General features: G+C 25.0%; 4 protein-coding genes across 5 annotated transcripts; 3 read left to right on the top strand and 1 right to left on the bottom strand.

The window, feature by feature from the left end:
• Nucleotides 1–10380: 10380 nt before the first annotated feature.
• Nucleotides 10381–11334, top strand: LOC145832110 (uncharacterized). The gene is made up of 2 exons (XM_082939467.1): nucleotides 10381–10544; nucleotides 11190–11334. The coding sequence occupies exons 1-2, from the start codon at nucleotides 10381–10383 to the stop codon at nucleotides 11332–11334; spliced, it is 309 nt and encodes a 102-aa protein (XP_082795593.1).
• Nucleotides 11335–29653: 18319 nt separating this feature from the next.
• Nucleotides 29654–44209, top strand: LOC145831551 (uncharacterized). 2 transcript variants are annotated; one of them, XM_082938841.1, is made up of 11 exons: nucleotides 29654–29755; nucleotides 33974–34117; nucleotides 34571–34696; nucleotides 35019–35143; nucleotides 35697–35889; nucleotides 36706–36852; nucleotides 38315–38413; nucleotides 41192–41414; nucleotides 41710–41856; nucleotides 42387–42533; nucleotides 43498–44209. In XM_082938841.1, the coding sequence occupies exons 1-11, from the start codon at nucleotides 29683–29685 to the stop codon at nucleotides 43661–43663; spliced, it is 1590 nt and encodes a 529-aa protein (XP_082794967.1). In that variant the 5' UTR covers nucleotides 29654–29682; the 3' UTR covers nucleotides 43664–44209. The 2 variants fall into 2 exon arrangements, with proteins under 2 accessions (XP_082794967.1, XP_082794966.1); XM_082938840.1 differs by having other exon boundaries at nucleotides 36703–36852; nucleotides 43498–44206.
• Nucleotides 44210–48515: 4306 nt separating this feature from the next.
• LOC145832109 (ubiquitin-conjugating enzyme E2 D1-like) lies at nucleotides 48516–49060 on the top strand. The gene is made up of 2 exons (XM_082939466.1): nucleotides 48516–48660; nucleotides 48873–49060. The coding sequence occupies exons 1-2, from the start codon at nucleotides 48516–48518 to the stop codon at nucleotides 49058–49060; spliced, it is 333 nt and encodes a 110-aa protein (XP_082795592.1).
• Nucleotides 49061–53715: 4655 nt separating this feature from the next.
• LOC145831232 (large ribosomal subunit protein uL29-like) lies at nucleotides 53716–61546 on the bottom strand. Its single transcript, XM_082938381.1, has 4 exons — nucleotides 61498–61546; nucleotides 59324–59460; nucleotides 57044–57125; nucleotides 53716–53925 (listed from the first exon to the last, which is right to left on the bottom strand). The coding sequence occupies exons 1-4, from the start codon at nucleotides 61498–61500 to the stop codon at nucleotides 53776–53778; spliced, it is 372 nt and encodes a 123-aa protein (XP_082794507.1). The 5' UTR covers nucleotides 61501–61546; the 3' UTR covers nucleotides 53716–53775.
• Between the last annotated feature and the right edge of the window lie 10543 nt (nucleotides 61547–72089).

Here is a 72089-nt window from a genome sequence, read left to right as displayed (position 1 = left end):
AAAAATTTTCTTGTTAACTTCATTCCTGTTAATTGACTTGTTTTGTGACATATTTATAGCTTTTTTGTTGTAGTAAAACTGAACTCAACTGAGTAAGATTACTGTTGAGAACTTGCACAAAACAGTTTGATAAACATTAACTACTATATAGTCTTAATATTTTTTAATAGCTGTATATACAAAACAGAACTTACATAAGTTAGATATGTTTTCATCGTATTACAAACTTAATAGAATGTTGGCAACGATTTTGTGAAACAATTAAAAGCTATTTTGTGGTAATAAAACCGAAGTCAACTGAGTAAATAATTAACTTGCACAAAACAGTTTGATAAACATTGACTGTTAGATAACGTAAGATTTTTTATATAGCTGTTTATAGAAAACACAGCTTTTAAACAATTAATTTAAAAGTTATGTTAATGTTAGCTTGTTCTAAACGTTTTTTATTATATAACATTTGTTACTAAATGATTTATAGCATAAAGAAAAACTTTAAAAGTATTTTTTAAAGTTGTAGAACTTATATAAACAACAAAATAAGTTTAACTAAAGTAATTTTTAATTTACAAATAGATAAAGACTAAAAAAGTAACATTTACTTTAACGTAATTCTAAAATCTTTTTATAAAGGCAAAAACATTCTTAATTTTTTTTTTATAAAAGCTAGAATAAAAGCATTTCAATGCTCTATTGTAAAACGATATACTACAAATACTACTTTTGATAAGTTGAAAAAAACTATAGTTTTAATAAATAAAGTTTAAAGCTTTACTTACGCTAGATCTTTTTATTTCTGATATATAAGAATTATTTTTCTGAACTTCATGATAAATATCTGATTGTTAGTTGTTAGAAAAATACTTTTTACTTTTGTTTTGTTTTTATGACGTCGGATTTTCATTTTGACGTCACAGTCAGGTGATGGTCACCGAAATTGATTAATCAACTTTGTAAAATTTATAAAAAAATTAAGTTTCTTATGAACGACTTTATTGTTTATTTTGTTTGGTGTTAGTACCCCTTTGTTTTGAGAAATTTTTGCATGACATTTTATTAATAAACACGTATGATATATTGCTTTTAAGTGAAAAAGTAGAACTTTAAACTTTTCAACAAAAACTATTATGCAAATAAATTGCTATACTTTGTATATTTAAATAAATCACTGATGATTACTGCTTAGTTTTAGTTTTTATCAATATGAAAAAAAAAACTTAAAGATAACAAAATTGTAAGTTGATCAGTTGCATCATCAAGTAATTTAGTACTTTGATTATTACATTTAGTTTTAATTGTTTTTGATATTATCTTTTTTCATCTGTCAAACACAAACTTTTTCCACATTTTTGATTTAATTGTTTCGAAAAAATTTAAAAAAATATATATCTGGTGCAAAAATTTTCAATTACTATACTATAGTTTTTTTTTTTTTATAATGAAACTCTCTTTTTTTGAAATTTACAAATTAATAACTTTGTTGTACTTATAAACATTTTCGTTCGTACTAATGTCTTAGTATTCATTTGTATGTATATTTTTTGAAGCATGTATACTACTAAAGAAGATCGTTAGACAAAGTTGTTGAAAAATCTTGATGTAAAAATTTAGGTATCGATAATAACGAAACTTGATAAAATATTAACTTATTTTGACTGACGTTTAAAAGTCTGAAAATTAACTTTATTGACATTTATGAATAAAAACCATTTTAAATTGAAAAGAACTATTCATTAGTCATTTGCACGCAATAAGTCAATTTTTTTTTAGATAAATGTGTTTTATAATTTTTTTTTAATAAATAAAAACATGGTGTAGTATTCACGATATTTATACAAAATATAATTCTTAAAACGATTAAATGATATTAGGAAAACAAGTTCAAGTAAATACTGAAACAACTAAAAAACAAATACATAAAATATATTTTATACGTCTATCTATTTGGAAAATAACTAAAGTCAAATCAATATAAAAAACTTTAAAAACTGTAAAGACAAATACACTTATATCAATACAAATTTATTTAATAACTTAAATTTTGAATACTGAAATAAAAACGTTTAAACAGATAGTCGTATAATTTTATTCAATTAAAAATAAATAAATAACAAATTATACAGTTAATAGCACTAAGCTGAATTAAATTTTAGACACTAAAGAATTTATTAAGTAAAAACTTTAAAAGTATAAAGTTTTAGATTTTGTGATACAATAGATACTTTAGCAAGCATATTAAGAAGTAATAAAACATTAAACATAAAACGTTTAAAAAAAAGCTAACAATATCACATGCATCTATTTTAAATATTGTTAGGTACAAAATTTCAATTTAAGTTTAACCAAACCAACTAAAGTGCTAACTTGAAAAGTCTAAATTTGAGCTACTTATAGCAATTTATGGTCAGGTAAATTTATTCTTATCCCAATAAGTATAAATCTGGTTTTTCACTTTTATTTATAAGTTAGTTAAAATTGATTGAACAACTCATGTTTACTTTCGAAACAAAAATTAAATTTTTCGACTGTTTCAAAAGTACAATTTTACTGAATATGCATAAAAAGTTAATAAAATTTTTGTAATAATTTTAAACACTAATTTTTTAACATATTTTTAGACAAGAAAATGTTTTGAAAAGTCAAGTACATAGACTATTCAAGTCAATTAAAATAGTTGGCTTAAAATTTAGTTGCACAATTAATTATAGAGTTGAAATGCTTTGTTTTTGTCAACTTAAGATTTATTATTAAATGAAATGAAAAAAATGTTAACAAGTAAGAAACTAGCTTAAAACTTTGTGAACTTTTTTTGGTCAACAATTTTTGTAACTAATAGTTAATAACATATTTATTATTTTCACTTTATTTTTTAAACTGTTAAACCTTCAAAACATAGTTCACAAGTAAACTTAAATTAAGGTTACGTCCCTAAACTGTTTTTAACATTCAAACTCACGATAGCTTATGTTGCTCCACTACGCCATTACCCAACTTTAAATTGTATCGCAATTAATTACCCCGAAAAGTATTTTTAACGTAAACCTTAGTTTCATAATTAATTATCAGAAAGCAATTAGCAACTAATCAAAAGGTTTCTAGCTATCTCTCGTTTAATTTTTATCGTTCTGTGAAAGCAATTAAAAGATTTGTGGTTATAAAATTTTAAGTCAATTAAGTTATAAGCTTCACAAACTCGATATTAAAAACAAATTACCTTTGATGTTAAAAGACGTTCTAAAAAAAGTATTAGTTTCTTATTTCATATTGTTTTGTAAATAAACCCAGTTTCATAAGTTCCAAAGTTTTCTACTATTTTCTTAAACTAGTTACTATAGTACGAAAAAAAGACTAGGGAATTACATAAACATAGTACTATACCTAAATTTATAACTTTATAATTTAGTAATTTTTTTTAACTTGAACCACCAAAACTAATCAATTTTATGCAGTAAACTTAGAACATTTAACTCATAATTTTTACTTTGTATAAAATAAGTCTCTACACATATTTTGACTGTGATAATTGTAATTAAACGAAATAAACAAACTTAACTAGGTTATTTTTTTAAAATTAAAAATTTTAATGGAAAATCATTTATAAAAGTTTTTGTTTTTATTCGTTGTAATAAGTATACTACTAAAAATTAAACAAATTGTTTGTTAAGATTTGTTGTTAATTAATAAAACTTTGTTGTTAATAACAAAAGTACTCAGTTTTATATTTTTCAATGTTTCATTAAACGTTTTTTTTAATCAACGTCTCAACTAAAATACAGTTTAATCTAAGTTTTAATTTCTAATTGTTTTAGATTTGCAAAAGAGACAAGTTAAAATTCCAAAAATATGTTATCAAACTAATGTAAACAATTATTGTGTTAAGAGTTTAATAAGTAATCCTACTAAAAATATATAGTTGATATTTGGAAACTAGCAGAATATTTCAAGTGCTTCAAAATTTCAAGCTTATTTATAACAAAATTATACATTTTTTTAGTGTTTTTAGTATTTGTTCTATGTATGTGTTTTTTTAAGTTTTTTTTAAGTTAATTTGAGTCACAAAGGATTTTTTTTGCCCACAAAGAATTTTTAAGTTAATCGGGACCGTTTATCCTATAAATATATAAAAAAAAATACCTGAAATACAGTGTATAGTATATCTACAGTTGTTAAACCAAACTTAAAAATGTTTTAATTAATTAAACTAAATTTCTGAGAGAAATTTTTTTAACTACTTTGTTAAAACATACTTGCATGTATAAACGTACCCATTTTCGCGCAAATTTTTAAAGTATAGTTATATAAAGAAAATAATTAAGAATTTAAAACTTATAAATGATGAACAAGAGAAAAAAAATGTTAATATAACATACCACAACTACCTAAATAACTAATATCTTGAACATAAAAACTTTTAAATTTAAAACCATTCTGTTAGAAAATAAAGAATTTTAATATTTTTTTTACCTTAATTAGAATTAGGTACAAAACAGTTTTAAATGAGGAACTATGTATTCTGGTAAAAAATTTTATTCAAAATATAAATTCGAGCTACTCTAGAAAGATCTATATATTTTATATTTAAATTAATATAATTTAGTAAATTTGAGCCGACCATATAAAATTAAATATTCATTATTTCATATGATTTATTGCTTTTGTGAAGTAATAGTTGTTAAACTATGTCACGTTTATTAATTAAAATGTTAAAATATTTTAACAGATTGTCATTAAAAGAGTAACGACTTAAGAATTATCTTGTAGATTTAGAAAGTCAAAATGCATAGCTTGAAAGTTTTTTAGATTAATAAAAATTAAACTTTTATTAGAAATAACTTCTTAAAACTGATTATTTATAACAACTTCAAAAACTTTGTTTTTGTAGTTAAATGAAGCTAAAGTATTTTTTGTATTGTAGGTTATCAGGTGTTGTATTTTGTTCATAACTTATTGTCTTTTCTTTGTTAATATGGTCTCATTAATGTTTACATTTTTGAAACAATTTTTTTCTATGGTAGTCAACTATAGTAGTCAAACTTCTGATAAAATTTAAACAACTTCTAAAAATCCAATAAATTAACATTTTGAAAAAAAAATATTTTTAATACAAATCAAAATCGAGCATTATTTATTAGAGGAAACTAGGTTTTATGACACAATATTTTTAATGGTGTCGTTATTGTTGTTTTCGAATATTCCTATGATACCTTATACTCTAAACTTTTTTATATTTTGTTTGTTTGTCAATCAGACGTCCTTTTTTTTTTTTGTTAATAGTTTTACGGCGTAAAAACTAACATTTTTATGTAAAATAATCCGATGTTGTTTTCAACTAACTTTAAGTTAAATAACTACTTTTAAGTTTTGCTGTAAACATTTTTTGGAAAACTTTACTAATATTCAAAAAGTATTGCGCTCTTCTAAAAAATACGAGCGTGAACTTGGCTTGAATGGCTTTTTTGTTTTGTTTTTTTTTTAACCAAACTTTAAAATTAATTATTTTTAATTTCTTGGATGCTAACTTCAATTTTTTTTATAAAGAACGTTTTTTTGCTATGTTTTTCACAATAATTTCAATCGAATTGGGGTTTTACTTTTGTAGTGGGCCCCTTTAAAAATTTGACGTTTTTCCGAAATTTTTTACTTAACACCTATTTTTTTCGAAAATTAATTTTTTTCAAATCTAATTTTTTTTATATACTTATTAAATTGAGTTTAATAACGTTGCTAAAAATAATTAAGTTAAAAAAAAAACTTTCTTAAATCAGTATGTTTTTACTCAACTCTAATGTAAAGTTTTTTTTTTATTAATCATTATGTTAATAGAATTAGTCAAAAAATGTATTTAGAGTATTCATAACCTTAGGATTTTTGTTTAAAGTTATTTAAACACTTTATTAAGTTTGAACCACTTAATTTTACGCTTTATTTTACAAAATTAAAAACTTATTTTAAATTTCAACTTATAAGCACACGCGAAATTATTTTACACAAAACTCAAACCAAGGTTTTTCAAAGTGTATAAATTATTTTAAAAACATCTTTTAAAAGCTATTTTTGTTTAATATACAAATCAAAAACTTATTTAAAGAAAAAAACGAGAAAAAACAATGCGTTTATAATGTAAAATTAAAGCTAGCTACTAATGAATTTTTTTTTTAAGTTTAGCTTTTTAAAGATTCTCTTTTTCTATTTAACGTAAAATTCAATAAACTTGTTGAACGTTAAAAACTAAAACATCAAAGTGTTATGTTAACCTTGTGGTCGGCAAACTGCGGCTCGCGGACCGAATACCTGCGACCCAAAAGTTTTTTTTCAGCTAATAATAACACCATTTTAAAAACAAGCATAAGAACAGTTTTTGTAATGAAAGCTTAAAATAAGGCTGCTAATTTAATAGTTAATAGTTGTTATGCTCATTTTATCACGTTTTTCGCTTAAATTTATTTTGATTACTAAAAATATCTTTAAATAACTGTGACCGCGGTAGACTTTTTTTATACAATGCAGCCCACGAGCAAGAACTCTAGGGAAGTTTCCCTCGACTTATAAAAAACTGCCGACCCTTGTATTAACTTTTTATACTATAACTATTTTAATTAAAATGTCATTTTTATAAATGTCAAAGTTTTTGTGGTACAATTTAAATCTTTAGTTTTTACTTTCTAAAATAATAGCTGTTTGTCATAATTCGAGATTTTATATGCACAAATTTTACTCAGATAAAACTTGACAAATACGTTTTACATTTGGTTTTATATTCTAGTCACTAAAATACTTAATGGCTGCTGGACTTTTTTCATGTCATTCTGCCTTTTTTTTCGTGTAATTAATTATTAATTAATTTTAGCTTTGTAAGCTTTAAAACTTTCTATTTGTGTAAAAATTTAAAAATACAAACACAATATGGAGAGTTAAAATAACATATTAGTTTATGTTTAAAATGACTTGTAAAAGTGAACGGGTAGTTTTGAACTTTAAATTCCTGTTGTGATACAAGTAAGTTAGTAAACTTGTGAAACAATAAGGCATTAAAAGCAACATTGATAAATAAACAAATACTTAAAACAAAGCCGATCGAATAAAACTTTCCGGAGAATCTGAAGATTGTATAAGATAAAACTGTTTTAGTGGAAAGTTTGTGTTATCGTTTTTCTAAAAATAAAGGTAAAAGATCTTACTTTTTTTTTAAGTAACTGTTTACAAATATATGTATTCTATACAAAACACAACTATTATATCTAGTTTTACCAACTAATTTTAAAACCAAAAGTTTTAGGCTAATTAAAATTTATATAAAATTAACATATGTTTAAAAACTTTATAAAATGTAGAAAATTTAATACAGTCTGTACAATACCAAAAAAATAATACAAACTTATCAAAAAGTATTCTGTTTTTAATCATTATTGTTAGTTAATGAATTCAAAAAAGTATATCGTTTTTAATAAATTTATTCTAAAATTTCATAGCTAACTTTTTGAATAAAAATTAATCAGTCAAAAGCATTGCAAAGACATCTTAAACTAAGTTTTTAAAAAAAATTAACATTAACACAGTAATCAACATCTATGTATGAGCATATTTGCTTGTAATCAGAATCTGGGTTCCAGTAAAAGTATCCATTCGAGTAATAATTTTTGTGAAGTAATCCAAACTGTAGTACTAGTTTTCTATAAATTCACACGTTGCATAGAATTGATATGACGATCGTAACCCGAAACGGACCAATTTAACTCTTTGAAGTAAAAACTAATAGTTAATAAAAATATTTTCTTTTAAAAAGTCTTACCATTTGTGGTTGTAACAAAATTAACTTTAACTTTTTGTATTAGATTGGTAACGATAGAGTAAACAAAGTATAAAGGACTATGTTAAGATATTATAAAAAATTCTATAAAAGAATAACAGAATTTCAACTAAAAAATTTTAATAGACTTTTTAAGGCCAAAAACTATATTTTTTAAGTTGTACTGTCATTAAAATTTTTAATGGTTTGATCAGTTATCGTGCTATCAGAATAAACTTTAGTTTTTGATAATTCTTAATTCTTAACGCAAAGTAAAACTTTTGAACAATATTTCTAAAAGAAAACTTTCTTTTAAGTAAACATTTTGGAACTTATTGTGCCATGTTTGTGCTTTAGTTTTTTATTAAAACTTTCTATAAAAAAAAACTTGCAAATACTAAATAAAATTTTAAAGCTAATTAACTGCCCTAGACCTTAACTTTTAGTTTTGATTCTAGTTTTTTATAGCTAAAATTATATTCTGAAAATAATGCGGGGTTCTTAATTTCCGGTTGTTATGTTAATGCATTTTCTATTTAAATTTTTAAAGTATAGTATAAGTATTTTTAAGTAGCAACAGCATACTCGTTTTTTTAGACTTAGCTCAGTTTTGTTTTACTAAACAAACGTAATGTAAAACTTGTTTTGATTTATTCTTAAACTATTTTAGTGTTAACAACTGTATTTGTTTCTTACTTTTATAGTTTTATAACAAAGAAGTATAAAACAAACTAAATCATATACCTTACTACAAACTTATTCTAAACGCTTGTTAACTAGATATATTTAAAAGATGTAAATTTGTATAAGTTAAAAGTAACGGTTTAAGAAATAAACTAGTACATAATTCTTTAATAAAAGCTGGGTACTTTTCTAAACTTCAATAAATAATTATTGAAAATTTTTTTTATTTTTTAATAATTTCAAAATTATAAAGTATTATGTTTACATTTATGCAATTTGATTGAGCACAAGCAACGTAATGTTTTTATGTTTACACAACTTAAAGTTAATGTTTACCGAATCAAGCTCTTTTTCAAACACTGTTGTACGCTGTATAATTTCAAAAGTATCAAGTTTATATACACTGTGTTGAAGCTCGGTGCATTTATACTATTATTTTTCAAAAAACTCATATTATTTTGTCAGCATATAGTAAAAAGACGTTTAGATTTTGTTTAAGTTAGTTGTTGATGTATATTACCTTTAGTACGAGAAAAACCATATTTTAAAAAATAAATGATAGCTTACAAAGATTTTGTTGTTTAACTTAATTAGTTCGCTTCGATATAAGTGAAATGGATAGACTATGAAAACGCTCATTTTTTTATTGATTTATTTTCAGCTACTAGTTTTAAGAACAAATAGTTTTGCAAAAAACATTTAGCTACACCAGTTTTTAGTAAAAACTACTACAAATTAAGAAAACTAAAAACTTTCATGATAAACACTACTTTTTACAGAATAAAAACAACAAGGTACAGAATAATGTTTTTTTTTTTTATTTATCCATTTAATCAATTCTTTTAAACCTAAGTTGTTATTAAATATGAAATCAGCTTTGTATTATTAATAATTGTAGCTTTTTATAGTACAAAAAATTACAATTAAATCATTTTTTCTTCCAATGATGCCTTAGCACATTTGATGCCATAGCTTTTTCTCTTTTTTTTTTGTTTAAACTTTGTTTTATTACGTGGAAAATATTAAGTTTATAGTTTAGCAAGACCCTTTCTAATGAAATCTAGGAAAAATAAATAGTCAGAACTATTTGTATTAATTTTATTAGATGCAAATAGCTTCACGAGCTTCATAGTAGTTATATTGAGCATTGATAAATTGCGTATATGTTGTGTAGTTTAACTAAGTTTAAACTTTTATTTACGTCATCACAACTTTTGTTTGCTTATATAGATCTTAAACTCTTTTTTGACAACAGTCTTACTAAAAACAATGTTTTTTTAATTGCTTTTGTTTAACGAGTATTCGAATATTTTTTTTTAATATACATATATATACCATATAAATCACTTAATTTGGGAATTTAATCAAACAAATATCTAAATTTAGTTGCTTTCATTGAAATCTTACTCAATTAGTAGTTCTTAAAAGTTATTGCACGTATAAAAAAACTAAAGATAAAATGTTTAGTATGATGTATAGTAATTTGTATATACAAAACAAAATAATTTAAAATTATGTTTAGAACCTTAATATCAAATAATAAACAACTAGAAAAAATGTCAAAAATAAGTAGGACACAACTTTATGCAGTATTGAATGTATATTAAAAGATTTGATGTTTTATTAAAACAATTTTAACAAATAAAACAAAATAACAACCTTATAATTAGTACCAGAAGTAAACCAACGAAGCAATTCAGCGATATACGGCAAGCTTACAGTCCTATAAAAAAAAATATCATTAACAATTTAAACAACACTAAGCCTGTGTATGAAGTACAGACAAATCAACTGGTTTGATATAATACCCAAAACACTTTGAGTTTTTTTATTTGTCGTTTAATTTACTATAATATAAATAATTAAGTTTATCAACAAGTTGTTTACCATTTAGATATAGAAATAATATAATGACAAACGAATCAACTGGATTAGACACGGCGAGGTACGGAGTTGTAACAGCTGTATATTTCTTCGTATTCATGTACAGATACAACCAGGGACTCATTCTAACTGATAGAAGGGCTATGATCAATGTTGTGTGGGTTTTCATGCTTTCTCAGCCTATGTGCAGGTTTTAGTTTTTAACTTTCTTATTAATAGTTGATATCGGCTGAGTTTTTAAACTGTAATAATTTATATTTAGATATGCTAAAAAATTTAAATGTTACATTAACATGTTAAATCTACTTTTAGCATACTAAGTTTTCTCTTATTCGAAAAGTTTAACTAAAAGCATTCTATACATAAACTTTATTTATAAATAACTGATCTCGAGAAAATTTTTATAATATTTAAAAAAATAGCATTCAAGTCCTGTCTTTTTTTTTTATTTATATTAAATAGTTTAATTTTCGTATATATTTAATAATTCATATAGACTATACTACTATTGACTTTTTGTTAAAAAAATATTTTTGGTGTTCTTAAACATCATGTACGTTTTTTGCTACCAATAATTGAAACAAATTATTTTGTAATTTAAGTAAAAAAGTAAGATAAGCATCATTTTTTAGAAAAACCTAAGTATATCTATTTATTAGTTTATTACAAAACAAACAAAAATTCACAGATACATAGGAGGTAAAGAAGGTTTGTGGTATTCGCAGTTATTTGCACTACTTCTCATATATATATAAACTATACATATACTATTTAGATATATACTGTTGATATTATATATAAATGAATATATAGTTAACAAATTATACTTACACAGGTACATAGGAGGCAAAGAGGGATTGTGGTTATTTGCAGTGATTTGCACAACTAGTATGCTAATGTTTCCATCAAGAAAGAAAGTAAGTGAAAATCAAGTTACAAGTAAGAAAGATGAAAAGAAAAATAAGAAAAAGAAACAGTAAACAGTTTATTGTTGTGAACGTGTTTATGTAACAACAAGTTAAGATTAGTTTACTTTAAAATTTGTATTTTATGCCTCTAAGGAATAATAGATAGTGTCATTTTTAGAAATTGTTGTCAAAGCTATTTTCTCGCCTCAAACAACTAAGAAGTTAACTTTGTTGAGTAAACTTTTAATCAAAAATCTCTGATTTTCTTTTGCTTTTATTTATTATATATTTTAGCGTATAAAAAACAGCTTTTTTTATGATTCAATAGTTCAAGAATTTTAAATTATATTTATTAGAATATTTTACAAAGTAGTCAACTTGAAACCTACTCAAAACTACACTTGAGTTTATTTATTCTGTAATTGTTTTATAAGCTTTTTTTTTGTAGAGTTTTGTTCTATATTATATTCTTCATGAAACTATTAGTTTTAATTCTGTTAGTATATCTAAAACTAAAGACTACTGTTGTCTTGTATTTTATTTGTTTAGTTTTAAATATTTTTTAAAGATAATTCGACTGGAAAAATAAATTGTAAAGATTTTCAATCTTTTATTAAGTTCAAATTTTGAAGTTTGAAACAATTAAACGAAATTCGGCAAACTCTATCTATCCTTTCGAGCACAGATATCCAACCTGCGTTTTTTACCAAAAATAATAAAACACCATACCGCATACTAGGATGGAAGAAAACTTAGAAAATCTAAATAAATGTTTATAGATTATTTTTTTAATTTGTTTTTTTACTTTATATGATTGCAGAGTAATTTCAACTCTTAATAAAAACAATCTTAACGTAGCATACAAAATTTTCGTCCAAATTTTCTTATAATGCAATACCAAAATCTGAACTTTGGCATCTGTACTTTAATAATAGTATATAGAAGTTTTAACAATGTATAACAAATACAGTTATGGTTAATATACTTATGTTTCATAGAATGAATGAATTAGAAGCAAAAAGTTATAAATAGTATGTCAGCTTTGATAGTTTATCGTATGAACTCGCCAACATTTAAAACGTAATTATACATAACAAAATGACTGTTATAAAGTTATCTGAGCTCATGAATCAAAATATACAATTATTTTATCCACTAGCTGCTGCTAGCAAACTTATAAAAATATTTACTTTTTATTGAATTCTTTTAACAGTTTACAAATATAAATAAAAATGTTATTTATAAACATCTATAATCCAGTTATTACTAGAGTTGGCATTTTAGAGTCTTTTACAAACTAAATACCTAATATAGTTTAAAATTAATTATTTTCTTTTCGTTTTTGTCAAAACTGATTAAACGTTTAGGTTGTCATAAAATAAGTAAATTTTAAGCATTTTTTTGTTTCATTTAAACTTTAAACACATATACTTTATTTTGATCATACAGTAATATCTTGACTCATTTCTATACATTTTATAAAGCACAGGTTTATTACATAGTTTTTATAAAAAGATGACTAAACAGAATCAAATACAAATCAAATTTACTCAACCGGGTATCTTAGGAAGCTTTAAAATCAATTAACTGTTTCACAAGTATATTAATAACATTAAAAACTAACTAAGCAATAACATTAGATTAAACGTTTAACAGAATATAAACAAAAAATTAAACGAATATGCTTATTTATGTTTTTTTTGGAACAGATCAGCTTTATAGTTAAAATAACTAACCATTAGCCAAGCTGAAACAAACATTGTACGAAACTTGTTAGTTGTTATATTGCTAGAGATAAGAAGCAAATAAACTGTTTTCGTTATAAGTATTAAAATATTTTAAAAATAGTTGTTTTACAAACAATTTTATAATTTATACAAAAATTTTTATAGTTATACATAGTGGTCATTGTTATTTATTTATTTTCTATTTACTCTTTTTTTATATAAACTGAATATCTATTCTTGTTTAAGGTTTCAAAAAAAATATTAAAAAAACGGCTTTTTAGTAAATATAACCTATTTAGCTTACATTGAACAAACTAAACAGTGCAACAAAATAATAATTTTTCAAAATATACAACAATTAAATACTAAGTAGCTAAGTAAGTTGCAGCAAGCATGGGTCAACCAAAACTCTACACGTCAAAATATTTAAACACCTCAGAAACAGTCAGATCTGCTGACCAGTGTCTTGACATTTCTAGGCACAAGTGTCTGTTTCTCAAATAAAGTTCCTTGCTTGCAAATATGAATTTTGGCGGGTAAAATGGGTAGTCTTTGCCGAACACAACGCTAAGACATTCACGAGCTCCTTGATCTAAGCAAAAGTTATAAGAAGTTTTCATTAGTCACTATTTTTCATACCAAAGAATACTTAAAAATTTTACAAAAAGCAAATGTTTAAAAAAAGTTTTATATACATAAACACACCTAAATTGTTAAAGTCATTATACTATTTTTTATTAAAAACTTATACTAGATATTAAGCTGTGAATCTAAAGTTTATAACAAAAAAAAAAACAGTTTTTACACCTTCATAATTGCTACTTGAAGATTTTTTAAATTCAACCTTTCACTCTCTTAAGTCTTCGCTTACTGAGATAACTTCAACATTCTCGTTTTGCTCTCTAATAAGCTCAAGTTCATTCCGGAGTCTTATTAGTACAAGTTGATCACCATTGCTTTCAGGAGAATTTCTTGTGAAAAAGCTCAGTATTTTTGAAAATATCCAAGACATTGTTTAAGTTGACTAGCAAAAGTAATCTTTTATGTGTTTTAAAATAGATCTAAGTTAAAGTTCTATGTTATAAGCTTAACACTGTTATTTTTATTACTAGCTACCTTTAGTAAGTCCATATAAAAATGACATAACTAATGCTTTTGGTCTAGATAAATTTTAAGTCGTCTTTGATCACTACACAACCTGGTTTTTTAATAGGTAGAGTATAAAAAATGTAATAGAATTATCATAGAATCGGCATAGAATATCATAAATCTAATTAACTTGAACAGAACAAATAAAAACTCAAGTAATAAATAAAATTTTTAACTAATTTAAATATTTATTTATACTTGAATTTAAACTTTTTTATGCAGGTACAAATTAATCATTTGAATGTTAATTTTGTTATTCAACTAATAAGAAGCAATATAGTTGTTTGAAAAACAAACATTAATTTATATTTGTTTATGATTGAAATAGTTCTAAACACTTTTTACACCATTTATACATACTAACTTAGATTTTCATACTTATTTAAAATAACTTGATAAGTTTAATTTACAACACTTAAACAGTTCTAAACTTAACAAGTATGTTTCAAAAATTATCTAACTGCTAAAAACCGACTTTCAACTAAAGTACCTTTAAATTATGTTTTTTTTTTCTTAACCTTATAAGTTATTAAAGAGTAGATAACTAGTAGAAACTAGTTATGATAGACTAACAGTAGAAAGAATCTTGTACGAATAACTAGTAAATAAGTACTCTTAAAATACCTTTGAGTAAAAAAAATATTAAAAAAAAACAAAAAGTTTTACGACAAATAAACTAACTAAATACTAAGTGTCAAAATTTTTCCAACAAATCTAAAAAGTAAGTAATTTCAGATAACAAACAAAATGTTTAAGCAACTTCTACTGACTATTTATATTTCAAAATTTTTAGTAATGTGATATAAACAAAAAAGTCAGTAGCTTTATAAAATTTATGACTTTAAAATTTAAAATACTTTTTATTTTATGATCAGATCATAAGTTTCAAAATACTTGTTTTTCTCTTAAAGTAAAACCTAAATTATCAATAAATTAAGTTTTATATGATGTGTTTGTTAACCTACTTAAAAGCATAAACTATATAAACAAAACAATCTAATGATTATTTTTTTAATTGAAAAGAAAACACTGCTTTACATATGTTTATTTTAAAACTTAAATTGCATAAAAAATGCTAAAACTAAAAATAATTTAAGAAGGGCAAGTTTAAAATGTTACACCGTTAAAATTAAACTTTACATAAAATCTGAAAACAAAAAAGTTATGAATCTAAATGTTTATAAAAAATATTTATTACTTTGCGTAAATCAGAATGTTTATAGACATTAATAAAAAGTTATAAGTAATTAGTAGTTACATATAACTAAAGGCTATATATACTGCACAATGAGCTCACAACTGGAAATAGAGTAAAAATTATTTTTGAATTTTTCCTTGGAAATTATTAATTTTTAAGCTAAGACTCTAGCACATTTAAATAAAATTCTTTCAACCCGTCAACAACAAAAGTTGTGCGAGGCAGTTTAAAGACTTTTTGCAATTTTTTAGTCTTTAAAAATTAAAAATAAACCATGAAAGATTTAAAATTTTTAGTAACTAGAATCATTTGATTTAATAATTTTATTATTGAACTAACATGCTTCAAAAGTTTTTCAATAATTTTGATTAGTTACCTAATATAAAGTTGTAATTTAACCTTTGTAATTAAAAAATGTTCTTAGAGCTTTTTTGAGACTCCGTAGATCTGTTCTTAAATTTATTTTAGAACAGTAAAACGCCGTTAGTCGGAATAAAGCTTTAACACAAAAACATCTGTGGTAATTATTTTTTTTTGTTTTGCGTTGTTTTTGGTCATTTATTAAACTTTTGAACATTGTGAAAAACTCAGACCTAGTCTTATATGTCATAAAATTAAGTGATCATGTTAATTATCTTAAAATAAGCTGAGTTTTTTTTTTATGTTGAAGATTTTTTATACATCCTTTCAGGCGATATTACGGCATATATACATTTTATTTACTTTTTAGCAATAAAATCGATTAGCAAGCTATCGTTTTATTTATAAGTACTTTGTATTAAATACATACCAAACGTTTACAAGCTGTTACAACGAAGTAAAACAATTGAAGTTTAAGCTTAATCTGCTTCTATTTTATTTTTAAAAACAGCTAACTTATAAGTAGAAATCAGTTTAGAGTGCTACTAATTTAAGTATGATAACTTTTGCTCTAATAGAACTTTTTATTTTCTATAAAATTTTAAAAGATATAATCTTAAGCAACAATATAAGTCTATATTTGAAAATATTTAAAGACACTTATTATACACAAATTTTAATTTTAATTTTTTATTTTAACGCTGTAAGCTATTGACTAACTTACAATTAATAACTTTTTATAAAAAGAATTACCTGCAAAACTTATTTACAAAACTAACCAAAACCGTGAGCTTTAAAAAATTACTTCTGTAAAATTATTTTAACGACTTCATGATTTAATTTAGAAATAAATTGAATTGCTTTGGTCACATAGTTTTACAGTGCTATAAAAAACTCAAAACTAGTAAAACTTTCATGATAACAACAATTTAATCTAAAAGGTAATTTTATTCAAAGTTGAAAAACTTGATCTGATGATAATTAATACTAATTAATAATAATTACGGTAAAGCTATCAGCTTTTATAAAATGATATATTTAGTAACTTACCAGTCAAAAGAAATTATTTTTAGTAAATTTTTTGGTGCTTTAAGTTATCACAGCCTTTAACAGGTATGATTACTAAACTTCAAAACATTCTACGTATAAAAATAATCAAGGCTAAAAAATATTTTAGATTAAAACTAAATAATAAATAAATAAAAAAACTGAAGTTTTTGCACCTTAAAACTTTATAAAGTTACAAGACATAAAGGTCTTTGTTTACTTAAAAGTGTTCAAAACTAAACTAGTGCAAACAAATGTTAAAAAGCTAGTCTTGGTCTAGTTGTTAGTCGTTTCGTTGATATAAGACTTAAAAATACCTAAGTGTTATTGAATAAGTACAAAACAGTTCATAATAATGTTAGTATTGCATTAAGAACATAAATATAAGTTTATTTCGTAAGATGACCTCTAAAGTATTCATAAAATATTTTAAATTTAGATTCGTGGAATAAATCTATTAGTATTTACATTAACAAATTGTTCTTATATCTTGTCTAAAAACTTTTACTTTATACAACATAAATCTGTCAAGTTTAGATTTTTATATACTCATTTTAATTCACAACTTTTATTACTAGTTTTTGAGCAACAACGTATTACCTAAAAAAATTGCATCATGTTGTACAAACAAAACATAAAGTTAAAAATTCATTGTAAAAAAATAAATGTTACCAAAGAAAAAAAGAGTATTTGTAACCTTTAAAATAGTTTTCTTTTGTTTTTATAATATCTTTACCCAAAAGATCAAATAACTTTAATTTTGATACATCTAGTTTTATATCAAAGAGTAAAAGTTAATAATATCTTTATTTGCATATTAGCAAAAACACATATTCGTTTTCGTTGTTTTCAATTTATTTTGCAAACTTTTGTTTATTTCCAAACATATTCACTGTTTTTTTTTTACTCATTTTATACAAATTATAGTTTTTTTAACATATACAAACATGTATCAGTTGAACAAAGAAAAATAATGCGGGAATTGGTGTTAATTTTGTACGAAAATGGTAAAGTTGGGTAGTATAATCAAAGGTATGATAAAAGAGTAAACTATTTTAAATAAGTTTAAATTGATGTTAAAGTTCTAAAAATGTATTAATATAAACAACTCTTTGATTTTTCAAACATTATATTCACATTAGAATAATAATTCATGGGCTTTATTTTTCCAACCTCTAGTCTAAGTGAACGAACAAAATTGGTACTTAAGCTATTGAAGTAAGTTTTGTTCACTTTATCGTACGAAAATTTAAAACAAAAACTTACTTTACAAATTAATGCTAGTTCAAATAGTGTAGGCTTGAAATTTTTTTGTTCACTAGCTGCTGCTAGCAAGCTGATTAAAAAAGAAGCTTATTGAAGTCCGATAATGAATTTTACTAATATCTTTTGATAGATAACTGAATGTAAAGTGTTTCAATATTTATTTATAAGTATTTTATTTGGTTAAAACCTTTACAGTACATGGGTCCGAATTTAAAGCAAAGGTGTTTCACCTAACATTTGCTGAATCATCAATTTAAAAAAAAATTAATATTTTAACCCTTAACCCTAACCCACCTTACCCAAAATATTCTTTATTTATATATACCTTTAACCCTAACCAACCTTACCCAAATATATTAAAAACTAATAAATACATAAAATTTTTATAATTTCTTATGTTGACTTAGTTGATTATGTTGTTATAATTATTTCTTGTCTCGTAAATAAACTTATTAAAGTTTTACCAACATATATATATATGGTTTTTTGAATATCAAAATATATATTTTAATGCTCATTAGTTGAAAAAATACGTAAAAGAAACTAAAACATTTTTTAATTGATTTTATTATAGTTTCGATTGTTAATTTCAATAACAAGTTCACTTTAAATGTTCTTAAAAAGTTTTAAATAAATAACAGAATAATGTATTAAAATAACAAACAAAATTTTATATTTTTAAGAACTATTTTAAGTATAAATTGACTCAAGACTTTGAAAAAAAATTTCAATAAACTAAATAGAAGCATCACTGCCACACTTGTTAAAAACTATTTGGAAGGCAGGATTGTTTCAAGAACCTAAGTGAATTTTAGTACAAAAAACAGAAACCTTTAAAACTTTTTTTTAACTTTTTTAACTATAGTTTTTATCATATAGTTAGTAAGCTCGACGAAATATTTTTTCTGGTTAACTCAAACGATTAGAAAAATTAATAACTCCTACTTTTAGTTGAACTGTCAGTATTGCTTTAAAGTTTGTTAGTTTAATAACATTCTAAGACGTTTCAAACTAGTGAATTTTGTTGTAGCTAAATTAGGTTTGTAAACGATTTGCAATAGTCTTAATTAACTTTAATACTTTAATATAATTTGAAAACTACAATTATGTTGTATAAAACTTCACTTAAAACGAGTAATACTTCATAAACTACAAAATTAAACTAAATATTTCATTTTAATGTTTGCCTACTTACTTTTTAATTAATTTAAATTAATATTTTGTTTCTATTTTTTTAACATCTAGTAAAACAAGTCTACTGCAATTTTAACGAAGAATATTCCATTTATTATTCTAGTAATTATAGAGAAAGTTTAGGAGCAGTTTTATACCTTATGGTTCGAACATCTCTCAGTAAAAGCTCGTCAATTTTTATTGCCTTGTAGACTTTTTTATAAACTACACCCTGATAAAGGATAGGTCCTAAACACTAAGGTAATAAAACTCCTTAGGCCCGTACTTCGGTATTTTTAAAAGGTGCAAAACTCTAATCAAAAAACTGTGTTACTGCTGAAAAATGAGATACCAAATAAGTTTATGAATTAATAAGAAAAGCAGATGGACCATAAAAAAAAACATCATTTTTACAATCTGTAATTAAAAAACCTTACAAAGTAGAGTTTAAAATTAAGTACATGGGCTTAACTTTTTTCTTTATTATTAACTTCTAATATTGTCACTGATGATGTCTACACTGATGTGTACAACGTGGTTAGTCTGCCAACGATGGGTGACCTGAATCAACTATTGAACCAGCTATTTAATATTATTAAGAACTCAATAAAGCTACTATTGAGATACCTCCTTTAAAAGAACCTGGCACTACAAATCCTGTTTATTACAATTCACACGAAATTGTTTGAGGGTATCACAAGGTATGAGTGAGGCTGAACTATGTAAAACTATGTAAAAACAATTATAAATATCTAGGTCGTAGATAGTATTACAACAACTACAGAGGAGCTTCCTTTCGTGGAATTGCTATTAAAACTTTTGAATAAAGTAAAACATAAACATAAGATTTGTAATGGACTCATTTTTTTATTGACAGTGAAAGTAATAACTAAGATGAGAGGCAATATTTGCAGTACGGAATTTTTGATTAAAATTTTTCTGTTTTTTTTTTCGCTAGATGATGCCAGTAAGCATTAGACTGATCTAATATTTATTTTATTTTCAACGGAAGGTAAAAGGTATATATCTTTTAAGAACTTGATTTGTAATAACTTTTGATATTTGTCTGTATAGTTTTAAACAGTAAAAAAAATATCCAACTTTAACAAGTTAAAAAAGAACTAATTTATGAAATTTTGTTTACAGTTTAAACTTGCAAAAACATAAGTATAGGTGTTGTAATTTAAATTTAATGGTTAAAAATTTTTGAATAAGTTCTAAATTTTTCTAAAAGTTATTTATTTTTATAATAAATAAGTATGAAAAGTTTAAATATGTAAAAAAAATATATATTAAAAAATGTAAATAAGATTTTCAAATTTATACTATTATAATGATGAATAAAACAAAACCTTTTGGTGACACAACATATCAAACAATTGTAGATTTTACCACGAAATGAAAACGTTTGCTTAACCCACAGTAACCTTTTATTTAACCTAAAGTAAACTTTAGACGACTTAAATATTTAGTGAATTGCTATTTAATTTATAATATGACTAATCAATACTAATATTGTTTTATAAGTTTCTCAAAATTTATTGATTTTGTTTAAATTGAACTTTTAAAAGCAAGTGTTTCAGTTTTAAATGTCAAGAACATTTTTTTTATTTACTATAGTATAAATAAAACATAGTTTACTTTAAATATTAAAAGTAATAATAATTTTTTTTTAACTTTAACAATATATATTCTAGTTTCAATTAACAACACCATCTTTCAAAATATAATTCAATAATTTGTTTTTAAACTATGAAAAAATTGTAACGTGTTAGAATTGATTGTTTGCAATAGTCTAAACTTTTTTTAACTTAATTTGCAATTTTATTAAAGTTAAATAAAAATAACATCTTAAAATTTCTTTATAAACCAACAACTTGTTTTTACAGTCAATTGTATCTATAATTAAAATGCATCAAAAACATATCAAGTTTGTAGTGCAAAAGTTTAATACTATCAAAATACATGTCTTGAAGTTTTCACAAAACTACTTTTTGTAGGCGTCTTACATAGATGACGTATATTACCTCTGATTTTTAAATGCAAACTAAACTCTTCAAGCGAAACACCTGGAAAGCTTAATGCATTATGACGTAAGAATCCCAGATGTTTATCGATCGTTTTATGGTGGGAAAATGTTTGTAAAGCTTCCTTTGATCGTTTATTTGAATTTATTTTAATATGTTAAAGTTTGCTATTGAAAAATTGTCTTACTAAAGTTTCACATTTATAAGTAATTAATTGCTCATTTTTGTTTGACTAGTTCCTCTTGATCTAACAAAAATCTGAGGAGTATATTTAAAATGTAAAAATGTTTGCTTATAATAATTTTTTAAACGATTGACTGATTAAAACTACAAAGTAAATAAGTAATCAAAACACTTGGATAATTTTTTTTTTAGTTCTAGCTACCTACGATTTAGTTAAATCACCTTCTTATTCAATTTTAAGTTTTATAATAAGCTAACATAATAAATTTATTAAAAAAACTACGTTTTAAGATTGTTAATACATGGGAAAAATTCACTTTATAATAAATAAGTTAATTTAGAATTTCTGAGTTACTATCTTTTTCTTTCCTTCTTTTGCAAAGTTTACCAAGCTTAATCTTTGCCATTTTTTCATATATAACATGATATCTGACAGTTTTTTATAATAAAACTATCAAAAATTTATAGCTACTTTAAAACACATTTGTATAGTGAAAATAAACGTTAATTAATATTGAAAAATTTGAGTAAATATAAAACTTTGGTTGATCATAATCTTAATTGTATTGAAAATTTAAAAATTCTAAAAATAAATACTGAAAAAAATTGTATGGTCAGTAAAAGTAATCTAAAGTTAGATTCACTAATCTCATGTTAAACGATAACTATTTAAAATACTTGCTCAATATTAAAATAAATAATCAAAATTATTTTTTTAGTGTAATTTTTCATTAAACTTTTGTGTTTTGTTAGAATTTCAAACAACTAAACTTTTAAACTAATTAATAGATAAAAATTTCTTCATTAAACTGTTGTTTTCAAACACCAAAACAAATTTGCTTGTTTAGTTTAATTAGCTTAAAAAATTACTAATTCATTTGTTTTATTAGACAATGTACATATATTTATTTTTATGAACTGAGTTAAACTATGTAATAGTATCAATGATATCAAAGCTAAAAAAATATTGAAGTGTTTCCAAAAGCTTTATGAGTGTACTTAAACAATTTTAAACACAAACAAAAGTTGTTTCAAGATAAGAAAACAATTAACAATGTGTTCTTAGGTTCTACGCAGTTTTTCTCAGCTATGACAAAAGTATATCAAATAAAAGTTTAATGTATTTCGTACCGTATCAACAACTACTATTTTGTGTTTATTTTTTAATTGTTTTTTTTTTCATCCAAGGAAGAACTTAACTATATACTAGTCATGATTTTATATATGTAAAAATATAAGTTGATTCTATAGTCAAGATAAAAAATAATTTTCCCTGCTTGTATTTTAAGCAAAGAACTTTGAAATTACATAACCAATAAAAATTTCAAAGTGAATCTAAATTTTTTATACAGACGTCTTCCTTTGAAATTGATTTGTCATTCTAATTGGGAAACTTGTTCTATTCTTGTATAAAAAAATGTGTACTTTAAACATATATTAAGATAATTTAAAATAAATAATATAGATACCAATTAACTAAGTCATATTGTAAAATTAAAAGTAACAAGACATGTAATGTTACATAAATGTACAAATTACGTATAAGTTTTCTAAATAGATAAGCTCAGACACTATCAGTCGTTCTGAAAAGTAGAAGTTTAAGTTAACTCCAAAAACTTTTCTATTAAACTTATAAGATTGTGTAAAACAATTGATACATGTTCAACAACTTTAATAAACTTTTTAAAAACCGATTAGAATAAATCTTAAACTTCTGAATAAACTTTAACAACCTAAGCACAACTTTTTTTTAATTATAAGAATTCAGTTAAAAAATAGAAAGCTTTTTATAAACTATTGCAGCTTCATTAAACTTATAAAATTTTATTTATAAAAAAATCTAAACCTATTTAACAAACAAAAGCATTAAAATATATTTTCTTATATTACCTACATTTTAAAAGTTAAAAACAGGTATAGTAACTTTTTATTTAATTTGTATCAATAAATTAAAAACCAACTAAATTGTGTTTTAAATTTATACAGGTGTTTAAAGACAGACGATCACGCAAGATGTTTAGGAAGCGATCTAATATGACATCACAGAGAACAATCGAGACAACCACTTTCTCTTAACATCTAGCAACGTGCATTTTTTTCATCGCTTTTCGTCTCATTTCAATTTCATCGACTTCAATTTGTTTAGTCTCGTGAGGTGAACAGACAGTTTTATTTTTATTGATTCTCTCAGATACACAAGTGTTGAGCAATTTCAAAACGTAATTTATTGATCTCAATATCTTTAGGAAGCTGTATTTCATAATTTTTTGTATTGTATTCATTGTATTTTATAATTTTTTTTATTCAGAAGTCAAAGTTTTTAAAAGTTTAAAATGTACAGCTGGACTACAACAATCTGCTGTTGATTTTTTTTTTGAAGCTTAAAAGTTGTATAGCTGCAAAAATTTATAAAGCGTCTTATAAAACTTGAAAAAATGCTTAATGAAAATAATAACTCAGCTTTTAAGAATTTAAATTATTTTTAAATGTTGAAGGCAATGAATGAAACAAATTGCGTGTTTAAAAAAAGTTAATGACTTTGTTAAATTGTTTAAGTAAATAAAAAGTTTACAGTTACAAAACTCTACTAAGGAAATAAGAAAAGTACATAAAAGGTATGAATTACATATTTCTGAATTTTAAAATTTTTATGCCAACTGTTAAAGATTACGATCTAAAAGCTAGTTTTGTTTAAATATGATTTTTAGGATTATAAAAAAAAATTTTAATTATTTCTTTTTTATTTTCTTTAAAAATTTATATTATAAAAAACTTAATTTTAAAGATTAAATTTAAGTTTTAGAATAAGATGAGTTTCTAAAAACCATATCAGTTAGTTGTAGCAAATATTTATAAACTTTTTTTTTTTTGAAGTTTTTTTTTATGATTTGTGTATTTACATTATACTTTATTTATATATTTATACTTTATTACTATATTTGTTTATCAACGTAAAAAACAGTTTATTTTGAAGTACTTTTAGTACAGCGTTCTTTTATTAAATCAAGTGTTCGAAGTTAAGTACAAAGTAAAAATAAAAAACAATAAGTTTTAACTGCTAACTAAAACTTTACAATATTTAACTAATATAAAACAAAAAGTATCTTTTTAAATGCGGCAAAAAATTTTTTGTATATAGATGCGAAAGATTAGTAATTGATTTTTTTGTTTTTTATAAAAATTTTATTTAAAAACATTGATGTATATTAGCATAATACAAACTTATTAAAACATGTTACTATTTTTTATTCAATACTGCTTATTAACCTTGAACCACTTATAAAATATAGTTTAAGCGCACAAATCTAAAATAGAATAAAAGTTATATCAATAATAAAAAACGATAAAATACAAAACTTCAGACTTAAACGCTTATTTTGGTTTGTCTGAAGTTTTGATTTGGAATTTATATTAGAAAATTGTTCGTTGTAATTGTATAACGTGATAAGTATTCTTTTAAGTGGTTTTCGGTTTAACTTTGTATAAACTTAAAATTGGAAATCTTTGCGATCAAAGAACTAAAAATATTATATAAAATCATTCAAACTCGTCTGTTATGTTAAAAAGTAGAAAGGCATTTTAACATGACTTTTAAAATGATTAAAAACATAAGCCTAAATGTTTTTTTAAAACAAAACTTGTTATTTGGTTAAGTTGTAAAAAAAAACCACTGTGTTTAACTTGGGCTTTTTTGTTTGAACTTTGAAAGTTTAACAAACATTTTTTGTATTTTCTTTACTTTTAATCTTTGTTTGCATTTTAGAAAAGCATTCTAAATATTAAGCTTTTTTGTTTGCCATAAACAAAGAATGTTATTTAGGTAAGTAAAGCTTTTTCAAAGCAATATAAAGCAGTTTTTTTTTCAAGTTGTTGTGAAACATAACATTTTTAAAAGCTTTAAAAAAACTTTGTTCTTTAAAGATATATTCTTATCAACTTTAAGTAATTTGTAAAGTTAAGAACTTACAGGAAAACGTGAGTGAAAAAGTAAGTGATCAGTCACAGTCTCTCAAAGACGACACTCTAAAGTGTTTGTTTAGCTCGAAAGTGTTAAACAAACAAAAACTTATTTTGGCTGATTCGTCAAGTGGCATTAGTGAGAAAACGCTCAGCAGAGCGTGAAGTAATTATTACGCAGTCTTTTCTACGAAATAAGGGGTGAATGGGGGGTTACACGTCACTCAGTTTAACTGACCATAACCAAGAAGTGTCAGCGTCATATACTTAATTGCAAGTGGAGTCATTCATTTTTCAAGGCTCTAAAGATTTTAAGTTTTTTTTACCATGTCTTTTAACTTTTAAAATGAATATTTTAAAGTTACTTTTGTTAAAATAGTAAACTATGAATTTTGAACAAATTAAAACTGTTACATTTTTATCAGTTAACTTATAATTAAGATAAGAATAGATAAAGTATTTAAAGATTTTGTTCAGACTAACTGTTACATAAGTAAAGTTTTTTTTTCGGTATTGAAAGATTTCTAAAAAGAATGACAAAACTTTGTCTGTAAACGTTTTCTATTTTAAGTTCCTTGAATTTTTTGTCACAATTTTAACATTAAATGTTTTAAATATAGTGTAAGTGAAATTAATAAACAAAATACATAACTTAATTAAATTAAAAAAAAAATAGTAAAAAGTTGACGTTTTATTGACAAAGATTTAAAGTGTTTCTATTTAAATGCGAAAACAAAATAAAATAATTATCAAGTGTTGTTGTAGAAAAAACATACACTAAAAATTCTTGATCGGGCGAGAAACTACCTTTTGAAAATGTTAACATAACAGGCTAGAACCTGATTGTAGAACTTGATAAATTACAGCGAATGTGAACTCGGCTGGGCAAGAAAATCGTCTTCATAAACTTAATTTTTCCAAAAACGTTGACATGATTGCTAAGCATGACCACAAAAGTGCATAAACAGGCAAACTTTTTTAAAAATCTAATTGGTTTGTTTTTAAAAGTCAGATTTCTGAATTGAAACATGTTTAGCGTTAAACTCAACAAAGTCACTCAATAAAGTCACTCAGTTCAAATGTCACTCAAAGTTGCTGACCATTCAACTGAAAAAAACAAACTAGACAGAGACTCTGCAGAAAGTCTTGACATGTCGAAACTGTCTGGTTATTTGACTCAGATAATGTGGTTGACATTTGAACCCTCTTTAATGATTCCTGGCTCATAGCTAAAAAGCGAAGTCTTTCTTTAAAACGATTTTTGTATAGACTAAACAAGCAATTTGTTTTTTACTTGTTAAACGTAAAACTCTTTTCTAAGAACACTGTACTTGATCAGATTGTGTTATCTAGGTTTAACCCTTATGTAATTCCATGATGTTGAGCAAAAATGGAATTTTAACACTTTGAATTTTTTTTTTTAACTATAGGTAGTGACAAGTAAATAGTTTTTGCATTATAAGCTTATTACTTCATTATTTTGAAAATACCACTTTGTTTACTGGTTACAGATAAACACAAATATTTGAACGTAAAATTACTTTAAACGTGAATATTAATAGCAAACAAACAGACTGATGACATTTCACCTAAATATTCTTAAAAATAACCTCAGCACTTAATTATAAAAGCAATCTGAGCTCTATAAGTAGCCACATACGACATTTAACATACAGAAATTCCACATACAAAAAAGTGAGATGTCAATAAGTGTATTTGAAAGGTAGTTCAAGAAATATATATCGAGGAAAAATAAAAACCCTTAATTATTCTTAACCTTAATCTCAAAGCATCATTTTGAAATGCAACTTATCAGGAACCGACCTTTTTTGTCAAACAAACAAAATAAAAACTTTTAAAGTTGCCTGTTTAGATGTCTACAAAAATGATGACAAACAAAATAACAAGTGACATTTCACCTTTACATTTGGAACCCACTGAGCTTAAAAAATCATTCGTTTCAAACATCATTCAAAAGGTGATTTACCGAGAAGTAGCCAGCCAAATGACAAATAAACAAAAGAAGCAGACGTCGTGAGTGTGTTTAGTCACGCATGGATGCACAAGCTGTCTGACGCGTTTTATTGTGGCTTCTTTTTAATGCACGGCTTCCAAAACAAACAAAATTTATGTAAAAGTTCTCATGAAAACAAAACTTGATTTCTTGCTCGACCAAGCAGCTCAATTGCTACTGTTTTAGCTTGATTTGATTTAAGAATGCTATTTTGTTTTGTTATCCTAAACCGTTTGAAAAATTATGAACAGCATTTATGATTTATGATTTGATCAATAAGTTGATGTTAAAAATCTGATAACAGTTTTATGCATAATATGGATATAAAAAATATACTGAGTTTTTGCTTTGTTTAGATAAATATTAAATATTTTTATATTTCAAGACAGCATTTTCTAATTTTACATAAACATAAAACGTTACATAAACATGAAAGTTTTGAACAGAATTTCAGATAATTTTAAATTAAATCGATAATTCAACGATGAATTTCATATGACAATTACATAAAAAACCACAAAATATATGAAACATATACAAAATACGTCAGCGTTTTGACATTAAACAAAAAAATTATAACAAAGGAAACTTGAAATATTCTGTAAATTTTGACAGTGTTTTAAACAAAATACAAGCAATTTAAGTATAAATTTTAAGTTTTACAGATCTAATTTCTATTCACAATGTTTTTTTTTATAAAATTTTACATACATAATCAAATTTAACTACTAAGAAAACTGTATACAAAACTTTTTAAAAGTATAAATTTATACAAAATAAGAAAAACATAACAAGTACGAAAAACATGTTTGTGTATTTACATATAAACTTTTGCATATATAACACGAAAATTGAACAGTTTTTAACAACATTAAAATCAGGTGTTAGAATGTTTCAAAGTTTGTTAAACCTTTTTTTTCATGTCTTTTTCGTGTTTTTAAATATTTCTAGTCTCCAAAAACAACATTATTTTTTAGATTTAAATCAGTTTTTGCAGATGTGAGAATTTGAATGACACTGTTTAACAATGAAACTAACTTACGATTCAAAAAATATTTATTTTGCATTGTCTAGAAACCGCTAAATATGTCAAAGCAAACAACTAAAAGATTTAATTGGATTTTTAAAGTTGTTTCAATATTTAAACAGGTGTAAGAAGTGTTTAACAATAAAAACGTTTATGTATTCCTTAAATTACAATAATCCAATTCAAGGTGTATAAATAGTTTTTCTACAAGCTTTGATTGTTTAGAGCTTTTTTTTAACAAAAAAGGAAAGAATCCTGAAAATTTTTCTAGCTAAGTTTTAAAAATAGCAGCTATTTTGGGTTTCGTCAGTTTAGTAACATTATAAAAAAAGTAGCAAATTTTCAAACAGTCATTGATAAGAGCAGAAAAAAAAAGAAGTTTTGGAATTTTTTAGTTAGAAGTGAAGAAAAAAGAATTTTGCCTATTTATTTTTGTAATGTTTAAATTACCACATCATTTTAGTTTGCAAGAGCTAAGTAAAATTTATAACTTTTCATTAAAAAAAAACAAAAGTTAATTCAAAAGAGCAGTTTTTAAACATAGTAAGGAGTTAGATATTTTCTTAAATGTCTGTAAATTTATTGTTTTTATGAAGTAACATATAAATTGACTACATAATTTTAACACTTGAGATATCAATCACCATGTTTTATTTGTTTTTTATACCCGGTAACTTATGGTAGCTAACTAAATCATGTTCAAAACTTAATTTTAAATTTTTATGATCTATAATTTTTTTCTAATAGTATTTTTTTTAATAGTTTTCAATTTTAAAACGTGTTATGTGTATACTGCAGTTTTAACAAGTTTTGAAGCATTAAAAAAAACTTATTTACTTTCTTAATCTGTGAAAGTGAACAGTTTGTTTATTTAATACTTATAGTTTAATTCAAAAGTAAACTTTCTTGTAAACCTAATCAAATATCAAACAAAACTTGTATTTACTGTAAACAGCAATTTGTAACGTGCCCTAAATCCATACCTTTTTACAAGAATCATAGGTATTTTTTTTGAGAATTTGAACAAAAAACTTTTTTTTTCGTTTTCAAATAATCTGAAATCAAATACAAACAAAGCTGCAAACCAAAAGTAAGCATCAAATAAATAAACAACGGGTATTTTAAAAGAATCTTTTGACATTTTCTGAGAAAAGTTGAAACTAAACACCAACAAATGTTTACTTTCACATGAAAACCTAATTAATCAGGTTGAAGTTTTGCAGCGCTTTTTTTCTCAGAACTAGCAGGATTTATTGTTTACAGATTGAGTTACTGATAAACAGCTGCTTATAATGGATGCTGCAGTGTCACGTTCGAAGATCAAGATCTTCATCTTGATGACTGTCTTTTGCAGCATCGGACAAAGTTAGTTTTTATTTTGATTTTGACTTATAAAACTTGCATGATATTTTAATTTTTACTCGATCAAAGCTTTACTTGGTGTTTAAAATAGTTTTTCAGTGAGTTTAATCAAAAAAATTAAACTAGTTTAGATTAGCAGTTAAAGTAATTGAAAGTTTTGATTAAGGTAAAAGTTAAATTAACTTATACAATTTTTTTAGCATATATTTTCATTGTTCTTTATTGCCTGGCTTCAACGGGATAAAATGACCTTTACAAATAATAATAAAACAGTTAAAGTAAGTTTTTTTATACCATACCAGTCAAAAAGTGGCTTTTTAACTTTTTTAATTGCTTGAGTTTAGCAAAAAAATATCTATCATAAAAGCTTGCAATGTTGTCTTTTGAACTTTACTTTAAGTTTCAAAAAATAAGTTGAATTTTCCATTCGAATTACAATTAATGACTAATTTTCTAGATGCTTTTATTGGAATAATATACATACTTTAAATATACTAAGTTATGGCTAAAGCACTACTAGAGATATAAGTTTCCAAGTTAAATCACAAAACAATATAACAGTTCGAATTTTACAAAACATAAAAAAGTTTAATTTAAAGGATAAATGTTAATAGAACCAACTTAAAATGTTATACATTTATCAGAACACTGAAATTTTTTGATAAAACCAATAAATAATTTTTAACCTTTTTTGTACTTTAGACTCTTAAGAAAAAAACAAGTTGGTTAAGTTACTAAATAAAGATAAAATTTGAAGAACATTAGTGGTTTGTAAAATAAAACAAGTGAAATAATTAAATGCAGCTGGTGAACTAATTCAATTTACTGGAAAAAATATAATTCTTCCCACACAAAAATATTACAAGTAAATAAAAGAAAAGCCTTTTCGCAGCATTAACGAAATTATGATAATCCAGAACAGTTACCAGTGCAAATAAGACGCAGCTGTGCTCACATTAAGAAAATTTTCTTTATTTCTGACATTTCAAGCTTTTTTACTTTCAAGCTGCAACATTTGACAGCGTGCTGCAATTAGGAGTTTGCAGAAAAGTTGCTGCAATCATTTTTTTGCAGCTTTCATCTCAAAATCGCGTCATTTTCAGTTGTTGTCATAGCAACCGTTAAGAAAGTAAAAGCTCACTTTTCACCACTTAAAACTTTATCGTTGTCAAAAAATCAATTATCTGAAGTTGTAAGGCAATTTAGGTTTTGTAAATTGTAGAGACGTGCAAATCTCGTGTTTGATTTTTGTTAGTTTTATACCATAATGATTTTATTAATTTTTAAAACACGCCTTTAGAAAAATGTTCTTAACTGGCATAAAAGTCACACAATGTAAGGCTTTTAAATTAGCAAAGGGTTTTATTTACTTTTCTTCTAAGCTGAAATATAATTTAAAATAAGTCCAGTGAACATGAATTTTCTATCAATCAGTTATTTTATTTAAGATATTAAATTTTAACGACCAAACAAAATGTTGTTTAATGGGTAATAAAAATTAGTTTTAGTAGCAAGTTATTAAAAATAAAAACCAAAAATGAATGCATTGGTTAAACGTAATAAAGACTAAATTTAAACAAAAAGTCTCTACAAGTTATATTCTTGTCTCGCTTAAATCAAACAAGTTAACTAATTTTGAAAATTAAAACAAACTCTGAAGTAAATAAAAACTAAAATTTGAAACTCTACACAAATTTTTACAAAACCTGTGTTTTTTTTATCCTGACTTAACAAATTTTACAAAATAAGCGAAATTTACAACATTAAGTTTACAATCTTTGTTTGCAGCGCTTTTACTTTTATTGTAAGTTATATTACTTGTTTATCATTGCTTTCTTAGTTTTTTTTTGACTTTAATGGCTGAAGCAACCAATCTTGCACATTAATGCTATTATTTTTAACTTTTATGGTTTGATTACATATTAACTATTTCAATAACTAGTTTTAATATTTTTAACGTTTTTTATGGGTGATAATTATATCATTAAGCAGTATTTTTATCTTCTTTAAAAACATCATTATCGTATAAATACCTTTAAAGATCTCTTATAATTCCTCAAGCAACAAAATTTAAACTGTTAGAAATGAACTTTTTTTACGCTTGTCAAAGCAAAAACAAGTTTTCTTAGATAATTATATAAGTTTTATCACATAATTACAAGTTAACTATTTTTTTTTTTTTATTATGTTCTATATTTTTTAGAGTATTAATGGTACGTTAAAGCAATTACATGATTAAAACAAAAACATTAAAAAACAATTAAACGATAAAACTAAAGTTTCCAAAAATAAAGTTTTTTTTTTAACTGTTAAATTATAATCATTATTCATTAATTTAGTCCATGAGTTTAATAATAGTATTTTTTAGTTAAATACTAAGCAGTTCAAAGTTATTAAATATACTGACTCAGGAATTATTTTAAAACCAAAGGAGTTTTTACTGCGTTATTGTTGTTTTTTAGTAAATATGTGATATTTCATTTATTATTGCAATACCAAAACGTTTACATTTTTTGAATGCATAGCAGTTTTTATTAAAGTTGATTTGAAACTTATTGCATTTTATCACAAATCTACATATTTAATTGTTGCTTTAGATGTTTAAGGTTGAATTACTATTCTATGAAGTTTGATTTTTAACACTTTATATCTGTGCTAAACTTGTAGGTTAGCACAGATATAAATAAACGATTTTAATTATCAACACGGTTTTATTTTTGAATTAATTAAAATCTAAGTTAAGTAAAAGATAACTTGGGTATCTAAATAGTAGGTTAAGGTATTTAAGTTTTGTTCTGGTTATTTTCTTCTTTTTATTTAAATTGTATACCTTTAAAGCTTTAATTAGCTACTCACAAAATCAAAGTTTTAGCACAAAGTACAAAAAACTAAAAAAACTTTATTTAAATTAACCTTATATAACTTTAAAGTCAAAACTAAATGCTCTTTAAAACAAAATTGTAAGACAAAGTTCGAACAACTGAAGTTTAAATAAAAATTTAGTTCTCGACAAGCATTACAGAATGTCGAGTTAAAACTCAAGTTTTACTTGTATACTTACTTTATTGTGAATTTAACCGTTGTGCGAACGAAAGATAAGCTTATTAACACATTTGTACAAGTTTTATCACCCTTCTAAAACACTTTAAAAAATTTTAATATAATCCATTAAAATATCTCATCAATTCTGTTTTAGTTTATTACTTTTAATAGGTCGAGTTAAATAAAAACATCCATTATTTTTGTAAAACTTTTAACATTTAAAGCTTTTAATGATAGACTTTATTTAGATAACTTTAAGACAAACACTAATCAAAAATGATAAAGCTCAGTCGATAAGTTGTAATTTTTGTCTGAAAGTCCAAAGTACATTGTAAACATATACAAACGCCTTTTTTTGAAAACTTTTTACTTTTTTCTGTTATAAAACTTGTTTTTTTCCAAAAATGCTGTTTTGTCAGACATCTAAGAAATTTTGTATGTTAGTTATTAGTACTAACTAACTAAAGAAGAGTTTATTACTGAAATATCTTACATAAACTCAAATATTAAACTTAATGTAATAAACATACAGTAGTTTTAAGAATAATAAAATTTATGAAACGGCACTCAAAATATTCAAAAAATTGGCTGCACACATGAATATAAGCAGAATTAAAACAGCAATTTACGTTTTAAGTAGCTAATAAATAAGTATTTGAAGTCAAAAACTTCAGAAATTATTTGTCAATACATACCTAATTTTTAATGAAAGAAAACTTGTTCTATCAGTAATTTTTCTCACAGCATTAACAGCTCGTGATGTTAAATCACTTGCATAATTAATAATAAAAAACATACAAAAGTTTTAAAAGTTATCCAAGTTTGTGTTTTAAAGCAATTAAAAGTACAGTAGTTTTTGTTCTGAGTTCGCACTTTTTACCAAAAACCTTTGTGCTGAAATTAAAACCTTTATTTTTAAATTATCTTTAGAAAATTCTTTCACTTACTAAATATATAAAAAAACAGTTCTTAACTTAATTTTTTTCATAATTAGTCCTAGTAAAGTAAAAGCAAGAATAAAACATTTATAAATGCTGCAAAATCCAAAACAAAAAATGAAAATAAATTACAGTTAATTAAATTTACATATAAAAATGTTTTGAATTAATATATTTACTAATTTATCGTATTATGAAACAATCATTGTTACTATTTAAATTTAAAATATTCTCAACACAGCTTCAACACTACCGTCAACAGCGCCAGACAGCGGTGAAAAGAAACCTCCTGTTAACTGTCCTTTCCATCCCTGCACTCCTGAGAGACTGGGTTGCCAGAGACTTTTCAGGAATGAGTTGGGATGCCTACTGTGCAGATGCGAAAGTTTGTTGATAATTTTTAAACTTTTTGTTTAAACATAAATTAAATGATTAAACTTATATAGAGGTTTTTGAGCGTTTTAGAGTTTTATATTAAGTACGAAAATTAGTTTGAGATGTTCTGTTATACTCGTTCAATAAATTATTTCTACATTTAGTGTAAATAATGAATGCGCCATAAAAAGCACTCGTTTAAACGTTTATATTTTCCACCTTATTTACAAATAATGCTAGGCTTTCAAAAGTATTGTAATAAAAGTTTATTTAGCGAAATTTATTGCTTTTGAAACAGCTTAGGATACATTTTAGCTTAACAATGTACTTCATACAGACAGCACAATAAACCAAGACAGACCATGTCAATTATACGACTATTCAATTGACACTATAGTTATTATAAAAAGAAATATTAAAACTTATTTTAAACACTTACTTATTTTACTTCTTATTTTTACAGACAGTACACTCAACCAAGACAGGCCATGTCAACTGCACGGGTGTACAGTTGAACTGCTTCAGTGTTCAGGATCCAGGTTGAAACAAACTGCTGATGGTTGCACTCTGTGTGAATGTGAGGATGAAGGTACTTAAATTTATTTGTTTATTATTTGTTCGTTATTATTCAATATTTAAAACAATTATTTGCAATATCAATGATGATGGGTGTAAACTACTTTTGCTTAATTAGTAAACTAACAACTATGTGTTTATTATCTAATTACTATCTAAACACCATACCAATTTTTAAACCTAATGCTTACTGTAGAATTTTATTTTGAGCGTCGTTTGGAAGTATGAATTGTCTTTATATTTAAAATACCCTTTAATTTCTACATTTTCGTTTTACAGCACTTTTAGTAGAAAGTCAACAACCAAAAAACATTATTTTTCTCACCACCTCACAGAATCAGCCCGCACAATAAGATTGAAGTTGTCCAATTCCCAAATAAAATCCCCCACGAAAGATCAGCTCCCCATCATCGCGTCACCTGACAACGAAGATGAAGATGACGTCACCACTTCGCAACAGGTTGCTATGCAGTTGTTGTCATAGTTTATAATAAATAAAATGTTTTTAAAAGCAGTTATTCAGATTTAAAGAACACAGTTTAAATTTTGTTATCTCTTTTTTAAAATGCATTTATCTCTTTTTTATATTTGTAAACCTTTGTATAATTATAAAGGCTTAAATATAACTACATGTACATCAGATTAAGTAAGTCCTAGTTGATAAGTAAAACCATATTTTGTGAGCCTCACAGTGTATTAAATCAACATAAATGTAATATGCATAAATGTAATATGCATAGATGTAATATTTAATAGAAACAAAATACAACTTACACGCTTAAGTTTGATAAAATGCACTTCATCTGCATTAAGCATTTTTTTATTTTTTCAAAAGTATTGGCTTTTAGTAAAATACTAGTACAATTATAGCAAAAAAATGCTCCAATAGGTTACAACATTTTTAGTGCATAAAGTATAATCATTTAACTTACTTAAACCCAGGTCGCAATACATTTTAACACATATTAATACAACCTTAGTTTTTATATAAACGAAAAATTCCCCTTCAACAGGTCGCCACCCCACCACCAGTGGAATGTGAACCCCTCCAGTGCAGCGCTGAGGAGCTGGGGTGCGGGGTTGGCGGGCTCGTGGTGAATCCCCTGAGTGGGTGCAGGGAGTGCGATTGCGCCAAGGAGCTGGTCAACCCGATACTTGAACCCGGGAAGGACGATTCTCAAGTTATTGCATCAAGCAATCAGGATGGTAAGTAAATGATGATTTAAATATATGTTAAATATATACGATGTAATATATTTTAAATAAAGTAAATCAGGACGGTAAGTAGTTAAAAAGTTTAATTGATATTTATTCATTTTATTTTTTATTGATACTTGAACCTGAAAAGATGATGATTCTCAATATATTGCGAGTTCAAATCAGGATGGTAAGTCGTTAAGTCTTTAATCGATAACTATTTATTATATTGTTTGTGATACTGAAACCTCGAAAGATTCTCAGTATATTGCGAGTTCAAATCATTATGGTTGGTATAACTGTACTTTGAATATATTTGTTAGCTTGTTATTTTGCTTATTATGAAACCTATGTATGTACGTCTACGTTATTTAGGTACTAGAACACCGAGTTTGATAACGTTTTAAGTTTTAAATACTTAATTATAGACCTTTAAAACTTTTAGCTATATTTTCTTCACAATGCAAGTGTTAAAAAATTAAAAAGTACCACAAACTAACTAAATTTTATTATTTAAGTATCTACTTATTCATTGCTTTTATAAAATAAAATTTTTTTTTTTTTTACTATCACTGTGCTTAAGTTTATCTGTCAACTTGTTAACGAGCCTTGGTTTAATAATAAACGAATTAAGTAAGTATGTAATATAAGTTTAATCTAAGTTTTTTCAACCTGACAACTTACTTAAAATTTTATTTGTGTATTTCTTTCCTTAAATTTATTTTTATTACGAAGTATACTAAAAGCTTTTTCGAATTCGTTTGAAGTACGACTTAAAACAGTTATTTAAGTTTGTTATTTATAATAAAAATTTAACTTTAGAAGAAGAGAAAGAATGTCCTGATCCAAAGGAGATCTTGGAGTTTGAAGGTATGAGCAGAGGTAGCAACAAACTGAACAAGAAGAAAACTATGTTCAAAATATCACTTGGTAAATTGAGAAAGGGTTTCGAACCTGGAAATAAGTATAAAAGTTTGTTTGTTTGATTGTTAGTTATAGTAGTATGTTCAAAATATCACTTGGTAAATTGAGGAAGGGATTCGAACCTGGAAACAAGTATAAAAGTTTGTTTGTTTGATTGTTAGTTATAGTAGTATGTTCAAAATATCACTTGGTAAATTGAGGAAGGGATTCGAACCTGGAAACAAGTATAAAAGTTTGTTTGTTTGATTGTTAGTTATAGTAGTATGTTCAAAATATCACTTGGTAAATTGAGGAAGGGATTCGAACCTGGAAACAAGTATAAAAGTTTGTTTGTTTGATTGTTAGTTATAGTAGTATGTTCAAAATATCACTTGGTAAATTGAGAAAGGGTTTCGAACCTGGAAATAAGTATAAAAGTTTGTTTGTTTGATTGTTAGTTATAGTAGTATGTTCAAAATATCACTTGGTAAATTGAGGAAGGGATTCGAACCTGGAAACAAGTATAAAAGTTTGTTTGTTTGATTGTTAGTTATAGTAGTATGTTCAAAATATCACTTGGTAAATTGAGGAAGGGATTCGAACCTGGAAACAAGTATAAAAGATTGTTTGATTGTTAGTTATAGTAGTATGTTCAAAATATCACTTGGTAAATTGAGGAAGGGCTTCGAACCCGGAAATAAGTATAAAAGTTTGTTTGTTCATTTATTTAACAGTTAGTTATAGTTAGCATGTTTAAAATTTCACTTGGTAAATTGATAAAGTGAATTGAACCCGGTAAAATATATATAAGTTTGTTGTTCTTTAAGTTTTGTTATGAAGAATACTAACTATTATTTGTTCAGAGATTGGTAGTTTTAAAAACAAAAATTGAAGGTCTTTTTGTTGGTAGTTTAAGCATTATTTGTACTCTAAGCAGTTACATTTTTACAGTCTACTAGAAAAAATGTTTAAATATATAAAAGTTTTTTTTTGTTAACTTATAAAGTATTCACAAAATGTAAATTCAAACTAAAGTACAATTTAAGCAAAACTCAGCGCTTAATCTGAAATAAGCTGAAAAAGTTAAAGCTTTTAAAAGTGTTAAATATTTAACAAAAAATATTATTCAATTTGTTTGTGCTTGGATAAACGCAAAAGTTGTATTTGTTTACTACTGAGTTTTAAAAAGATTTAAAGAGCTTGCTTAAGTTTTGAATGTATTTACAATATTTTCAAATACATATACAATAAGTCTATAAAAAAAACTTAAAAGCTGGAATCAGCGCTAAGAGCATAATAATAATTTATTAGCTTTTTTTTATAGATTCACTTTTAAAGGAAAAAAAATTTTGTTCATAAGCTACACCCAATTGCTTGTAAATAACTCCTAAACTTTGTTCTTAATTAGTTTAAAAGTTTAAAACGCCAAAAACATAGAAATTACTTAGTTTAACAAGGCTTCTTAGACCTAAATAAGATTCTTAAACTTTTTTTTTAATATAAAATTTTTAAAGTAAATATTTCTCTACAGTTTCACTTAAAGCAAACAAGAAGGGAAAGAAATTTAGAGCTTTTCTGGTGACTGTATTCCCTGCCCCATATGTTACACCGAAAAACAACAAACAAAAAAGTGAGTTGTCAAAATGAATATTTTCTAAGTGTAAAATAACAGGGTGCACGACTATTAAAATTCGGACAATTCAAATTCTTGAAAAAAAGTTCAACCGGCCACAAATTAAAAAGTAATGTATATTTTTCAAAAATAAAAAATACATATGTAGGTCATATTAATATCTACAAGTCATTTTTTTTTTTCTTTTCGATAAAAATTAAACATAATTTGAAATATGGTTTAAATAAGATAAAAAACATAGTTATTTTTAGTAATTAAAAAAAAATTGAAAAATATTTAAGATTTAGAAAAAAAGAAAAAAGTTGCTTGTAGATAATAATAGGATCTACATATGTTTTTTTTTTCAAATTCAAATCATTTATTGAGATATAGTCTTTTAAATATTTTTTAAGAATTTGAATTGTCGGAATTAGAGTTGTCCGAATTTGAATTGTCATGTAACCAAAATAACATAACAGCCGTATTTTACTAGTAGTTACTAGAATAGTTGTAGTACTTTTAAAGTTGTTGGTGTTTTGATAACTACAACTTCTTTATCAATAATATTTTCACAACATTTAGTAAAACCAACATTATATTTTAATTTGCTTAACTTGTATGTTGTCACAACATTTAATTTAAAAATAACTTTTTATAAAAAAACTAATGACTATTCAAGAAGACGTTTTAACAAGCTTTAGTGTCTTAATGTAATTATCGAGACTATTGAAACATTAACATTTCAATGAGTATTAAAATACCATTACTTTTAACAATTTAAAATGACGAAGATTTTAAAATACTATTTTTGTTTTTATTTTAAAAAATACAGCTTTAAATGTATCATAATCTTCTTAAAAAAATTTAGTACAAAAATGGACTTTGTACTTTGGAGGCAAAAAAGAAAAATTCTTATCAAAAGTCTGATAAAATTTTGTCGAGTGTTTATTTCGTGAGCAAAATTTATCTTAACATTTATCTTAGTTTTTATTAATTCTTCAGCTGTAAAAAAGCGCTGTCAGACAAAAACAAAAAATCTTTATCAGTTTTTTATCACCGATACAGTAAAATAATTACTCCGAGTAACATGAAAAACCAGCTAAGCTAAATAAACGCCATAAAATCTTTTAATTCTTTTGGTATTAAAGCGGACATTTGTTTTCAGACAAAAACACAAAAAGCGTCTGGCCAAGATAAAAAATGTCAGATAATTTTTGCGTTACACTTTTTATCAGATCTAAAGCAGACTAAACAAACTAATCCTCATAAAAATATTCAAAACGAAAATCACAAAAAACTGTTATCGGCTTTATAAACTAGTGACATTTTAACGTATTTTGTTTATCTTGCTTGCTATCAAAAAATCTCAAAAACAACAAAAGCAGACCAAACAAGTTAATCTTTTCAGCAATGCCCCCCTAAAAAACCTGTTTGCTTTCAGACAAAACGTGAAAGATGTCTGGTAAAGATAACATTAAACACCAGATACTTATTTGAGAACGTTTTAGTAAACAACAAAAGAATTATCACTAGAAATAACGCACGCTAATCTTTAATACCTAGCCATTATAAAATGTTTATTTTCAAACCAAAAAACTGTGTAAACCCTTAACTAGGTACTTATGTACTTATTTGCGCATATTTTATACCAAATGTGTTTTATCTCAGACTTATAAAAAGCTCAGACTAAACAAATCTTGACAACAATAGACATAAATCATCAGCTGTCTTAACTCACAGATAAATTGTGATAAAAAAAAAATCTGATTTTCGCAGACGGGCTTTAAATGGTAATCCGTTGCGATAATGTGTTTTATGTTAGTGCGCAATAAACACATTTAGAACGTTAAACTTGTGAAATAATACTTTGTCTGGTTAGCGTTAGAAAACTTATTTCATGGTGATAAAGTACTCACTAAAACTATTTCAACTTTACTTTTGTCTGTTAAGTTTAAATTTTCATTGTGAAACTGTTAAGTTTAACTTACGAACAGTTTAAGAACAAATTTATTTAGTTGTACAAAAAATTGAGTATGTACCTTTTTTTTAATACCTAACAACTTTAGGTTCACAGTTTTCAATGCAAATTACCAAGCACATAAGTCTTTTTTTTAGTTTCAAATTCAATAAACAAAGTTGATAAGCAAATTCAAACTAAAAAATCAAAACAATAACTAAACAATAGTTGCACTAAAAAAGTTTAACTCAAATTTGTAAAAATCTTCATCCAAAAACAAAATATGAGTTTACTCTTAGGCTCAAACAAGTTTGCTCTTTAGCACAACATGCGGTTAAAATAAATGATAAAAAATAATTTCTTTTCTAACAAACCTAATATGTACTTGTAATTTTTATTAGATGTTTCATTACCATAATTTTAATATTCATCTAAAGTCGAAAGTGTTATAAACAAAAGTCAAAATTTTTTGATTGTTTGGTATTTGCGTAATACATTTTTTCAAGTAAATCAAAATCACCTAAATCAAACTAACAATAAATCCAACTTTCCGTTTATTAAAACGTAATTAGTACCAACTATTTACTTTTAATGTTATCCAAACATATTTTACAACTTACTAAACACAACAACTTTTTTTTTTCAAAACATGTTCAAATTCTTATAGAATGCTAATCATGTGTAATTTTCAAATCAATATTTCCGTTTTTTTTTATTAAGTAGAGATGCTTACAAGCAAAAACAAGCAAAGCATTTAATTTCAGTTTTTTGATGTTTTTGTGGCCATCCTCGGAACTTATTATAAAAAAAAAGAATAACGAAACCTTACTTTTTTACAGAGCCCTTAGAGTGTGAAAACCCCACCGGGGGCATAGTCAACGACTGGACGGGAAAATCCAAGGGGTCCCGCAAGAAGTTCGTTGCTACGCAGGACCGCCCTAACAACCACGCTCGACCCATCCCGCAGTGTTTGAACCAGGCCATTGAAGCTGAAAGCACGGTTAACAAGACGTTGGCGAGTGTCGAGTGGATTGCCCCATCTTGCGGTTGCGTATATGTCAGGTAAGAAAAAATATTATTGATGAGCTTTTTTGTTTAGCGCTAAAGCTTTTTTTTATCTTTTTTTTTTAACCAGACGTTAGTTTTTCTTAAACTTTTTTTATTTAAATATTTGCAAGGTTGTCAATATAAGAGTTTATATAACAAAACCTGAGGAGTCTGAAACCAGTATATCTTACACTTTCTTTTCAATTATACTATCGGTAAAAAAATTTGAAACTAGTTAAGTAGACGAGACTAAAGGTAACTGTTTAAGTTGGTAAGAAATTTTTTTATAAAATTTTCAAAATTTCAACAGCATAGCAGTGGTTGACGAATCAAACATGGTGGGTTACATCGATGACGCGTTGCTTAGCAACAAGAACATGACGTCACGAGTCAACAGGGCCCTACTGAAGACGGTTTGCGCCAAGCAAGTCGGTAAACTGGGCAAGCAGAAAAACAAGTTTGTAAACATTTGTTTTGTTATCGTTCAAATTTTATTTAAAAAGCTTTTTAGAACACATCATTTTTTAATAAACAAATAAAAACAGGAACGTAAAAAATAATTTAGGAATATTTTATTTTTCTTTATACATACTTTTAATTTTTGGTTTTTTTTACTGCATTAAAAGTTTAAATTAAAAGGTCTTAACCAAAGTCTTTTTACTAAATTTTTCTAGGAAGTTTATCTTGTATTTATTATATTGATAATTTATATGTTTTACTTATAACTTTATAGTCTTTTATAATCCACTAAGTTGTAAAACAAAACAACTGAAATCCTAACTTTTTCCAGCAAATAAAACTTTTTTCTATTTTAATACTTTATCAATTTCTACAACTTTTCTACAATTTCAACAACCAATTTATAATTTATTCAAAATTAATATTAAATTTCCAGAATAGTCATTTACAGAAAGCCTACAAAAAACATATTTATTATCTTTTATAAAAGTTAAAACAGAGCATTTGAGTCAATATTCTTTTTTGTAGAAAAATAGACAGGAGGCAAAAAAAGAACAACTTCATCAGCGAGGTTTGTTATTCAGCATTCAAGTACCAATCTCAATCTAAAGGTTCGAAACCCACAAGACAGAAGTGCGCTAATCTGGCAAGCATATACTGCCGTAAATATAAATTGTTAGTTCTTAATATTATTTTATGTTAATAACCTTTTACTGCCGTAAATATAAATTGTTAGTTCTTAATATTATTTTATGTTAATAACCTTTTACTGCCGTAAATATAAATTGTTAGTTCTTAATATTATTTTATGTATATAACCTTATATTGCCGTAAATACAAATTTTTAGTTCTTAATACGATTTTATGTTAATAACGTTTTTAATTCTATATACTGGCATAAGTATAAGTTGTTAGTTCTTAATATTATTTATGTTAATAACGTTTGTAATATTTCATACTGCCATAAGTAAAAATTTTTAGCTCTTAATATGCTTTATGTTAATAACCTTATACTGCCATAAGTACAAATTGTTATTTCTTGATATTATTTTATGTTATGAACATTTTTAGTATTTTGTACTGCCATATGTACAAATGCTTAGTAATACTTTGAGTTGGTTGTTTATTAAGCAAAGATATTTTTAAAACATGTTTTCCGTGTTAAATAGTTGTCTTAACCTGCAATACGGCTCTTCAAATTAAATAAACATTTAATTAAATTAAAAAATTTAAAATATAGTTTTAAAATAAAATCCTTTTACTGACCTAAGTAAACTCTATTGCATGTTATTTCCTTTTGAACTATAGCTTTACAACTTAAACAAAAGTTTACTAAATGTTTGGAATTTTTGAAAACAATATACAAAGATGTAGAGAAGATTTAATAATTTTATTCTCTCAAGACTTTAATTAATAGACTAAGTTTCGGTCAAAGATCTCGTCAGTATCTATAATAAAAAATCAAATAGAGTCTAAACAATTAGACTCTTCAAACTAAATAAACATTTAATTAAATTAAGAATACTTATACATAGTGTTAAAATAAAATCTTTTTACTGACTTAAGTAAATTATTCCGTTTTTTTTCTTGAACAATAGCTCTTCTTACGACTTACACAAAAACTTTATCGCAACTTCAGCTACGGATCTATCACGAGAAAGTGCACGAAGAACTACACCCAGTGCTGCTACATCAGCCATAAGATCACCAAGTCCTCGCCCAAGTCCGAAACCAAGGCGAGGAAGCACAGAAGGCCGCAGAAGTTCCGCATCAGGACCAAGAAGAGGTCCAGGAAATCTGAATGATAAACCGCTGTTATGACGTCATAGTGAAAAATATGACGTGACGTCACAAAAATTATAACTTCATAGTGAAAAATTTCACGTGACGTATATACAAGTTGATTTAAGTCAACCTAAGTATTATTTACTTTGTTCTTTTTATTTCCAAAAAACAACAATGGCGTCATCAAAAAAAAAATCAAAAACATATCTGACGTCACAGTCTTTGTTTAAGGCATAATATTATTCAAAAAAACAAACTTAATCCATATTAAGATATGTTTTTTCTTATAAACTCTTTTTCTTTTTATCTACTTCTTTGCTGCGACCACTGTTTACTATATATATATATATATATAGAATGTCTTGAACAAATAAATATCAATAAAAATAAAATATAATAAAAGTGATTTAATAATTCTAAAACTCTCAAAGACTTCAACTTCTACGGTTATTCAAAATAAGCTTGCGTGTTGTGTTTTCTTGATGTTGAATCATAAACTTTTATTAAAATTTTATCATTTTTTCAAACACTACTGATGAAATCAGTTTTACTTACAAACTTTTAACATTTCATGATTTTAGAGCTCTATATGTGTTTTATATCTTTAATAAACTACTTTTTGAAATATTGTTGTATGTAAAAATCATATAAAAACTTGCGTTAGATGAAAAAGTTAGATATGAATATAATGAATTTTCTGAACTGGTTAAGACTTTTAACTGTGGAATTTATTTAAATTATACACTAGCTGAACTTACTTAAGGTTTGGAATAATTACTGCACGTTTTATTTTGCATCAAATTTTGTGAGCTGGAATATTATTTTTTTTTACTACTGGTTTAAAGTACACAGACAATTAATCAGATTTAAAACAGAACAAGTAGTTTCTTTATTTACTTACGACATAAAATATTTAAAATATAAATCGTTGCATCATAAAATTCAATGTTTTCATACAAAGTCTAAACTTATAGAATTACGAATCTACTGATGAAAGTAAAGTTTGAGTAAAACTACAAGTTTATTGAAATCGAAATTGTTTTCATTTAGTTATATAACGTACTACTTATAACCCGTAGCATGAAATATTAAATTGACGGGTCAGCAGACCGAAGTTTTCCGACCCCTGGTATATAACATAGTTGCTATTCGACTACAAGTTCCTCGCTCGTATATCGAACAAATCAGTTGAACATTATTTTTTAACTTAGCAACTTTAAATTTGAAAAACTATACTTTTAGGCACATTACCACTCAATACTAGACGCATGATAAACTTGTACGAAACTACATTAGTTACAAGTGTTAAAATAAAATTAAAATTAACTTATGGTTTATAACTTGTAGATTATATTTGTTACACGCGTATTGAGTTTATAAGACTTGTAAAATAGTTAGATGAAGTTGTACTTAAATGTATTACAATTTAGACATTTTAATAAATATTTATTTTTATACAAATTTATTTATTAATATAATATAAATAAATTTTTAATGTCTCTTATTGGCAATCGAAGCAACTAAACTAACTAAGACTTAATTATTTTTTATAAGTTTTTTCTGTTTGAATTCTAGTTTTTTTTTAAAGTACTACAACTAACATGTCATATTTCTGTAACAACGAAAGTGTTCTGAAAACTAAAATGTTTATTTATTGTATTCTTATATTTAAAAACTCTGATTAAACTTGCTTACTTATAAACGTGTAGAATTTTTAAGTTTTATATACAGTTTATAGGTAATAGAATAAATAAATAAAAATAACACAAGATTAACACTGTTCTGTTAACATTTTATTACTAACTATATATTTTTTTAAAGCTTTTTAATTAGTTTTGGTATTTTCAATTTTTATAGGATTAAAACTTGTTAAATTCTTATCCAATTGGCGTTTTAACAGTTTTTTTTTTTCATAAAACTTTTACTAAACAAACTTATTAAATGCACAGCACAGTAAAAAACTAGTACTTATAAATAGATTGATTGCAACACTAAATCATAAAGTTTTAGTTTAATAAAATTGTAGTTTTTAAAGTAAATGGTTTATAAACTCAATACTATGGTTTTTATTAATGTTGTAAGTAATTTTTTTGGTTATTTTATTTATGAAACATTACTAAAAACAAGTTAGTCAAAAACATGTATAAAAAGTATTGTTTTAGGTGTATAATATTATACTAGATTTGCTTTCTATTTAAATCAAAACTAACTAAATTTCGTACCTATTTTTTTCCTGATGTTAAATAAAACTATAACTACAGTAACCTCTCGCTTATTTACGCACATTGTGTCCACAGAAAAAGTGCGTAAAGATATGAGAGATCGTAAAGAAACGAGAGGTACCAAATATACTCACTATAATGGCTGTTTTTTAATATTGCTTCTAGTTAAAAGCAGACTGGGCACTTTCCCACTTTTAACTATTAGTTTACTTAGTTTATAAATATGAAAACAACAGATAAAACTATACATATATCAAAAAAGGATTTGAATTTCTATAAAATAATAATAGGACTAGAAATAGTTTTACTATTTTAATGATAAGTAGAAATTATCTTTATTTTTATGTGACATTTATATTCTTTTCTACTTAGCAAATTCAATTTATAATTAAGCATTTCTTTACAATTATAAAATGGTGTTTATTAATATATAGGGCAAGACTGCTGTATTATTTCTTTGTGTTTTAAACTCTCATTATTTTATTATACTTTTATTATTAAACGCAGTCATGTTTATTTTAGAATTTTGATTAATCTCTTATTGTTAACAAAATTTCTGATATACTGAGGTATAACTAAATGTTTATCAATTAGTCAAGGAACATAAATTTACAAAGTCTAAAGATATAGAGAGGTGTGTTAGCATTCAAAAATATACATTAAACCTAATTTGTGCAATATCAAAAAAATGAAAGTTTTTATTTTCTGAATTTTATAGAATTCTGAAATGCGTAACTAAACGAGAGTGCGTAACGTCACGATCCGAGAGGTTACTGTACTTGTAATATAGTTTTAATTTATAGTTTCTCTTCGTTATTAAAATGTTGTGCAATAGTAAGGTTTTAAACGCCCTAATGACAAATACCAGACACTATTAAATTTAAGTTAGTCAACAATATATTTAAATTTTTGATTTAAAGTGTACTATATATAGCAGTGTATCATAGTTCTATTCTGTTGTATCAAAACTATTTAAATTTACTACCAAACAAACTTTTACAACGTCGCTAAGTACAGATCATAAAAAGAATACACTGTTAAACTATTATTTTTTTATCTGTAAAAACTTGTTTTTTTTGATTCTAGTTAAAAATATAGTTTATAAATTTTCAAACTCATAGTTGCTTTTTGTTACACAGTTTGTGTAAAATTTTCTTTTAAGTTATGTATATTGTATATTCAAAACTGCATTTGTTTGTCCTTGAGTTGTCCTTGATTAAGTAGCTTAAAAGCTACTTAAGTAATAAATAAACGATTGTCAAAAGTTTTTAATATTAAGTTAGAAAATTTGTATAAATTGTTTGTGTTTTTACTAATTTAACAAACACCTTATAAAGAACTTATGATATAATTAATTATTATGATTTTTTTTACAAGATTAGGTCTAACTATAAAAAAGTTAATTTTAAACATATGATCACGGGTTACCATAAATTTAAAAAGTATAAAAGTTAAAGGCTGTAAAGTTTTATAAAAGTACTGACTTAAAAAGATTTTTTCATTACATAACCAAAAACACTTTAAATGTAAAAAGTAAACATTTTTATGTGTTGTTTGACATTACTTAATATACGTCTCCTTTCTTAGATTAGAAAGTAAGTTTTGACTTTTATTTAATAATTAGTTTGTTTGTTGTAAAATATATTTTTTCTCAAAGCTGCTCAAAAAACATTTATTTACTAGTCAAACATATAAAAAGCTTTAGTATTTGTCTACCAACTAATTTACCTCTACTCAAAAATGACTTAGTAATGCAAAAATTCATTACATTTAGAAAAAATTTAAGAAACCTACATTTTTATATTTACTTTTCAAATCTATTAAGTTTGTTTTTGGCAACAATAAATGTAAAGCTTTCAAAGCTATCAAAATTTTACAATCTTGATTGGTCAGCTTAAAGTTTGTAATTTTTCTTTATTAAACTTATCATTTTTTATAGATGCGTGGGTCGTCACTAAAGGGGTTTCCCCTTAAGTCTCTAAAACCCTAAACCCTTGCCTTTGGTCGATAAGCGGTTTTCAGATTTGATCGGATGGGAATTTCGCAGAATCAGATATCACAGTTGAATTTTTTTTTTATTTAGTATCTAATGTAGTTTCTATTTTATTAGTCATACATTTGAAGTCTTGTCCCTGATATGATAGTTTTTATTTACTAACTTTAGTAGGGGATCTACGTGTAAGCTACGAAAAACTCATTTATATGCAAATGTTATTTAATATACAAAGATAGTGTAACAGTACTTAATAAAAACTTAAACAAAAACGAACTAAAGTTAATGGCTTTCTTTTCATTAATTAAGCACTAAGATTAACACATACTCAGCTAATTTGTAACTGCACAAAATTGTATACAAAAGTTCAAATTAATTCTAGTAAAAATAGTTATTTGTTTAGATTAAGATTTGAAACGTTTTAAATATCTTTATTTATTTTATACTATACTGCTTTAACATCTTTTTATACCCTACCATTTATAAAGTAAACTAATAAATTTTGTTTTAATCTAAAACCACTAAATTTTAAAATGAAATATGATTAAAAACAGTAAACAGATTAAGCTTATCAGTCACAAAAAGCAATGTGTTGGATATTTTCAAAAGCGTTTAGCATTTTCACAAGCACGCATTCAGAAAACAAAATAAGACAAAATGAGTTCGCTACTGCTGAAAAGACTTCAGAAAGAACTGGAACTTGTTGAAAAGCAAAACGAAAATGTTGAAGTTGTTTCTGTGAGCGAAGATTTTACGCAGTGGAAAGTCGCCTTCAGAGGGCGCTCAAGCAGCAATTATGAAGGTATTAAAACTGAATTTTTTTTCAATGATACTTTTCTTTTTTGAAAAAAAGCTAATCTAGTTTTTTGTTAATGATAGTTACAAAGTTATACTTTTTTTGTTTTGTATGATATTTATAAAAAGTTTTTAATACTCAATACTACATTGTTTCTTGTAATTTTAACTAAACACTAAAACGCTTTGTAAGAAACTTAACTTTTTTCTCAATTTCAGGTACTTGTGAAAGTCTCAGTGTTGTGTTCAGCCAAGCGTATCCGTTCCGTCCTCCCGAGCTCATATTTGCTAGCAAAGAGTTTTACTTGAGGAACAGGTACCTGTGCTTGGAGATGTCGAGAACTTGGTCAGCAGTCTGTACCGTTTCTGAAGTGTTTAGATATTTTGAAGTGAACAGTTTCGATTAACCACCAATCATGTCCGGATGTGTGGCAATCTGCAAATCTTGTTTTCAACAATTTAGTTGATCAGTTTGTATAAAGAACATTTTCATTGCATATTAAGCTTTGTACAGTTCAGTTTGTAATTAATGCAAGCTGATTAAACTGCGTTCCTTAACTTGATGCTTTTATTTTTCATTCTTATATAAAACATTGGAAAGAAGTATTTAATTTTGTTGAACAAACGTTTTTACAAGCAGTTAGTGTGTATAAGAAAGTTTTTTAAAAACTCATTTTTAATGATTTTAGATTTAAAAAGCTTACGTTTAGTTATTTTTTTACAACGTGATTAAAACTTTATGTAACTTATTAAACTGTTACTAAATTTGAAAAAAATTACTTTGTTGCAATAAGCTTCAAAAACTTTTTGTTTTTGATGAAATTGTTGCTGCTGCTAGAAAAAGTTTTGTTACTTTGATGTAACTATGATTTTGATAGTTTATATTCAATACAACCTTGTTTGGATTAAACTAAGAGCCAAACTTGTGTTCAAATTAACTAAAAATAGATAGTCTTACTTATCAATAATTTTTTGTCAGTATAGTAGTAAATTCTAAATGCATCGAAAACTAAGTAAAACTTTTAAAGTTTTGATTTAATAAAATTCTTTAACAAGAAAACTTTTCAAGTATAAAAAAAATCTTATTAAGTTAAATTTTATAGCATCATAATTTTTTACTTTAAAATTTGAAATATACAAAGGTAAGATTCACTGTCATAAACTCTGCAAAAGTATTATTTTTTAGAAACCGTTTTCATTATCAACAAATTTCAATTAAAATCAACAAAGTATGTTGAAAAAAAAAAAGTATTTTGTTACTTTAAACTTAAAGTTCAATAGATTATTGTAGCAAAATGAATAGTTCTAGGATAAGTATAATAAAGTGTCTGTCTTCTTTTATGACTATATATAAATTTTAAGCGGCATTAAGTGTTAAACAATTTTGCAAATTAAACCCTTTTATTAACGAAGTATTTTAAATGTTGGTGAAAAAAAAAAGTTGAAAGTAATAAAGAAAAAACATATACATTATTGAAGACAATTTTTATTAAATTAATATAACAAACATTTACCTTAAGCATAATGAAAGATTAAAAAAGTTAAAAGTTAACAAAAAGTATTATTTATTGATGAAAATAAACTACATAAACTATTTCTAAAATGCTTTAGACTTTAATCAGCTTTAGGGACTGAGTAAAAAGCAGTAAATATAGTTTATCAGAACAAAATAACCTTTCTCACATATGTTTTATATGAGTTTTGTTTCTTTGAATTATTTTTAAAATGTTTTATAAAAGATGGAATACGTATACACCTGAAGCAACGTCGTCAGCCACAGGTGCAAACTATAAAAATTTGTTTACAGTCTGTTTTGATATTCTCGATCTTTAGTTTATTCGATTATTTTTAGAGGAAAGTCATAGTTTGATAAAAAAAAAATTATAAGATCTATTTGACTCTCTCAATACTTTATTATGCAAACTAAGTTTTGGTCAAGGACTCTCCTTTATTAGTTGAGATCTCTTAAATTGTTTTCTAAAAATCAAAAAATGTAATATTATTATAAGTTGTTTTAGTTTTACTAAATTTTAAAATCTTTTTGCTTAGCTTAATTTATGTACATATACATATATAGTAAAAAAACATTTAATGTCATTCACAAGAATGTTTTAAGACGAGTAATTTTTATTGTTTATTGAACGACAAAAAAAGCGTTCAAAATATTTGGTTCTAGGACCTGGTGCACGAAAAACCTTTCCGTTATCGAGTCGCACACCACGGATACCTTTTAACGTCTTGTCCAGGGAATTTTAACGTCATGGGGTTTTTGAACCTAGAAACTGACAAAAAACTCATTTCAAAAAACTTGGATGAATTAAGCTCTGTTTTGAGCTAGATCTTACTTGAAAAGTTTATACTTAACGAACAACTTTTATTTAAAGAAAATATTAAAACCGAGTTGTAGTACTTTTTCTAACTGGGCAGATAGAAAAACTTTTTTGAAGTTAACTAGATTCAACAGACTTAAATCTTTATAGGCAAATATTTAAGTGTTCAAGCCTTAATCATTTGTTTCTTAATTTTTAATCAAACTAACAAAGTGCTTGTTCATGAGAAGTTTACGAAACATAAATTTTCATCAAATTTAGTATACACATTTGAAACTTAAACAAACAATTGTTGCTTGTAATCATTCTTCATTTTTTTTCTTTGCATTGACGAAATGTTTTCAAGCCCTTTTAAATTTACTTGAAGCTTTTTCGTAACTCGTCGGGTTGTAATAAGTTAGTCGGGTTGTTATCGTTGAAAGAACGCAATATTGTTAACAGTGTTCAACAAATTAACTCTATGTCCGTTTGACATACAGTCTCAAATCACTGGTTTAATAACGTTTTCTATAATAAATAATGATGTTTTATGTTTTTATCTCAACAACTGAGATCGATACTTGGTAGGTTCATATTTCAACTCATAGCTTAAATAAACTTAGATACTGCAAGTTTTTCTTTTTTGCAATGTATGTAAATTTTTAGTATAGAAGGAAATCTAAATGAATTTATCAAGTTATACTAGCTTGTTAAATAAAGGGTGGCCAATGGTTTTAGAAATATATCTTCCAGGTTTTGTGAACATCTTTCAGGTTTTTTAAAGTGCACGTTTTTTGGTCTATATTTAGTTTGAAATTAAGTTTAAGTATGTAAATATTGAAAAAGGACTATAAAGCAACTTTTTTTTTCTACTTTTTGATGGTGATTTACATTTTTCATATAAATCTGTGGGTCATAACAAAATTTTACTAGTAAAAATGTGAAAATTGTTTGCAATTTTAGGATTTTCAATGAATTTTGTTAAAAATTACAGTTTTTTTTAAACTCTCAAATTACAGGTTAATTTTTATATAGGTAATACTGTTCAGATATGTTCAAACAATTTCAATTTTGAATTGACAATTTTCATACATTTTAAAATCTTAATCACGCAGTTCAACAAAAAATTTTTTATTGTTTAGTCAAGATATTCTATAAGGGCACGCTCAGTTCCAACCCGACTACCTCAAGGATTCAAGGAGTATGATAGAAAAAATTAGAAAATACTTAGTTGAATAAACGGTTTCGGGTCGATTTATTCGGATTGAAATTGTCAGGACACTTTTTCTATCATAAAATTAGATCACCATATCCTAATTAATAATAAATGGTATTTTAGGTGAATCTTTTTAATTAGTTGTACATTCAGGGTTGCTAATTGTTTATGAGATATTTTCTCCACGTTTTTAGGTCCATTTTAATTCAAAATTTAAGCCTAACGTAAAAAGGTGCGTTAATTAATTTAACAACCTTAAAAAATTCAGTAAAGCTACTTTATACGTGTTTTTAATGAAAAAAAACTCCGATGACAAAAAACTACCTACGGCAGAATTTTTTTGTGTCTGATAGAAATTCACTACTTAACCTATAAAAACTGCTTGAAATTCAAGTTTTTTCAACAATTTTAGTTCAAATTCTATTGTAGTCTAGATCAGGGGTCGGCAGGTCAATAAAAAACGTATTTTTATGTGCTTTTAAAAACATATTTTAAGACAATTTATTTGAACAAAAGAAATAGTGATAGAATATCCTTTAAATATAACACTAAAATTTTATTTGTTTTCGATAACTATTATAAAAAACTAGTTAAATAAAAATTTAAAGGTGGCCCGCGGGCCGCAGTTAGCCGGCCCTAGTCTAGAATGTCTAGTTCAAGGTTTTTTGACATCCCTGACCTAGTTACTGTGGTCTTAACTATAAACTGTTGTTGGCGTTCTTCTGCAAAATGTTTGGTTACTTTGATTTACAAGCAGAATATTTAAGCCCCATTTTCAAAATTGCCCATAATTATCTAGATATTATTCGTTCCAGATTTGTTAAAAATCACCCGTTACTTTATCCCGGATGCTCACACATAAATCTTATTTTGTGAATTTTATGTTTCGGGATGTCGTATTTCCTTAATAAAATTTACTCCTTAAGGTGGCAGGAATCTTATATAAGAGTACTTGCTAACATCTAGTCTAACATGATATGATAATAAAATTCTATGTATTCCCCCTATTAGCACTTTTCTTAATTAATTAACAGTCTTTAAAACCTTAATTCACTAATGCAAGAGATTGGACATGAAATTATCAATACGGCCAAGATTATAATAAACCCAGGCTTTTATTTAACCTCTATCTTTTGAGTTATTATTGTATTTTGTGTGGCTTAACGTTTATTAAACTTGGGATGACACGAATGTTCGATAACAATTCAACTGTGCTAAGATGCTCAATGAATAACGCAAAAATTAAACTAGTGACACTCGGACGATATAAAAAGAATAAACCATTCAATTCAATGTTCTTTTTTTATGGCTTGAAACACTATATTTTTATAAACCTTAACCCATAAACAATTTTGTCTGTAATATTGAAGAAAAATCTATAATACTGGAAAAAAAAACTTACTCCTATTAGTCCTATATATATATTAATTTTAGGAAAACTACTAAAATATCAACTTTTACGGCATAAGCTCTGAACAAGTCATTACACATTTTAAAACTATCTATTATTACGTTACAGTAAGGCATACAAATGAGGCGAAATTCTATAAATTTATTGACTATTATTTTCCATGTTTGTAAACTTTTAGTTACAAATTTAAGCTTTGACGGCGTAAGTCCTGACGGGGTTGTTCCTCATCTTCCTGGCCTGCTTGGCGGTCACCTTGGCCTCCTGCGTCTTGTTCAGCCTCCTCCTGAGGGCGCGCGTCTTCTTGGGCCTCAAGTCGGTGGGCTTGTACTTCTTTCCCTGTTATTTAATATTGATTAAATCTGTGTACTGTGTCTGGGCATGTTTTGTGATCTTTGTGTGTCAAACATGTTTTAGTAATAAGATTGGAAATTAAGCAGTAAAAATTGTTAAGAATAAGTTATGTTTTTGAGTTTATACAAAAATGAGAAGCAGTTTATGTACAAGCAAAAAAACAGAATTAATTGAAATAAAATTAACAAATGGTAACAACGGTAATTAAAAGATAACTAACTAGTATCATCACAAGCAAACAGAAATTTTGCAAAACTTAACATTACTTACATAATATAACACAAGCTCAAAATATTCTTAAAGACTTAGGAAAATTACAATTTATTAATTATAGATTAAATTAATCGATTTATACATTAAAAATTGTTTCTTTCAAAATAAAAAAAAAATTATTCAAAAAGTTTAATGTATTTTTTGTTTTTTACTTTATTGTGATGTTATATTTGAAGAGAATTATACTTTGATATTATAACAGAAGCAGGCAAAGAAAAACAAATCATACAAACAAAAAGGTTTCAAAACAACGGCAGTCAATAAGTACAACTGTCATCAAGTTAAAAAAAAAATATTATAAACAATAAAACAACCAGTAAAATAAAAATACACATTAAAGCTTTAATAGTCTATCAAGTTCAAACAACCAATTACCTTTTCTAACATGCAGTTAGTGGCAAAAACCTGGTGACCCAAATTTTTTTTTTCAGGAAAAATAAACAAAAACAAACATCAAATTAAGAGAACAAACAACAGCGATTAATTGAATCAGTCTAACATGCAGTGGCAATTTAAAACGTGGTGGCTCGAACCACAAAGACTGTCAAAATTTTCATGCAAATGTACATATATTTATTACATAAAATTAAATAAATGTATCATGCCAATGCAGTCTTTGTGCCTTCGAAGCCAGCAAGTTGAAAGCCGCGTTGTTTGTTAGTGAAACTGAAAGGTAGAGCAGTGAACAGAACAAGTACAGGAGCAGACTGTAGGAACAGAAACAGGTCAAGTGAGTGGGTATCTTATCAGGCAAGTTATATTAACAGCAAAACTCAGTTAAAAGTTGATAAAAGATTGTTAGACAGAGGGAGTAATTGGTCATTGCAAGCTCATGTTTAAATTTAATGTTGGAAACAGTAAATGTGATAATTGCAGACAGTGGTAACAGTAAAACTCAATTTAAAATTATCAAATTAAAACGTGTAAGGCAAACATACTCATGTTACAAATGTACAGTATGCCAAGTAGTCGTCAATAATTGCAGGGTTTTAAATGTAGACTATGGTAACAGTAAAAAGAGGGGAGTCAAATGGAAGTTTAGGGGTAGGTAGTTTCAAATCAGTAGTTTTGAGTCATTCCTTACTTAAAACAGAGTTAGTTCTATACATGAGATAGGATAGTGTAGGGTAGGTGAAGCCAATAGAAACAGAGATTTTTAAAATTAAAGTAGGAAGAGATTTCTCAAAACAGCTTTGACTAAACATACTGGGGAGAATGCATTGAGGGAATTATTAAGCTTCTTATATAACAGATTCTGTTTAAATATTGGTTGTATTTTTCAAGATAATGAATTTAAAATTTATTTGTCATATAAAAGATTAAAATATTTTGTGAAAAAAATTTGACAACTACTGAATTACAGAAGAAATTAAACATTTAAAAACTTAACAAGGGAATTTAAAAAAAATACTTACCTTTCAAATGACTTGATTGAAATTCGAATTGAATTAATATTTTAAAGTAAAATGATTTGTATTAATACTATTTTTATCAGGTTTAGTTGATAGAAGTTAAATTGAAAATCATAGCTCATCTGTTTTAAATGTTTAACTACAGCCATAAGGTTTTAATTAACTTTATTATTTACTTATTTTAATCGTTTAAGTATGTTCAGATTGTGGATAAAAAAGTCTTTAGTTCAAAGATGGCTGACTAAGGTCATGCATAAAATAAAGCTAGGTACACAAACTAGTTAGTATTTTCTTAATAATTTATTATTAGAGAGCCAAAAATTTATTAATTGATATTTAAGGCCATAGGGGGGGTCCAACATTTTTTTTTACTAAAATTAACTTTGGCTTTTATATGAAAGCTTAAAGTACAAACTATAAGCCAGTTTTTACAGAATTCAAAAATATCATTTAACTTTTGAGATATTTAACTTTTTGTAAAAATTTTCCAATATAAACGTATGGACCGCAAATTCTTTGGGGTCTATTTTCTCGGAAATTTTAAAATTCACTAAAAACCTATCTCCTCCTTCATTTTTTGACCTAGAGACTTCAAATTTTCAGGAAATGTTCCTTTTAATATTTTTAAGAGATCTATTGTTGGAATTTTTGAAATTTTGAAAAATAAAAATTTTATCCACAAAAAACTAAAAAAAAGGGTAGTTTTTTGACAAAATTTTTTTTTTACTCAAAATTAAAAAAATTCCTACAATAGATCTCTTTAAAGTTTAATGATACACATTCTGTAAAAATTTGAGAAAGATTACTCAAAAAATGAAGGAGGAGATAGATTTTTAGTGAAATAGTCTTTTTTCGCATTTTTAGTTTTCGCCTTCCATAAGGCACCTATTGAATGCCTTTTCTTTGATCGCTTATATCTCAAAAATTACTTCGAGTTTTTTTAAGCAGTTAAAAGTGTCTGATAGCTCAGATTAAATTCTACAAAATAAGATCAAGTTGTAAAAAACAAAGTGGACCCCCCCTATGGCCTTAAATTCTCTAAAATTGATGACACTTTATATTATTTTAACCAGTCATAACTCAAGTGGTTCTTGATTTAAAATTAAAGCACAACATGACAACAAATGAAATTAAAAATTAATTTAAATTCAATCAATAATTAAATTCTGAAAACACAACAAACACAAAACAAATTGAACATGGCACAAACTCAAATTAAATTAATAAAAAACTATTCAGATGGAATAAATGTGGGTGGTTAAATTATTTAAGGTAAAAACTTAATTTGAAATTTATTATCTCAGCAAATTATTAACTTAAATTTATTCAATCATAAATATTTTGTTGATTGTTTAAATTTTGGTAAAATTTAATTTTTCATTTAACTCATAATATAATTAAAATTTTATTTAACAAACCTTGAAGAGTTTGCGGAGGTTCTCCTTCTGGTTCTGGTTCATGACGGTGAGGACACGGGCAATGCTCTTGCGGACCAGGCGGCTGTGAATTTGATAATTAATTTATTATTGTTAATATATATTACAATATAAAATAGCTTATCAGGATTGACTTTACATTGCCACATTTCCCAAGCAGAACATGAGAAAATACTTAAAATTTTTAAATACTTTGTTGTTTACGTATTAGCTAAGTTCTACAACAACTTTATGAAAACTATTAATGACAAATAAGGGTTTCAAGACAGGGTACCAAAATTTAAATCTTACTTAAGACCATATTTTTAACTTAACCCTTATATTAATTTTTGATAGATAAACAAATGTTGTTTTAGAATTAATCTGAAACAAATTAAAACCAATTTTTTTTAGTTGGCAAAGAATGAGTTGCCACTCATTAGGTCAAAAAACTGTCCTGAAAGCTGTTTTTTTTTTCAAATTCTTTAAAAAATAAACATTTTTTTTTGTAATCAAAAGATCAAGATTTAAAATTAAATTAGTTTTATAACAACAAACATTGAAACTAAGCTTTAAAAATTTTATATAAAATAACTGGCCTGAGGTTTTCAGAAGACTTTCCCCTGAGCATTTTATAAAATAAATAAACTGGCCTGTGTCATCCTGAGTTTTTTTTTCTATTGATACTAACCTGAGTTATCAAGAGATTTTTTAAATTTCAATATAAGTGTGTAAAAACCCAATTGATGATCTTAATATACTTGAAACATGTGAAACAAAAATTTATTTACATACATTTGTTATAATAACCTTGATAAAAACAACATCTTTTTCCCTATTGAAATAAAAACTTTGGTCTTATTCTTAATTTGTCTATGTCTTTTTAGCATTGTAAATGGGTTCTGCACACAACTACTATAACCATAATACACATTTGTTTATTGACAATTTATAACAAATAGACCATACATTAAGTTTTAAAAACAAGAGAGTCAGTTGGTAGAAATATTTGTATCTCTTTTTTAAAATTAAACTCAACTTAAAAATTCAAGTTCAATTGTTGTTATACCCATTTTTTTTGATTGAATTTGACAACAGAGAAAAACACGGAGTTCATAAAAATGTATTTTGATAATTTTAAAAAAAAATATTTTAGAACTAATAAAATATAAACTACTGTAATCAGCAATAAATTCTCATTCTGATTTGGCTACAAATTGATATTTCCAATGTTTGCATTTAATGACATAGCTTTAAAAATACATTTGAAACTAATATTTAAATTAAGCAAAAAGTATCAGATTGAGCTTATCAACATTTTAATTTTCAGAATGTGAACAGCATTGTTATCATCATATACTTCTGCACAGTTTAGTCTTGTAATTGGGATGCAAGATGCAATTTTAAACAATTCGTTTCAACAATGACAATTTTTAAACACAAGTTTGTCAGAACTTGCTTGGTATACAATTTTTTTATTAAAAAATCCAAAAATACTCAAGTTTATTGCTGAAAAGTGAGGATTTCATCTGGTTTAAGAAACGTTATTCAAACCAATTCAAGTACATTATTAATCCAGCTCTATTTATATGATTTTTTTTCTTAATCTAAATTAAGGTGCAATAAAGATTTGTTTGACATGTAATATTGGCTGAAATTAAAGTGGCCTCTGATCAAAAAATTTATATCTTCACCATTTCCTTTGAAAAACAAAACCATTAATGAGTGTGTTAATACTATCATAAAATACATATTACAGGGTTGCCACTAGTTTTTAATAAATTTCTTCCAGGTTTGAAAAATTCATGTTTTTGGTCTTTCTTTAGCTCAAGTTAGTTTCTATGTGGAAATCACTGTTATTTAGTATAACAAAGTTTAAAAGATACTGAAGATACTTTAAATGTGTTTATAGTTTAAAAAAATATTCTTTTGATGATGACAATCAATGTGATAGATTTTGAATCATAATTTTACTACTTTACAAGTAAAATTATTCAAAATTTAAAGATTTTCAATGTTTTAGTTTTATTTTGTTCAAAATGCCAGTTTTTTTTCTCAAATTGCAGGTTTTCCATGTTTTTAGAGCCTTAATTGTCTAATTCCAATTAAATAAACATGGTTAAGAGTAAGTAATGCAAAGTTCTAAATTAAAATCATTATTAATGATAATTTTCAAACTTTAGAATATAATTCTACATACATGTATTTTATGTAAAATTTTTAATTTGAAAGCTATAATTATATACATTTCATGCTTAAGATATTCAACGAACTTAAACTCACATCTTAGAGAGTTTTGATGCAGCTCCTCCAGTGACCTCAGCAACGCGGAGGTTTGAGAGTTCCTCCTTGAAGGTGGCCAACTGTTTGGAGAGCTCCTCCTTGCTCTTGGTTCTCATTTCCTTTGCCTTTGCGCGGACCTAGAAAAATACAATGGGGTTTTAAACAAATGCTTACACCTTGGTTACAATCTAATGCTTTTATGTAATGTAAGTATCAGAGTAAGCTTATCAGCATTTGATATTTCAGAATGTGAACAGCAATGTTATCATCATTTACTTTTAAATTTCAATTGGATGTTATGTTGTTTTATATCATTATTAATTTCACAACTCAAATATCTTCTATGCCCACTACATCACTGAGTCTTTAACTACTCTTTAATTAATAATATCTCTATTCAAGCAAAATATGTGTCACTTTTCTTTTTTACAAGAATGCAATGTATAAACAAAATAAATATGCAAAAGCTTATTGTTATTTTAAAAAACTTAATCTTAAATTTTAATTCATTTTTATAAGAAATTTTGTACAATTATTAAGAAACAAATTAATTTTCAACTTACTTCTTAGAGGTTTTATTTTAGCTCTAAAACAAATATAATTAGCATGAAAACATTAGTTTGTAAACAGTAAAGCCAATTCCAAAATTTTAAAAGATATGGTATGATTTAGCTTGTTTATGGTCAAATTTAGTTCAATTTATAAAAAGCAAATTAAATTAAAGATGTAAACTTAACTTCCTTGTATACTAAAGGCCAGTAGAAAAATTTTAATTTATTTAACTGCACATTATAATAGTATAAATTAGTAGTAAGTATTTAAAAAATTAATTTTAAATTAAGTGACTCCTGTGGCCTTATAAGTACTATGCTGTTTCAAATAGAGTTCATTATTTTCTTATTTTGCAAACTGGCAAAATCAAGCTTATCTATAATTTGGGTAACAAAATTATTTTAAGTTTTAGAAGTAATGATCTCTCTAAAAAACATAAAACATATTAGTGGACCCAGCTCTGATTTGTATGAATACAAATATAAATTTTTTTTTTTTTTATTTAAATATCAGATAAATAATTACTATTTTTATGAAAAAAAACCACCAACAAAATTGCATTGATTTTTCAAGCTTTTTTTTGGGTATCTGTTTATCTTTTAAGGGAATTTCAAACATGTATAAAAATTTTAGAGTTTCAGTCATTTAACTGCTAAAACAATGTAAAATAAATATTCATTAAGGCCATTAAGTAATTGAAGAAAGGCCATTAAGTAATTGTACACATCAAACAGTATGTGTAGTATAAAAACAATGAGAACAAGTAACTCTTTAGTAAATAAGAAAAATTTAAAAATTCAAATAATGAGATTATGCTTTGTAAAATACCTAAAACCTGAAATCTATAATTTCTATAGAAACAAATACAAAATCAGATGCATTTACAGATGATACAGGAAGGCCAGTATAGTTTAGTATTGAAGTGTTAAAGATATATTATGAAATTTTTTTACAGGGTGGCCAGTTTTTTAAATAAATTTCTTCAAGATTTTCTGAATATTTTTAGAAACCCAATGTATTTTAATGTAAAAGTTTCTAGTATTTTTACTTCAGTATTATAATTCAATTGAATACAAAACTTATTATTACACAACAATAATAACAAGTTGATATACTTTATTTATCTTATTTATGAAAAAAACTTTTGATTTAGGAAAAAGAATTTTTTATAGTTTTAACAAGCAAAATCAAAATTTGATTTCCTAACAAGTAAATACTGAAAAATTCTAATTTTTCCTAGATATTGAGTAGCCACCCTGTTCTAAATATAATACTCAAACAAAATTTGTTACAACAAATATTTTGAATTAATTTATTATTTTCAAACCAATACTTAAAATGATATAAATACTAATGATCCAATTCTAACCACACATTAAATTATTGACTGCATAAGAAATAAGAAATTTAATAAAACATATGAAGATTATTTACTATCAAAAATAAAATATGTATAACATTTATTTTTAAGTGATTTGAATTTGTATTTATAAGTTTAAATACATTTATACTAGCAAATCCATGTTACATGCATATTACATACTTATTAAAAAATTTAGACTCGACTAAATATTATGATAAAAGGAATTATATATAAAATAGAAAATTAATTTAAATCTAACCATTTTGACTCAGTGTGTTTTCTGAATTTCAAATAAGTCTAAGAACTTGTTGGAAGGGAATTCATTAAATTTCTATCTGAACTTTTATGGATGATTTTAAAACGTATTGTCTTTTATTTAAGCTAGCAGGGCCTAGTTTTGTACTTGGTAACTTTGTTAAGTAAGGAGAGAATTTATGAAAATGGAAAGCTTAATAAACATAATGTTGTAAAACTTAAAATAATGCTTTAAAAAAATAACTTTGTTGTATTGTTACCGATCAATTGTAATATACATATTATTAAGAATAAATAAATTTATACAACTTTAAAGACTGAAAATCTGTGAATTTTAAGGTATGAATTTAAATTTTTTTCCATCGTTGAGCAAAACTGATAGAACTTAAATAAATAATTTTCTGAACACTGAACAAGAATTTCTTTATTTAGCTTTAAACCTATGCTCAAGTATTTGTGAGGTAAATTTCTGATAAAAATGTGGCAACTTTACGGTAAAAAGTACCTGTTGTTTTAATCAAAAATTCAAAGCAATACAACGATAATGATAATGTTATTAGCTAAATTAAAATTTTGTCAAAGATTTTTTTTTAATAAAAAATCGGTATCATTAACTTTGGCAATAAAAATTTATTTTGCAAGTTTTTTTTTTTTGATGACAAACAATATAATAAATTAAAAATTAATTATAAAAAAATACTATAAAATTATAAGTATTTAGGTATAATTTTTTTTTGTAGTGTTTATTTTTAGTTTATATAAAGCTTATTAAATATTAAATTAAAAATTTACTTTCAAAATTTTCCTTATGATGTTTAAATTTAACAAAAAAATTACTTGAATGTAGCCTAAAATGTAGCTTTGTTAGTTTACAGTTTTTGCCAGCCGTTAAATTATCACTTTATAATACTTATTTTTAGTTAGGCTTTGAAAACAATAAAGACAAACACTCTACATTTTTAGTTAAATACAAAAACTAAAAACTCAAACGTTCCAACGTTTAACAGTATTATAAAATTTTTATTGTATAAAAAACATATGTATATAAATACTTAAGCAGATAAAATCTTACTTTGAAATTTTTTGATTATACAACCATTTTTTATTCAATATTTAAATTAATTTAGTAGTTACTTGTTTAAAGTAAGAACCAAATGTAGTTTATAGTTTGATTGTACTGATAAAACTTATACTACTATTAGTATATATTTTCAAGTAAATTGAAAATATTATATAAATCTCTTCTTTTCATTTTAATTTCTTTTTAGCTAATTAGCATAAAAAAAAACTATTTAATAGTTTTTATCATTCTAGATTTTTAAAGTTAGTTACAATAATGATGTCGTTTGTTACATAGTTGCCAGTTTGGCTATGAGTAAATTGCCATAAAAACTACTGAAGCATAAATTTTTATATTAATTAAACAAATGATTGTTAAAAAATCGTTGTTTCTTAAATTCTTCGCAATTCAATGAAAGCTAAATTCCATTTACTTTCTTTGTTCTAGGCTCCTCACTATATTACTGCATAATAGTGAAAGATATTTAATAAATCTGTAACAGAGTAAAAAATCAAAAGAAAATTGTTTAAAAGTGATTTGTCCTAAGCAAACGGTGTATGAAAACTGAAAAGTTTTATCACAATATCCATGAACCAACATTTTCAAGCGCTAGTTTTTTTGTCGTTCAATATAAATCATTATACACATATAAATTTTTTATACAATGCACATTAAAAAAAGATGTAGTTACTAAAACACAAAGCAAGTTCATATTCTAAGCTTTGATTCCAGTAAGTAAGTCGAAACTAAAATGGAATATGTTCTATAACTACACAGTTCACTTAACTTAAATCTAAATTACAATCAGCTAAAAAAGTTTTTACAAGAAAATAAACTAAATTTTAGAAAGTTGGTGTAACCGTCTTCATTGCTTCAAAATTTACCAAAGAATGTACAAACAAAAAGACAAAAGAAAAATAAGAATTTACTCAATTATCTTAATTAAACAATTATTTACTAAGACTAACTTTCCAGAGGCGTCTTTTTGCTGGTTTTCTGTTTCTTGTAAGACCCTGAAAACTACTGTTATATATGTAAGGCGAGAGACTAAGCATGGTTTTTTAATATAATTTGCTTTAAAACTCGTATTTATAAACATGCCAACTTGTCGATATCAAGTAATTTTTTTTCTAAAGAGGTATGCAAAAATTACATAGGTTAAAAGTTTTATTAATGAAAAAAAGTATTCACTGTATAGAAACTTTATAATTATGAACGAAGCAAATATAAAGAAATAAATTTTTTATATAAAACTAGTCATTCGAAAGTTCTATTATTAACTATTTTCGAAAGTTATAAACCATTTTTGAATGTTTTACAACTCCAAGGGCTTCATTTTTAACTATGAAACTTTTTACTAAATTACACATCAATTTTATTTTCAACATTAGAGAAAAATTATTATGAGATATTTTTTTAATCAAGTTGTAAAATATTAGTTACGTCCGCTATTAGTTTGTTGTCAAAAAAACAATTCACCTTTAATTGATTTAGATATGATTTTTAGCTCAAATATTTGAAGTGGGAACTTGAATAAGTAGTTTATTTACATATTATTATATATATTTTTTTGTATTATTAAGAAAAATTAATTACTAATCTTGATAAGTTTTTTGTTTTTAGTTTGCTGTAAAAAAACTTTTGCTAAACATATTAGCTATAGTTTAATACACGAAAAATAGTGCTTGAAATATTTGGTTCTCGAATCTGGTGCAAGCAAAATCTTTTGTTTAGCTAGTCGTACACCACGGATACCTTTTAACGTCTTGTCCTGGACAAATGTAAATTGAATATTAATTAGCTTCACAATTTAAGGCAAACTTTTCACATTTTTAGTAATAACTGAACTTAGGTTTGTATTTAGTTTTATTTCAATAAAAAATAGTGAACTAGATTTTCTAATGTGTATCATTACAAGCTACTAAAGAAAACACTTTGTTTTTGAACAAAAATTGTGCAGCACCATTGAAAAGAGTCTAGACTCGCCCATAATTTATTTTAAACTTATTTAATTTTAATAAAAACTTCAATTTTAACTCGGAAGCATTTGTTACTGACTGAAACATTGTTTAATGAGTTTTCAATTTCTTCTTATATTCAAGTTACTCTTAAAATAAACTAGAAGTGTACAAACTTATGTTTACTTAGTTTAAAAACTGTATCACTTAGTTGCAATTTTTACACGTCACAGTGTAAGTTTACACTATTTTTTAAAATAAAATTAATTAGATTAAAATAGAGTTGTTACATTGCTTTTTCTTTAATAAATATAAACTTTAATAAAATAATCAAAACTTTGAAATGTTTTTATTAATGAAAAGAAAGTTTACATACAACTTAGGAATATTAGGAATTAACATAAAATAGTTTATTCTTATAAAAAAGAACACATTAGCGGACAGTCATCAGAACCAAAGTCTCTGGATACATGGTAAAAATAATTAGATTCAGTGTTAAAAAATCCGTAGAAGTACAATTTAATTTGGTTAAAACAAACTTCTAAATTCGACTTCTGGGGGATTTCAAACATAAAACACAGTGCTTTTACCAAGTCTGCTCTGGACTTTTATTGACCAATTTGTTAACAAGCTTTTATCATAATTTTTAGATCATCGTACAAAAACTTAATCGACCTAGAACTTTCGTATGAAGAAAAATAATTTACTGTAAGTTTTTTTAAATTTTTAACATAGATAAATACTTGCCAGGGATTCGGAACCCTCTTTGTTAGCGATTAATAAATATCTAGGAAAAATTGTGTTTTTTTAACTTATCGTATAATGTGGTATACGACTCGAGAACCAAAAGGTTCCTTTGTACACCAGGTCCTTAGACCAAACATTTTGAGCGCTTCTTTTTTACCGTTCATTAAACATCATGTATTTATGCTATTAAAACAGGTACTTGACTATGACTTGTTCAATTAGTGTTTTATATATCTAAAAATCTTATAATATAACTGTTATGTTAAATAGAGGTGTGCAAATTGAATATTTTTTTCACGTCCGGTTTCGGTGGAAAAAACGATACGAACTATCAATAAATACAGTAAAAAAAAACTGTTAGTTTTTGTTTAATTAAAAGTATTGTTTATTGAATGACAAGAAATACGCTAAAAAAGTTTGGTCTAAGGACCTGGTGTACGAAAAAACCTTCAAGTTATCGAGTCGTATACCAGAACAGTTTAATGTTATGTCCAGGACACTATATACGAATAATGTAACATATGTATGTGTGAGGACAAAAATTAAATAATGTGATTAAATCTTTTTACCTACTGCCTTAGAGTGTTTTTAGATAGGGAAAATATATTTACTAGCAAATAAATTCAAAACAAGCTAATAAAGATCAATTATGAATTATTATGAAAATATAATATGTATTTAATTTTGAGATAAGATATATTTTAAGAGATTATATCTCTCACTTCAATTTAAAATATATAATTAGAAAAGGATACTCACAATAAGTTTAGTTTGTTATCGCTTTTATTAAATTTTTATTATTGTATTAAAAGTTACAATATTTAAATTTCATATAGTTTTTTATCTAACTCACATAAAAAGATTTGCATTATATTGTAAAAATTAATCTGAGACTAGAGTTTTAAATTTCGTTGTCTAAAAAAGAGCTTACAACAGTTATTAAACCGCAGTGTACAATGTACATATGGCTTGTTTGTTAATTACTGTTCTTACACCAAGTTTTATGAGGAATTTTATTTTTCTTCTGAACATAGCGAATATGTAATTTTAATTTTTTTAAAATATAATAGTTATAAATAAAAAAAAACAATACTGTTTACTAGTTTTATTTATACCAACTGGTACAAAACAAACGAATTAAAAAAAAAAGGAAAATAAAAACAAATTCTAACTTAAGTACTTATGTAAAAATTTATTCAATTTTTTTCAAACTGTGCTACTAAATTGTAATGTAACTAAATGAATGAAGTATTATTTGTTATGTTTTTTAAATTATTGAATATTGTTTATTTGTAATTATCTGATTTTAAAAAAAATGCAAAATTAACAATAAATCGAAAATATTTGCAAAGTTTATGCTAACTTGGTTCCTGACTCATTATTATTATTGTTATACTTAAGAAAAAAATTATCAAGCTTTTGCATTCTTAACAGTTTATAAAAACTGTTTTTTTTAATGATAATTTGTTGTTTATTTGAAATTTTCAACTAATTTATATCCTCTAAAAATGCTATCATTTTTAATTGATCTATTTTTTCAGTAAAAGTGAAAAAATAATATGAACTTTAAAAATTGGAAAACAGCCTAAAATAAAATTGTAAGTATCTTATCTTAAGTTTTCAGTTGATAGCATAAACACTTGTTACTTTGTCTAAATTTAAAGATTGAACTTAACGGCACGACCATCAACAACAGCATCCGAGACAACCCACAGTTTGTCTTTATAAGGCAGGCATATTAGCAACAAACCGATTTCTTTTAATCAGGCTTGAATACTTAAGAACTAATGCAACCATTTATGGGTAAAATTGGAAAAGTTTAAACTTAAAATTTTTAAATCTTTATTTGAACAAATTACCAGTTATCAATAGTTGTAATATTTTGTGAAGGTCGTGTGGTAAAGTTTATTATTTGTTATTGATGGGGCGAAGCAACTCAACTTTGTTGATGATGACCGTAATAAATACTGATTAAAACTGACAAACGACTAAAATCTCACAATAAGCTGACAGTGTCTGAGACGTTGGACTGCGAATAGTTTAGCTTCGTTAATTTTTCGAAATTTACCCACAATAGGTCGCTTCAGCTCGTATGCACTTTAGCCCGCTTGATTTAGATATCAGATTTTTATTTTAGGATTTCTCGCGACTACGTCTGCCTGATGAGTCTTGATAAGAACAAAACCGGTCGTAGGTTGTCCCGGATACTGTTGTTGATGGTATCGCGTGGTAATCTTCATTATTTGCAGTTATCCATGGCATAACAGTTGCAAGCTAACACTGCTTATGTGTAGTTGAAGTAGCATGGAAGTTTTGATATGTTTAATTTTTTTTATATTTTTTTGTATACAATGTTTTAGTTTTATGACAAAATCCTGAAAAATCCTTGAAAATGATAGATTTTTTACCAAATTCTTTTAAAGCTATTATCGTTAAATTTAAATGAAAACTTAAACTTAGAGAGTATGTAGTAGCTTATGACTAAAACTGTTTAATAAATTAACTTATAGAAAACAACAAAAAATAGTAAAAAAAACTATTTCTTCTAGGAAAGTCCAACATAATAGATACAAAGGAAAAAACCTTAGAAGTAAGTTAGGCTAGCATTACTGAAAATACTAGAGATACTTTGTCATGTTTTTCAGTTTAATGTTTAATGATCATGATTTCCTTTTATCAATTTTTTATCTAGGAAATGGCCAAGGCAAATGATAGTGTAATATATTACATTTTGATTTTGGGCCAAATCGTAAAAGATATTAACATTATTTATAAAATAACTATTTACGAGTTTTTATAACATGCAAACTAAGGGAAATCGAGAAAAAAAAATTAAAAAAAAATATTTATTTTTGGTTCTAATACCATTTGATGAAAAAAAACGAAAAAAAACCTTTATTTTTGGAGGGACCCCATAAAATAATTCCAACCCCAAATTAAATAATTTTTTTTTTAATTAAAGGCAAAGGTGCGTTCTCTAAAATAAAAAAAAAAAAATTCAGATAGCTTTTAAGATAAGGAAAATAATTGACATTAAAGTTTTATGTTTTTTGAAAAATTAATAAATTTTCCTATAACAATAACTTTATGCTCGTTAATATATTTAAGTTTATTTCAAAATTATTAAAAAAAAAGGTAAATATGTTTTATACATAGCAATCGTCAGCTATATAGTTTGAAATTTACATTAAAAATTAAGAAAAAAACATTGTTTAGCGTGAAACATATAAACCGTTTTTTAAATTCGCTACATTAAATACACTTAGTCTTTTAAATGCGCTTCAAATGAGCTCAGTATGAAAAAAACCCTGTTAGTTAAATTTAGTTATATTTACTTTTTTTTTATGCAAAGTGATTTTAGACATAGAAAGGCTATCTGAAATTAATTGTAGGTATATATGTGTATAGTGTAAAATATAATTTCATAGTTAAATATAAATTATAAATAAATAAAATTCGACTTTTGACATTAAATCTTCTCGAATAGGCTTTAAAATACGTCAAAGTTTGTTACTTTATGAATAGATGTTTACGTTTTATGACATTATAAATAGTAGTATTATAAATATATAACTTTTGATAGTAAGTTGTTTTTTAATCTTGGACGTTTTTATGTATTTTAGCGTATGTTTGGAGTGTTAAAACAGTTTTTATCTTCTCGTAGAGTCTGCTAACTCTTATTTCAACCGTTGTCCTACTTTTAATTTTTGGTTGTTTTGGTTTGTTGTTTATATTTCTTACTTCTGGAGTTTTCTTACGGTATGGTTGATATTCATTATTGGTCAGGTTTAAAGTTGCGTCCATGAAACTGCAAGTAGTTGCACAAGGGTTATAACTATTTTGAAACCGATTTATTTAAATAAAATAAATATATTTGTTAAAATTTATTAAACTTTTTTTTTGTTTATAAAACCTGATTGATTTTATGCTCTGTTGTCTCTATATAAGCTGATTTCAATAATATTACAAATAGATTTAAAGTAGCTTAGAGCGGATAGCCAGACTTGGTAAAAACCACTTTGTTTGTTATTGAAAACTACCGTCCGTAGGTTTGAACTTATTAAAATAATGACTTAAATTCTACTGCTGAGGATTTTAAAAACTAAACACATTGCTTTTTAACCAGGTCTGGCTAAACACTCTAACCCACATTAAAAATTTGTGTAGTAATTACAAATCGGCTTATATAGATTCAACAGAGTCCATGGAGACCAAACAGCAGTTCCCATTTTTTGCTTTGTTAATTCTAAGTTAATACAATTTTGCGTGTTTGTATTCGATTAAATGTCTTTTTTTTTTTGTGTATGTTCTTTTAAAGTTTATGACTTTTTACGTGTGTTTTTGTTTTATATTTTGTTGGAAAATAACAACTTTAAGGTATTTTTGTTGTATGGAACTATGTTAGCGTACCACACAAATTTTTTCATTAGTTTAGGATAGATTTAGACTTTTCCTAGAATGATTTTAATAACTTTACCTTTTTTTCATTAGCCAAGTACTCTGTAATCTGTATTTAATGGTTTTTGTTATTTTTTATTGTTACCAAAGCAATTGCAGCCAGTAATTTAGATATATTTTTGTTTGCATTTTCCGCCATAACAATATGTTCTGATTCTGAATTAGTTTGGTTAATAATAACCTTATTAAAAACTTTTTAATTTTTTTTTATAATGTGTCGTTTATATGTAACAAAAATGTATCATACTTTATGATTTTTTTCAGAGTTTTATCAAAATATTATCAAGAAATACAACTGCGTAAATTAGTAACAGCTGTCTATCAAATTAATTCAAACATGTATTTTTATTTTATACTTTTTTGGAAAATTATAACTTTAAGGTTTAAAAAACATTTTATATTTTTGGTTTATGGACCTATGTTAGCATACCGTACAAATGGTTTCATTAGTTTAGGATTGATTTAGGTTTTGTTTCGTTTACCGCTTTTCCATGAATGTTTTTAATAACTTTTTTTTTCTTTGGTCAAGTACTCTGCTTTCAGCGTTAAATTATTTTTCTTACTTTTTATATTTACTGAAGCATTTGCAGCCGGAAAGTTAGATATCTTTTTTTTTTTTGTATTTCCTTAAATGCGTTCTTATTCTGAATTAGTTTGGCTAATCATGTCCTTGTTAATATAACTTTATTAGTTTTTTACTTATTTGTCTTGTGTATAAAAATGCATCATGTTTTATGACATTTTTTTCAGAATTCTATCAAAATATTATTAAGTAGTAAAACTGCGGAAATTAGTAACGGCTGTTTGTTAAATTAATTCAAAACTAATTCTGAATACATAATATTTTATTTTATTCAAACATTTTTATTAAACTTATATTAATCGATTTTACATACAAACCTTAACAAAAAATAAATAAATAAAGGTATGAATTTTGGCGTTTACGATTATTAAATATTAACCAAAAAAGATTTTAGTAAAGTTATTAAATACCGAGAAAATTTACTATTTAGGGTGAACTACTTAAATGTAATGTTTATTGTTTTTCGTTTAAATACTTATATTTTCATTAATTTTAACTTTTTTCTTTAGAATAATTTTCTTTGTTTACTGACTACTTGATGAGTTATGTAGCAAACAAATAAAATAACTAAGACTTAAATATCTTCAATTTACGTTAAAATTAAGTCACAACACAGAGTCCTACTCTAAAATTAAAACATATGGTACTCCCTAATGTAAAAAAGAGTTGTGATTATTTTGAACAAAATCAGAGCTACTATTTTTTTTATTGCTCTTCATACTATAATAATGTTAGAGCTATTTATTGTCGGTCACAAATATAAATCAAATATAGCATAAAGACTATTTTTGGAATGTTTTTAAAAGCATCCAATTTTAGTATTTTAACATAATTTGGTTTACAACTAAAATAAAATCCGCTTTAAAACTAAAGTGCAAAAATATGTGTACACGTATGTAACTAGAGTTACAGTTATTATTATAAGTATATTTTACAGATACTAGTTTTACTGTTCGGTCATGGATGATGGACAACATGCAAGGCACAAGCATGGTTTTTTAAACTGAAAAAATATAAAATACTGTTATTCATATTTAATTTGTTTATTTTTAATTTTTTAAATTTACCTTTTAGTCTAAAACTTGACTTTTTGCTTCAGTTTTATAAATATTATCGTTTTTTTTTTATAAACTTACATTTACTTACGCGGAATGCATCACATAAATTTTATATACGCTAAATTTTGTTTAACGTTTAATGTCAACAAAGTATTTTGTATTTATATTATAATATTTTTTTAGGTAAAAAATCTTCCTTTTTAAAATGTAGTTAGCGTTTACTGTTTTTATCCGACGTTAAGTGTATTATTAATGTTGTATAGTTATTAATTTATATTTTTTTTGATTGGTAAATTTTATTTTTTTCATATTTTAAAACATTTTTGAATTAAGTTTAATTCTTATAACCTCTTTAACTTAACTTTTACAAACTTAATATATTCGTATACGTATGTCATAAAGGTTTTTTTGTCAAAAATAGAAATTCTAGTTTCAATGTCGTACTAAATTTTGTGACATTTCTATTTATTTAAAGTTTTACAATTACAGCTTGTTTATCTTATTTAGAATTAACAAAATAATTTTTTTTAAAACTGTTTTTTCGTTTAATAAACAATAATTATATTATCCTAGTTTAAATCAAAAAAGACAAAAGTTCAGCTCAGCTTCAAATACTCTTTAAGCTTAAAGAAACAATTTTGTCAAAAACTATTGTAAACCATTCAAGCATATACATTTTTATTTTTGCATAACATCATTTGACAAAAGTCTATGTTCAAGTATAGTGCTTAA

This window comes from Thalia democratica, chromosome 3 (assembly GCF_965202585.1).
Source record: "Thalia democratica chromosome 3, ktThaDemo2.hap1.1, whole genome shotgun sequence".
NCBI lineage: Eukaryota > Metazoa > Chordata > Thaliacea > Salpida > Salpidae > Thalia > Thalia democratica.
The sequence above is the reverse complement of the archived record's forward strand: the minus strand, read 5'-3'. Positions and strand labels throughout refer to the sequence as shown.

Coding starts and splice junctions, on each gene's coding strand:
- LOC145832110 (XM_082939467.1), top strand. CDS start 10,381: ATGACAAACGAATCAACTGGATTAGACACGGCGAGGTACGGAGTTGTA. Junction 10,545..11,189: donor CTTTCTCAGCCTATGTGCAG/GTTTTAGTTTTT, acceptor ATACTTACACAG/GTACATAGGAGGCAAAGAGG.
- LOC145831551 (XM_082938840.1), top strand. CDS start 29,683: ATGGATGCTGCAGTGTCACGTTCGAAGATCAAGATCTTCATCTTGATG. Junction 36,853..38,314: donor ACCTGGAAATAAGTATAAAA/GTTTGTTTGTTT, acceptor ATTTCTCTACAG/TTTCACTTAAAGCAAACAAG. Junction 42,534..43,497: donor TACTGCCGTAAATATAAATT/GTTAGTTCTTAA, acceptor TCGCAACTTCAG/CTACGGATCTATCACGAGAA.
- LOC145832109 (XM_082939466.1), top strand. CDS start 48,516: ATGAGTTCGCTACTGCTGAAAAGACTTCAGAAAGAACTGGAACTTGTT. Junction 48,661..48,872: donor CTCAAGCAGCAATTATGAAG/GTATTAAAACTG, acceptor TCTCAATTTCAG/GTACTTGTGAAAGTCTCAGT.
- LOC145831232 (XM_082938381.1), bottom strand. Junction 57,126..59,323: donor GCATCAAAACTCTCTAAGAT/GTGAGTTTAAGT, acceptor TCAAATTCACAG/CCGCCTGGTCCGCAAGAGCA. Junction 53,926..57,043: donor ACCTCCGCAAACTCTTCAAG/GTTTGTTAAATA, acceptor ATTAAATAACAG/GGAAAGAAGTACAAGCCCAC.